This window comes from Lactuca serriola, chromosome 4 (assembly GCF_051521515.1).
Source record: "Lactuca serriola cultivar US96UC23 chromosome 4, Lser_US96UC23_V15, whole genome shotgun sequence".
In the NCBI taxonomy this organism is placed as follows: Eukaryota; Viridiplantae; Streptophyta; class Magnoliopsida; order Asterales; family Asteraceae; genus Lactuca; species Lactuca serriola.
Window position 1 is genome coordinate 320,974,377 of NC_136411.1, and position 72,089 is coordinate 321,046,465.

Below are 72,089 nucleotides of genomic sequence, written 5' to 3' on the forward strand. Positions count from 1 at the left end.
CTCGAGGCATAGGCGATGACCTTACCTCGCTGCATCAGAACACATCCGAGTCATTGATTCGATGCATCACAATAGACAACGAAGTCTTCTATCCCTTCGGGGAGGGATAGTATTGGTGCGATACACAAGGCTCATTTGAGCGTTTGGAACGCTCTTTCCTGCTTTTCTTCCCAGTCAAAGGATACGCCTTTCTGGGTAAGTGTTGTAAGAGGCTTCGCTATGCGGGAGAAGTTCTGAATGAACATGCGATAGTAGCCAGCGAAGCCTAGAAATTGACGAACTTCTGTCGGCGTCTTCGGCGCTGACCAGCTCTCAATGGCTTTAATTTTGGAAGGGTCCATGTGTATTCCCTCTTCGCTAACTACGTGCCCTAAGAATTCGACTCGACGGATTCAAAATTCACATTTCGAGAACTTCGCATAAAGCTTCTCCACGTGCAGGGTTTCTAAAACTAATTGTAGATGTTGGCTATGTTCCTCCTTACTTCGAGAGTAGATAAGTATGCCATCGATGAAGACGATGACGAACTGATCTAAGTAAGGACGACACACCCTATTCGTCAAATCCATGAATACTACGGGTGCGTTTGTTAATTCGAACGGCATTACTACGAATTCATAGTGCCCATAACGAGTTCGGAAGGCTGTCTTCGAAACATCCTCCCCTAGCACTCGTAGTTGGTGATATCCGGATCTTAAGTCGATTTTTGAAAAGAAGTTCGCCCCTTGAAGTTGATCGAATAAATCGTCTATCCTTGGCAAAGGATAATGATTCTTAACGGTTAGCTTGTTGAGCTCCCTGTAGTCGATGCGCATTTGAAACGATCCGTCTTTCTTCTTGACGAACAAGATTGGGGCTCCCAGGGTGAGAAGCTTGGTCTTATAAAGCCTTTGCTGAGCAATTCGTTAAGTTGACAGGATAGTTCTTGCATCTCTGCAGGTGCTAGATGATAAGGCGATTTGGCTACGGGGGTAGCCCCTGGAACTAAGTCGATTCTGAACTCGACTTGTCTTTGCGGAGGTAATCCTGGTAGTTCTTCTGGAAAAAGGTTGGGAAAGTTTCGTACTATTGGAATGTTCTGAATAGATTTTTTTTCTTGGCTCACATCGACCACATGAGCAAGGAATGCGCGACATTCCTTTCGCAAGAATTTTTGAGCTTGAATTCTCGAGATGATACAAAGGTTCGTGCCGGGTTTGTCGCCATAAACTATTAGGGTTTTGCCAGACGAAAGATTAAGGCGGACAGCCTTTTCGTAACACATGATGTCGGCACGCTGAAGACTCAACCAATCCATGCCAATGATGGCGTCGAAACTTTTAATTGAGACTGGCATCAGATCGATCGAGAATGAATGACTATCTAAAGTTAAAGTACACCCTATGTATATGCAGCTAGTACTCTCTGTCTTCCCATTAGTCATTTCTATTGTGAACAGTTCTTTGAGTGCTCGTGATTTTTGCTTAAGCAAAAGAGCAAATTTTTGATTCACGAAGCTTCTCTCCGCTCCACTATCAAATAGAATGCATGCATAAGAGTTATCGAGGAGGAACGTAGCAGTGACCACTGTGGGGTCGGCAATAGCCTCCTCATGGCCTATAGCCAGAACTCTTCCTACTCCACCGGCATTTCCTGCCTTAGGGCAGTTCCTTTTGTAGTGGCCCACATCGCCACAGTTGTAGCAAGCTTGACCCACTCCAGCGCCGGGGACTTGGGTGATTGGCCTCGCCGGAGCTTTGCAGAAACGGGCAATGTGCCCCTTCCTGTTGCAGTTTACACACTGCATTTCCCGACAGGCTCCTACATGGTGGTAGTTATATTTGTTGCAGAGCGGCAAGTTTCCAGAATACTGCTTTAATGGAGTAGCAGCAGTGGCATGTACTGTAGCAGCATGAACTACCACGATCTGTTGTTTCTTGGCAGCCTTATTCCTTTTCTTGTCATCCCAGAATTTCCGCTTAGACTCAGTGGTTCTGACAGGTTCTGAGATGGCCAGGGTGGTTGTTGTTGTTGCGGCCGGGGTACGAGCCCCATGGTCAATTAGTTGTTGTGCCAATCGCTTGGCATTGTCGAACGTAGTAGGGCGTGATGCCAAAACATTGCCCTGATATGGTGGCATTACTCCCCATATAAACCTTTCAATCTTCTTTCCCTCTGTATGAATCATATTGGGACAGGGGGTCACCAGTTCACAGAACCTGGCGGTATATGTGGCGATGTCGTAGCCCTTCACGGTTAGGCGCCAAAGTTCTTCCTCCAGCTTTTGAATCTCGCCGCTCGGGCAGTACTCCTCACTCATGAGGTCTTTCAAGGTATCCCAGCCCATATCATTTGCCACTGGAAGAGATAGTGACTTAACATGGCCATTCCACCACGTTAGGGATTTTGTTTCAAAGGTGCAAGTTGCGAACTTCACCTTTCTCCCTTCAGGACAGGAGCAGATAGCGAAAACCGATTCGGTTTTCTTGAACCATTGTGAGAGGGCAATGACTCCGCCAGTTCCTTTAAAGGACATTAGCTTGCAGTTCGTGAAATCTTTGTAGGAGCACTCTTTTGAGTGCACAGGGGTTTCAACCTGTATGGTTGGAATAGGAGTCCCTCCTCCAGTGGAACTTGAGGAATGATATTTAGCCATGGCCATTGCCACAGTTGCAGCTACAGCAGAATTGAGGGTTGCTGTATCAAATTGAGAAATAGGTGGTGGTGGAGGATTGTTTCTTGGTGACTTGCGTGGAGGCATCTTTTAACTGAAAGTTTAGAAAGGTATAAATATTGATAAGAATTTGATAGGAAAATTGATGAGAATGACACATGGACTAGCTCTCCATAGCCTAACAGTATAATTGAATGAATATGATTGAATGAAGACGAAAGCAGTTTGGATGATAATTTCCATTAGATGGAATTACAGATGTAATAAGTTTAGGAAAAAATGACCTAGGAGTAGGTCTTACATCAACCAAGATGGAAAATTTTGATAGAATTATTACCTAATCAAGACCTAACAGGTCTAAGATTTACAGGGATAGGAAAATTAGCCTATAGTTTTTACATAACTAGGTTATATCCAAAAGAAAAGTTAATAAGATTCTATCGGCGACGAGAACTGCTAGAGTGAGTCCTCGAATCCGACAGAAGGCGCTCGATGTCCCTTAAACGCCTATCCGATCTTGCTTGCTGAGCTCGAAGTTCCCTGACTTCAGCTCGGGTTTCAGCAAGCTCCTTCTGAAGCATTGCATTGCTAACCTGAGCCCTTTCCTGAGCAGACACTAGTTGGCGAATATGGATAGTGTTAACACCCGTGTTGGCATCAATCTCCAAGATTCGGTTGACAAATGATTGCCTCAATATCGTGTTCCGAGACATCCTACTAACCATAATGGATAGGACTCTGTCAGCAGAACCTCCATCAGTGAGGTTGTAGAAAAACTTCTGTCTCCATTGTAGGGAATGGGTTGACCTTGTTCATGGCTCCAGGTATTCAAGTTTGTTGCCCACAGAGGTGTGGGTCCTTGAAATGCGGGTCGGGGGTTGTTATTTAGAGCTTGACCTACTTGAGGTAGGTTGTTGACTTCAGGCTCTTAGTCAGAACCATCAGAAAAGCCTTCAGCTTCATGATCATCCATCCAAAGGAATTGGGTGATCAACTTCTGGTTCATCTTCTAGCCATCCTACATTGCCGTGGTTGGGGAAGTACGAATCTCCGGGGATATGGAATCCAACCATTTAATCTATGCGAGAATAGGGATAAGGAAATAAGTAATAAACAAACTAACTAGATAATTATTAGATGATCTTTATTAGTTACTCCAATACTTGTTTAGTGCATACCAGCTATATGTACTCATGACAAGATAGCCCTTCGAATAAGTGAATCCTAACTTTAAGCCCACAATCAAATAAGAACAGGAAGTAAAGCAAAGATTTACAGATTCTAAGGCTACGATATCCTAGGCAAATATACCCGTAATGTATCCACTAAGCAACTATTGACATACTAATAACGACCTTTAATTCTCAGATAAGTGATTATTGTAACACAAAATACTCCTATAGTATTTTAAGTTTAATGTTCTGTTCTATTGTTCTTGTTGTAGTAGTGTTGGTAAGTTTTTAGACTTGTTGCAACCTCACAACCACACTTAGGCACATGCTAGTCAACCCTCGGATAATATAGTTGATCAGGCTATATCTTCCCAGTTTTGACTATATGTCTCTAAGTCCACTTGTGCTGTCCAACAATCGTAATACTTTTGTTTTGTCCTAGTGACACTGATTTTAGTATGAATGCAGGTATGTATACTTGGTTAAATATTTTATTATTTAAAAGTATAAACTCTTTATCAGAGTAATTTAAATCCCGCTTGTGTTTATAGTTCATACATATTTTATGGGTTGATACACTCGATTCACTATAAACAATGCTTTGATACCAATCTGTCACACCCCCAAAACCGATGAACAGCGAAAACGTTCTGGGGTGGAGGACGTCATGTACAGTATCACAACAATGCAAAGTAGTAAATAAGCAACAACATCATCCATTGCATTAATAGTATAATATCATACAAGTGTGTTCTGTCCAGTTTTATAGACACCAAAAATTATATACATCAAAATAAAAGAGGAGTCTTAAACGAGCTCCTTCTTCTCCAAAACCTAGCACCTGTACCTGTCTACTGGTGACCTGAGAATACAAGTTATTTTGAAAGCGAGTATCAACTTTAAAGCTGGTGTGATCATAAGTATATTAGTTTCTGTGTTTGTATGAAAGCATTTGTAAGGTGTTTTGTAAGATGTACTGTGTATGTTTGTAAAAGTTTTGTATTTGATTGAACTCTCCTAGAAAACCCTATGTTTTCTACTAAAAGTAGCCTTCTACCAAGGCATCTAGTATTTGTGTGTGTGTGTCTCTTGTAAAAGTGTGTATCTTCCCAAATCCGACTATCATTAATCAAAATATGGTTTTTACATTATTGTTTATTGTGTGATTATCACAAAGTAAAAAGTAAAGGGAAAATGTTATAGTACTGTAATGTAGTAATTAGTAATTACTGTTGTACTACTACCTTAAGCCAAATGTAAATTTTAAGGTAACATGTGATCGGCCTGTATCTTGCTACCGACTTAGCTGAAAACGACAATGTAAGATGTCGTAAAAATGACGTTTGGCACCCGTAGACTTGCAAGTCCCACTATAGCGAGCAACAAGGTGTAGGATAGTCAATCCAGTATAGATCTATACGCAAACTCAATACGCTCCCCAATGAAGGAGATTCTGATACAAAAACAGTCATGGTAGGTAGTGCCATGCCCTGCTTAATGGCTCACATATATGTGGTTAATGCATATGCAATGTGATTTGTGTGCTAGCTGTATTGTGTGTTCTTTCTCTATCTAGCCTGTATGTTTGTTTCTCATCATAATGTTTATTGTTTGTTTCTCATCATTCTGTTTCATGTTTGATTCTTATCATAGTATGTATTGACTCACGTATGAACTGACTCATTGTATGTTTCATTGTTCTAGTAATAGTATCTTCCTAAACTACCCCTATGGTAGCTTACTAGAAAAGTATGAACATGTTTGTATACCCTTGCTACCCAAGGGCATGGAATTGAAAGAAATAACCTTTTATATCTATATACATATACATAATATATAACTGGGATTCAAACGACCTTCGGACAACTAACCTTGATACCCTAAGACCACATCAAACAAGAACAGGAAGCAGGGTAGACTAGCAGTCCTAAGTCCTTTCAATCCTACTTATATAACTATATTTATACAGATACACAGAATATAAGTTTAAAAGAGTTTAAGTAAAAGTATTTGACAATTAAAGGATTTTGTAAGACAGTTTGATAAATAGTTTGGAAAGTAAGAAAAACCATTTGCTGGGTAGTGATTAATCACATGTGATTGATAGAATAACTATAATTGTTCAACTTGTATTCCCCCCCCCCCCATAAAAGCATTTAAAAACATTTCAAAGGTAAATTAGGGGTATGAACTCACCTGTAGTGAGTGGTTCTGATGACAATGTTGGATCAGTTGCTAAGTACCAAGTGGTGACTTGAGTACACACGCGAATCCTATTTAGCATATATTGGCACATATATTAATATAATTAGTGTTATGAACAACGAATTAATGAATTAGGACCACCTTAGGGACTAGTAAACACTTATATTGAAGTGTTACAACAATATATGATTGTATGAAGGGTTATAAGGCTATACAAGAGAGTGTATGGCCAAAATACACACTATATGTGTGTGTGCGGCCAGGTGTGCTGCCAGCACGCCCTGTGTGCGGCCAGGTGTGCTGCCAGAAAACAAGGTGTTCTTGGTGTTCTTGGTGAAAGATGTTACCTTTCCGGATGATACTTGTGAGGATTTTCGGGTCCTTGCTTTGTAGAAGTGTAAGAAATGAATAAAATGACTAAGGATAGTATATATAGGGGAGTGAGTGCGGCTGGAGGTGTGTGTGGTTGGCCTGTGTGCGGCTGGCTGGCCGCACACTCTAGTGTGCGGCCGGACACACCTGATTTGGTGTGTTTGGCCCGTTTTTACAATGCTACACCCAATCTAACCCATCCTCCGACACGTACCTCACTTATACTAAGATTTAAGCACTCTTTTAGACCCAAAAGTTCATTATAAAATAGCAAATCGAAGCTAACTTTAATAACAATGAAGAATGAAAGCTAGAAATTTCGGGTTGTCACAGAATGGACAAATTTTTGGGAAGCCCATAGAGATTTCGTCCAAAGGTCTTTCTAGAAGGATTCCATGGATTGCTTAAGGCCTAAGCAAAGAATTAGGGTTTTCATCTAAAACCCTAACAACTCAACTATATAAAGAACCCCTAGGCTACCAGTTTTCGGCTCGATGTATTCATAGAGAACCGTAGCCGAAATCTAGTAGCCTCCATCACCTCTCACTTGTTCATCCTTTTCTAAGTGGTGTTTGTGACTCCATTAGAGGTGAAACATTTCTAAGCTCTTGAAGGTTAAGATCAAGCTACTAACAAGAATGCTATTCTTCTAAACCCTGATATGATTAGATTTCCATTTTCTTGTATGCTAGATTAGGGTTTTGATTTGGAAAATTAATTTGCATGTATAACCTGCGAAAAACCTAGTTCCAAAGCAATTAGAGTTGCATGTGTACATAGGAATGTTGTAATGCTCATAACCCATTAGTGGTATCAAATCTTAGAGTGTTTTTCTATTATATATGATGTAATTGTAATGTTTTCATAGCTAGATCAAATTCGTTTTTGGCCACTGACTGTTGAACTCAACGAGTTGGACCAACCTCGACGAGTCCATGCCCAGACTCGACGAGTTGGTTCGTCTGATTTTTCCGATTTTAGGCCTAAATTAGATAAGGATCATTACCTTAAATTCTTTTAACTGCTTAAAATCGAATTTTATGATATGGTAATGAATATCCTCATCTAATTAAAAGATAATGGTCAAATTTTAAGATAATGTTCAATATTATATGACTAGTTTAATTTTTTAAAATTTAATCTAGAAAGTTTTGATAGGACATTAATTCCTCATTAATAAGTATAATGAAACCAATAAAGTAACTAAATGTTTTTATAAATTCCCAATCTTAGTTACTTTAGAAAAATATGAAAATGATGTTATTCCATGAAATTGCACTTTACACATTGCCAAGTCGTTAGTGGAGTGTGTGTGATTAACTGACACACTACTTAGACTAACAAGTGTGCCAAAGGGTAGCTCGAGATTTATCATAGATCAATAGACTGTGTGTGGTTAATCGACACATTGATTAGGTGGTAAATGACATCGAGAGTGCCAAGCTAATTTGCATGGTTATTCACACCTTGTTTGTTATCCTCGATATCCCACTCACAAACTTGAAGGGCATAATCGAGATTAAACATGCCATTGAAAAGTTTAATGAATCTCAAAAGAATCTAGGAATTTCATTTCATTTAAAACCTAACTCTTCATTTTTTTATTGGTGGAATTGGTAAATCGTCATTTGCCTACCTTCAAATAATTTGCAATTGGATTACAGTATCCCTCTTCCGAATTGTCAATTATTGTGTTGAGTCATAGCCTTAATATTCATTTGGGTATTATATTAAGGATACTTTATCTAATCTAGACTTTGTTCTTTTTCTTTTTCAGATGCCTGGCTCAAACAACGCTTCTGGATCGAATTCCAACTCCTCAAGCTCCTTTTCTCGCATGAACATTTGTGCAATGATCACTTTCGATGGATCCAACTTCCATGATTGGATTCGAAACATTCGAATGGCCTTGCGATATGAAGAGAAGGAATACGTTCTCGACAAGCAACTCAATGAGATCGATGAAGCGAAATCTACTCCTGAATAGATAGCTGAGTGTAAGGCTCACAAAAAGGATGAGACAAAGATGTCGTGTATCATGGTAGCCACTATGACTCCTGAGCTACATCGGTTCTACGAGGACTACTAGCCTTACGATATGTGCCAAGATATGATGGAAAAGTACCATCAAATTGCGCATCAAGAAATGTACGAGATTTTTGCCTCGTTAATAACATCCAAGATGAAGGATGGAGAGTCCATCACGAGCCACTTGCAAAGAATGCAAAGATATGTGGTGAAGTTGAATGTCAACTTTGACAAAGAGTTGACGATTGATATAATCCTCCACTCTTTGTAGCCTTGTTATGATCATTTCAAGATGACTTATCATATGAAGAATGAGGAAGTCACTTTGAGCAAACTTCAAGGTTTGTTGAGAAGTGCTGAAAGTGGACTTAAAGGCAAAGCTGTTCAGTCTACGCCTGCAAGAACCACAAGGGAAGAAAAGGAAAGATCCCTCCAAGAACCACAAGGGAAAGTCCCATGATGGATCCTCTACAAATGGATCCTATGGTAAAGCCGGTTCGGCCACTCATCCGATCCTAAAGAAGCAACGTGCTTCTACTGTCACAACAAGGGGCATTGGAAACGAAGCTACCCTAAATACTTGCAGGACATCAAGGATGGGAAGATAAAGCCCACCTTTGCAGGTATTTATACTATTCAATCTAATTACTCATCACATGCTAGTTCTTGGGTCCTTGATATAGGATGTGGTCTTCACATTTGTTCTGATTTGCAGGGGCTAAGAAGAAGTAGGGATGTGGAGCATAGGAAGATGAAACTGATAATGGGGAATAGGAAATCGTCACCTGTCACCAAGATCGAGATTTACTCTTTAGTGCTTAGTAGTTGGTTAGGATTAGAGTTGAATGATTGTTGCTACTCGTCAGAGATGACGAGCAATATTATTTCTTTTCATGGTTTGTACAAACAAGGTTTTAGATTTTCATTTAACAATGAAGTTGGTTCTATTAATGCTTTCTATAATGATATTTTTTATTTTGAAGCATTGCCTTGTAATGGTGTATATGAAAATGTGATCGTTGTAGATAACTTAGGAAATAATGTGTTGCACATCGATTCGTCTACTGTGTTAGACAAGGAATGCTTGTGGCATTGTCGTCATGGACATGTCAACAAGATGCACATAGCCCAACTCCAAAAGGATGTAGTCTTGGAGTCATTTGACCTAAAGTCAGATGACACGTGTGAATCTTGTTTGCTTGGAAAGATGACTAAATAACCTTTCACTAGTACTTGTGAAAGAGGCAAGGGATCGTTGGATCTCATACACACAAATGTGTGTTGGGCCCTTTAGATCCATCACATGGGATGCTAATCGCTTCTATGTGACCTTTACCGACGATTATATCAGATAGGGATATATCTACTCAATCAAGCACAAGTCGAAAACCTTTGAAAAGTTCAAAGAATTTAAGCAAGAAGTGGTGAATCAATTAGGCAGGAAGATAAAGATGCTTAGATCCGATAGGGGTGTTGAGTATCTTAGTATCGAGTTCCACGACTATCTTAAGGAATGTGGAATTGTTTCAAAATTGACGCCGCCTAGAACACCACAGCTCAATGGTGCGGCTAAGAGGAACAATCAAACCTTGTTGGACATGGTTCGTTCCATGATGAGTCGATCTTCGTTACCTATCTCATTCTAGGGGTATTCCTTAGAGACTGTCGCCCATATCCTTAATCTAGTCCCAACTAAGAAGGTTGCCAAAACACCTCACGAGATGTGGATAGGGAAAGTTTCCTCGTTGGCACATATCAAGGCTTGGGGTTGTGAAGTTTTCATATGACGAGAGACTTACGACAAGCTTGAACCTCAAAGCGAGTGGTGTATTTTCATCGGCTACCCACAGAAATCCTTTGGATATCTTTTCTACAAACCTAATGACAACGTGGCCTTGGTAGCAAGGAGAGGGGTTTTCCATGAAAAAGAACTCATATTCCAAGAGGACAGTGGGAGGCAAATTGATCTTGAAGAGCTTCAAGAGTTAAACGATGAAGGAACCTCTAACACTAGTGCTCAACCTGAGGAAGAGATTCATGTTAAATCGATTGATGAGTCATTACCTGCAAGACATTCTTCTCGAGTTAGAATGACACAAGAGTTTTATGGTTTTGATACTACTACAGAAGGTGATACATTTATCAGTGATAGTACACTGGTAAATTTGGATGAGCCTGCTAACTACAAGGAAGCCATGGCGGGCCCCAAGTCTGCAAAATGGAAAGAGGCAATGGACAACAAGATCTAGTCCATGTATGGTAATCAAGTTTGGAACTTGGTTGAAAATGTACATGGTCGAAAGACAGTTGGGTGCAATGGATCTTCAAGAAGAAGACCGACATGGATGGTAAGGTGCATACATTCAAGGCACAGCTGGTTGCAAAGGACTTTACTTAAACCCCGGGGTTGACTATGATGTGACCTTCCCACCAGTGTACAAGATCAAGTCTATTAGGGTTATGTTGGAAATTGTTGCATTTCAAGATTATGAAATTTGGCAGATGGATGTCAAAACTATCTTCCTTAATGGGAAGCTGGCTGATGATGTTTACATGTGTCAACCAGAAGGTTTTGTGGCTGATTAATACCCCAATAGAGTATGCAAGCTTGAGAAATCCATTTATGGGTTAAAGCAAGCGTCTCACAGATGAAATCTTTGCTTCGACGAAAAAATGCCAAAGAGTATGGTTTCTCTAGAAGCGAGGATAAGTCCTATGTGTATGTCAAGGCTAGTGGGATGTGATAACTGGAAATTTTTTTGGGTCAAACCAAGTCCAAGGAGTCTTATGTATAAGTATATCCACAATATATATTTTTTTAACTTGATGCAATAATGTTATTTGAAAATTAAGAGGGCACCATGTAGCACCTAGTTCCTGGTATGTATTTTATTCTAGTATCTTGCATTTTGGCCTTGGACTTGGCGAGTTGAGGTCCAAATCGTCGAGTCGGAGCGTGTTGGACACAGAAGTTTAATGACCTACTCGACGAGTCCGTGATGTCCGGACAAAACCCTAGATGAGGGTTTGCACCCTATTTAAACCACTTGTTCAGCCTCCCTTTCGTCCCCAATGCTTCCAGAACTCCCCTCAAGCAAACCCTTGTCGTTTTTTAGAAGAGCTAAGGCATTTTTGGTGGATCTTGCTAGTTGTGACCATAAGGAGGAAGGGAAAAGCTTGAGGAAACAAATGAAGACCAAGGGTACCCGAGTTTGTGCATCATCCACATCTCATTGGAGGTATAAAGGTGTAACCTTGCTCTTTCATTTGTTAGATCCCTTTTTGGGGAGATTTAGGGCTTTTATAAGCCATTTTTGGTGACCAACCACGATTGCAAGCATGGGTTGAGACTCCAGAATCAAGCCATTAAGGGAGTCACAAGGTAGTTAGGGGTTGCTTTTTCACCCATCTAAGGCCCCATGCATCATAAGAGCTTATTTTATGACCATTTGAGCTCAAAGTCCCATGCATGCACGTAAAGTTTGAAACTTTACATGATAGATCGATTGAAGGAGTTTAGATCTACCTTTTGGTCAAGAGTTGTACGCTGGAAATCGAGAAATGAGACTTGGACATGCCTGACTCGATGAGTCGTTCTTGAGACTCGGCAAGTCCGAGGCAAAACTCCCCTTTTCTGTTAAGGTTTGAAGGAACACAGTCGAGCTCTAGAAGGGTTTTTAGAGGGTCTATGGGAGCGACCCAACGTATTGGACTTAGCCATAGATCTTGAGTTCATGTGACTCGACGAGTGCGAGAACGGACTCGGCGAGTCCAAGGCAATCTCCTTCAGTTGAAGATGAACTCGACGAGTTGTCCATACAACTCGGCGAGTCGAGGTCAGGAGTTGTTTATCAGATGAAGGTGAACTTGACGAGTTGTTCATCCGACTCAGCGAGTCAGATGAAGACTCATTCGACGTTCATAAAGAAGGGAGAACTCGTCGAGGCGTTGCCGAACTCGATGAGTAGAGTCGTGGATAAGGACGTGTAAAGAGTTAGGGACTCGACGAGTTGGCGGCCCAAATCGACGAGTCGGGTCAACTGGAAGTTGACTTTGACATGGAATTGGATAGGGGTAAAATAGTCATTTTACCCTAAGAGTAGATATCAGATTCTAACTAGGTGTTTTTTGGGATTATAGACGGAGGGTTACCGGAGCAGCAGTCAGTGAGTTGTCGAGCAGTTTTTCAGCAATCAACCTTACGAGGTGAGTTACCTTCCAGTAGCGGTGGGTCTACGACCATAATGTCGGCCCACTAGTAGGAGTTGTATGTTAGATGATTGTCTTTGTGATATTCATCTAGATTTGCTGCTACCTGTTATGTTTATGTGCTTTCATGATATGTGTTTATGTGGTAATAGTAGTAGGAGGTGAAATAGTCCCCGGTTGTCCGATGAAATAGACCAACGGGTACGTCAAGCACCCCATAATGGCTTGACCTAGGTACGTCAAACACCCCATAATGGTTTGACCTGGGTAAGTCAGACACCCCATAATTGTCTGACAGTACATTATGTTATGCTATGTGTTTATGTGGTAGCAGTAGGGGGTGAAATAGTCCCTAGTAGTCAGGTGAAATAGACCGACGGGTACGTCAAGCACCCTAGAATGGCTTGACCTGGGTACCTCAAACACCTCAGAATGGTTTGACCTGGGTAAGTCTGGCGCCCCAGAATTGCCTGACAGTATATTGTATTGTATGTGGTACTGTGTGGGAACTCACTAAGCTTCGTGCTTATAGTTTTCAGTTTTGTTTCAGGTACCTCTTCAGCGAAGGGGAAGGAGCCGGGGCGGTAGCTGCATATCATACACACACCTTAGATTCTGCTTTATGAGTTTTCCTTGGGATTGTACTCTGATATTATAACTATTTCATGATCTGGATTTTCAGACATTATACACAATTTTATGAAATGTTATGATTTGACAGTGTTTTCCTACGAACGTTTTAATTAAAATAATTTATAAAAATGAAATTTTTGGATGCGAAAAATGGGTTGTTACAAGTTGGTATCAGAGCCTTGGTTTGAGGGATTCGGACACACCCTTGGGGGTGTCTGGACTCAAATCGAGGGATTAAAAGATTTTACAAGAAAATGGTTTTCTAAAGAATAAGATAAAGAGTTTTGAGAAAGGACAGAGTGTGTGATGAGCGCAACCGGTTGAGCTCAAGTAAGCTTTCCCCAAAGTATCCATACAAGTTTATGTTATATTTATTAGCTTCAGTAGAACATCATGCTAGAATAGAATTAAGGATCTTAGGATGATGCCTTATGTGGCTGCTTTATGTGTTTCAGCTTATGTGAATTGCATGCTAGTATTGAGTAGACATCAGTAGGATGGCCTGTTAGGTTATGCCTGATAGTATGAACTTAGCATTGTATGCTAGTGCAATTTCCTGTTATGAGGATAGGGTTGCTTGAGATCGTTCCCTTTTTGTATGAATGCAGCTTGCTTTGTGCTTTGTGGGACTCTGAGTGATGGGAGTTAGCTATTAGGTGAATACGCTAAAGTCACATGTGATCAGGGTTGAATAATCCTAGAGAATTGCATTTGACCCTATTTCGCAGCTCTTGTTTGAGTCCTAACCGTTGAAGGGATGAGTCCCTTACTCGAAGGATTATCCGAGCCTCGTTGCATGTGATTGTATTCAAGTAATGGCTGTTTGGCATTACAAAGAGGCCTTTAGTAGCTGAGGACTGGTTTGGGTGAGGTTAGAGGTACCCTAGGGCGAGCCTAGGATGGGAATAGCTGAGATCAGTAGTAGTAGAAGGGACTTGGTGGAGTCAAGGCGGTTCTTGAGGAAAGTATGGATAGATGTGGAAGGTAGGGTGGGCCCATACTACTGAAAGCAGAGGATCCGTACTTGAATCAAGGAAGGCTGAGGCAAGACCAAGGAACTTGTGATAGATGTGATCCCTCTGGATGTATTAGCATCACTGATGGTTGTCATTATGTATTACAGAATGGTGGTGCTACGTCCGAGACCAGCAGTTGGCAGCTCGGGAGAGGGATCGGGTTCGGGTTCGGGCTCCGAACGAGTGGATGAGAGGCTATGCAAGTTCATCGCGTCTAAGATCACTAGAGGCATCCTTGATGCGACCGCGGTCATCTTTGGGTCGATCTAGGAAGGGATTGTCGAGCTGATGGAGGATCGCCTCCGGGCATTCAGGAGTGACAGGGCTACCACTCAGTCAGGATCACGCACACTATCCTTTAAGGACTTCATGGGTAGTGGTGCACCTGATTTCCATGGGGCGAAGGAACCCATTGCTGCCAGACGATGGATTGCAGACATTGAATCTACACAGTTGACCAGCTTTTGCCCCGAGGGGTCGAAGGTACGATTTGCAGCAGGGTGTTTGAGGGACCAGGCTACGGATTGGTGAGAGACGGTTGGTGAATCTTTGGGAGCCTCGGTTGTTGAGGCTATGAAATGGTCGGATTTTGTGACCCGGTTCAAAGCTGAGTTCGCGCCTGCGGTGGAACTTCAGCAGTTGGCCCATAAGTTCCTGGGTATGAGGCAGACGACTGAGTCAGTGGAGGAGATCACCGCCAAGTTTCGAGAGAGAGCCTTATTGGTGCCCAATATGTAGGAGACGAGGCTATGAGGAGGACCCGCTACCACGAAATGCTGCGAGCCGACATTCGGGAGCATGTTAACTTCTCAGCTTGTCCCACCCTGGATTCTACGATTGCCAGGGCAAAGGAGAGGGAGATTGATCTGGAGCACATCCGAAAGAGGAAGGTAGAGGAGGGGCAGGTGACTGGGCTTCGGGGAAGAAGCCCAAAGGATCATATGCAGGGCCGAAAGGCCAACAGAGCCGTAGCCGCTGTAGGAAATGCGGCAAGTTGCATGAGGAAGTTTGTAAGGTGGGAGCGTCTGGCTGCTACAAGTGCGGCAAGACGGGGCACTTCAGCAGGGATTATACCGCCCCTGCACCTATCTTTCAGACATCAGAGTAATTGTGTTTCCACTGCAACCAGAGCGGCCACAAGAAGGCCAATTGTCCCCAATTGACAACAGCAGCAGCCACGCCAGTGAAGGCGCCAACCCCAGTAACCCTGCGGATTACTAATGGCCTGCAGGGCAAGGCGGAGGCTCTAGTGGTGAGGAGTCGGGCCTTCCAGTTGACTACCAAGGAGGCATGCACCGCACCCGATGTAGTGATGGGTATGATTCTTCCCCAATGATCTATTTATATGAAGTTCATGATATTAATATATGCTCTGTATATGCATGTTTAGGGTCGTTCCATGTCAGCGGTATTCCTGTACACGTGTTGTTTGATTCAGGTGCCACTCGATCTTTTGTTTCTCTTGCACTTAACAAAGGGTTCCCGAGTCTTCGGGCATGTTGGATCGCCCTTTAGAGGTAGAGATTGTCGATGATCGATCGGTGCGAACATCAACTGTATTATGAGATTGTGTGCTGAGATTATTCGATGAGCACTACCTAGTAGACTTGGTTCCCATACCTTTGTGGGGGAACAAGGTTATTATTGGCATGGATTGGCTAAGCCCCAATGGGGCGGTGATTGACTGCGCGCAGCAGTTAGTGCGGATCAGGACACCAAGTGGAGGAGAGTTGGTGATTCGAGGCGAGAGGCAACAACGAGGACCAACCATATGTTCGGCAGCGAGGGCCAGGCGTTACTTTCAGCAGGGTTGCACAGGATATGTCGCCTATGTCATGGATACCCGGGAGGCGGGTGAGGCGACGGTGAGTGACGTTCCGGTGGTGTGAGACTATGCAGATGTGTTCCCAGAGGAGCTTCCTGAGATACCTCCAGAGCGAAAGGTGGGGTTCAGGATCGACCTAGTCCCTGGTGCGGCTCCGATAGCCAATGCACCATATCGATTGGCTCCTCCCGAGATGCAGTAGTTGTCTACACAGCTGTAAGAGCTGCTAGACAAAGGACTTATCAGGCCAAGTAGTTCGCCTTGGGGAGCCCCGATTCTGTTTGTCAAGAAGAAGGACGGGTCACATTGCATGTGCATAGACTACCGGGATCTGAACAAGGTAACGGTGAAGAACCGTTACCTACTCCCGAGGATTGACGACCTTTTTGACCAGCTTTAGGGAGCATCTAGGATTTCCAAGATTGATCTGCGCTCGGGATACCATCAGATGAGGGTCAGTGAGGAGGATGTGCAAAAGACTACGTTTCGGACTCGCTATGGCCATTATGAGTTCGTGGTGATGCCCTTCGGATTCACCAATGCTCCTGTCGCGTTCATGGATCTCATGAACCGCGTATGTAGGCCGATGTTGGATCAGTCTGTGATAGTATTTATTGATGATATTTTGGTTTACTCCAAGACGCAGGAGCAACATGCAAATCACCTGCGAGAGGTTTTGGATACTTTGAGGAGGGGGAGCTTGTACCCCAAGTTCTCCAAGTGTGAGTTCTGGTTGCGCGAGGTGTAGTTTCTTGGGCACCTTGTTAATCAGAACAGGATTCTGGCCGACCCGGCCAACGTGGAGGTCGTGATGAGATGGGAGATTCCGAAGTCTCCATTTGAGATTCGGAGTTTCCTGAGATTAGCCGGCTACTATCGGAGATTGATCCACGATTTCTCCAAGATAGTCGTGCCCTTGACTCGGCTTACGAAGAAGGACGTAGTTTTCCATTGGGGACCCGAGCAGCTGGCCGCATTCGAGTCTCTGAGGCAGAGATTGTGTGAGGTTTCGATCCTAGCCCTACCTAAGGGCGTAGAGGATTTTGTGGTATACTATGACGCGTCTATTGCGGGTTTCGGCGCGGTTTTGATGCAGAGAGGTCACGTTATTGCTTACGCTTCGAGGCAGCTGAAGCCTCACGACGCGAATTATCCGACGCATGATTTAGAATTGGGGTTGTTGTTTTTGCCCTCAAGATTTGGCATCATTACCTCTATGGGGTTCGTTGTACCATTTACACGGACCACAAGAGCCTGAAGTATCTCATGGATCAGCCAAATCTGAACATGAGGTAGCGTCGGTGGTTGGACGCGGTGAAGGATTATGATTGTGAGGTCCTTTACCACCTGGGGAAGGCCAACGTGGTGGCCTATGCACTTAGCCGCAAGGCAGCGCCGATCAGAGATATCTGCATGCGGATGACAGTAGTGACCCCATTGTTGGAGCAGATCCGAGAGGCTCAACAGGAGGCTATGAAGGAGGAACACCGGAAGAGTAAGCGTATAGTGGGTCAGGTTTCCTCCTTCGACTATGACAGCAGGGGATTATTGTCACTGCACCACAGGGTGTGGGTTACATTCTCCATTCATCCCGGGGTGACGAAGATGTATAGGGATCTTCGTCTTGATTATTGGTGGCCCTGCATGAAACGAGATGTAGCATGGTATGTGGAGCGGCGCTTGACCTGTACGAAGGTCAAGGCCGAGCACCAGAGGCCACACGACAAGATGCAGTTGTTGGATATTCCCCTATGGAAGTGGGAAGATATTACTATGGATTTCGTCACCAAGCTTCCTAGGACCGCGTGGGGAGTGGATTCCATATGGGTCATCGTGGATCGGTTGACCAAGAGTGCCCATTTTATACCGATCCAGGAGAGCATATCGGCCAAGAAGCTAGCCGATATTTATATTCGAGAGGTGGTGGCTCGACATGGGGTGCCGGTCTCCGCGATTTATGACAGGGATGTTCGGTTCACTTCCAGGTTTTGGAAGAAATTCCACGACGAATTGGGTACTCATCTGCATTTCAGAACCACCTTTCATCCGCAGACGGATGGTCAGAGCAAGCGGACCATCCAGACTCTGGAAGATATGCTGCGGGCATGTGTGTTAGATTTTGGAGGTAGCTGGGATACTTACCTTCTGTTGGCTGAGTTCTCTTACAACAACAACTACCATGCGAGTATCGATAGTCCTCCCTTTGAGGTGTTATACAGGAGGAAGTGCAGGACCCCGATATGTTGGGGCGAGGTTAGCCAGAGGGTCAGGGGGAGCACCGATGTAGTGCTCAAGACGACAGAAATGATTCAACATGTAACGACCCAAAAATCACAACTAAAAATTTCTTTTAAAACATTACTAAAATCATATTTATAAAAACTGTATCATAAGTCATAACATAATTTTTTGAGTATTAATTCAAAACATAATCTCATTATCAGAGTCAAACATTCCCAGGCTAACTGACTATGGTGTGTGCACTGCAACCTCTCCGAGCTCCTCTTTTGAAAACTGAGTACCTAAAACCAAAAACTGAAACCGTAAGCATGAAGCTTAGCGAGCTCCCCCAATCTACCACATACATACAATAACATATAAAGCACATACTGGGCTTTTCCCACTGCATCGGACCGAGGTCCGGGCTAACTAGGGCCTTGCCCCCTGCATCGTATCGATGTTCAGAAACTGACTGGGACCTTGTCCCCTGCATCGGACCAAAGTCCGGACTAACAGGGGCCTTGCCCCCTACATCGGACAGAAGTCCGGAAGTTGATTGGGACCCTGTCCCCTACATCGGACCAAAGTTCGGACTAACTGCATCAGACCGAAGTCCGGAACTAACTAAACAAAGCATAACATAACATATCAACTAGCGTAAACAAACATATACTACATACTGCATCGGGCCGTAGCCCGGGACACATAACACATAAGTCCTGTTTGAGCCACAAAGGCATCGAACATACTAACTACTGCATTGGACCGAAGTCCGGAAACTACTGCTAGCTAAATGGGCCGGCATTGTGGCCTTAGACCCGTTCTTACTGGAAGGAAACTCACCTGAACTGCTGAGCTCTGCCGATAACCCTCTATTCCGCTGCTCCTCTAGCTCTCCGAGCTACCAATATCAATATGACACTTAGTCAGACAGTCCTCCAAAAGTCAACTAATTCAACTCTGGTCAAAGTCAATGTCCTGGTCAACCCTACTCGTCGAGTCTGCCTACTGACTCGCCGAGTTCATACGCTTAGAATCCATTCATTCGCGACTCGACTCGCCGATTCAACCCTTGACTCACCAAGTCTACCGATTTCCGAGTCCTGACCTGACCAACTCACTGAGTCCCCACTGAACTCACTGATCCGAGTCTTAACTCAAAGGGTTTGGGGTTTCGCGACTTGACTTGCCGAGTCCAAGAACAAACTCGCCGAGTCCGAGGCAATCTTCAATAGACTCGCCAAGTTGTTCATCCAACTCGTCGATTTCGTCTCCATCTTCATACTACTCGCCGAGTCCACTCGAAGGACTCGCCGAGTCTATTCAGTCCTTCATATTTTCAGAGGCTTTTGAGTCATCCATGGACTCCAAACTGTAGATCCACTCTTCTAAAGCCTATTCCTTACATATAGTGGCAAACTTTACGTGTAGCTACGGAGATCTAGGCTCAAAACACTATACTAGAGTTTAAGACAAAGGGGCTTAACAAACAACCCATAGACTGATGCTTTATGATTCTCTAGGCCAAGATACACTTAGATCTGAAGTAACAACTTCAGATCTGGGCTTCTAACTCGAAATGGTTCATAAACATGCCCTAAAAGCCCCAAATCTCAAGATAAAGGTTGATCTATATGCAAAAGAGGGAAGGTAGCGACTAAATACCTTCAAATGTTCTGGAAAACCCCACAAACTCTGGATCTATTACCAATCCTTGAATCCCCAATGGGTGCCTTCTTCCTTCTTCCTTCAAATCACCCAAAATGGCAAGAAAGCTTGAATGAGCAACAATGGAGGCTTAGGGTTTCGGGTTCTGGACAATAGGGGCCACAAATGAGCCCTAGGGAAGAGAATAAGATGCTTAAATAGTGTACCAAGTGTCGAAATTAGGGTTTCCCAACCCAGACCAGACTCACCAAGTCCACTTGCCGACTCGCCGAGTCGGTCACTCACTTTACACCCGGATCCCGCTCCGACTCGCCGAGTTCCTCCCTAGACTCGCTGATTCAACCCTCTTTAACTTAGGGTTTTTTCTTTCCTTTCTTGACCTTTCTGATTTTGGGTGTTACAACTCTCTCCCACTTAAACTAAACTTCGTGCTTGAAGTTCTCTATGGTCAACTTACCTGCAATCCGCCTCAACACCCTTCCTGGTGACTTTAACCCTTTTGTCCATCACTCCAGCCACTCACAATGCTGGTCACTACTATTGGTACATCCTGAATTCTTCTATTTTCCATAATTTCCTTAACGTTACTTCCTCCGACTGAAAATTATGTTGCCCCTCATCCGCCTACCGGATGCACTGAGACTACCTTGGTCCAACTAATCAGCCGATATCTGGGTTACCAGACTCCCACCGGTCACTACACCCCATCGCAATCTCCTAGTCGCTTCCAGCAACTTCTGAAGATACTTCGACTATCTATAACTGTTCTATCCATTCTGCCACCCATACTGAATTGATGCTGCTGGAACCAGCCTGCTTATCTCTCATCTAACTACTCAACTTCCAAAAACTTGAGTCTCACTTCCTGAAAGAAAGGCTACCTGCCTAATTTCCCTTGCAGATCACTTATACTTGGCAGAAGACTCAACTGATCCTGCTGAGAGGGACTTGCCATTTCCAAATCAACCAACTATACCGTCAACACTTGAATTCCAACACAAATACTAATATTGTCCATAACTCTAAAACTATCCGAACACTGAACTGCCTGCAACACTGAACTGCCTGATACGCTGAACTGCATGAAACATTGAACTGCCTGAAACACTGAACTGCCTGAAATGCTGAACTGCCTGAAACACTGAACTGCCTGAAACACTGAACTGCATGAAACACTGAACTGACTGAAGCACCGAACTGCCTATATGGTTGCTTCCCAAAATATCTCAAGACCTTCCTGGTCTCCAATCATTCGTCGGTTATCTGCAACACCGAGTTCCAACTCAACTGTGGAGTCAAAGGACTCCGCACTTAGTCGCTCCCACGACTTTTGAACGAAATCTTTCTCTGGAACTAGTTTCCACTAGTTATCCTGTCACCGTGGCTCTAACAACCTCCCGATCCACCGATCAGGTCCAAACGTCACATCCTGACATCATCAATTCCACGACTAAAAACATGATGGCTCCCAGACTAATGGTAGCCCTTAACATACACAAACCCAAATGGTCCACTGCTACCCTGATCTCATAACTATGGTGACGATCCGACTGTCGAATCGCCGGCTTAACCATAACTGAATCATTTGGGAAATCCAAAATCTAACCCGTGGATTCCCATATCTTCACTGCTGCACCCGAACTGCTGGGTACTATTGTTTCCCCCGCATCCAAACAACGCGCTCATGCTATCTACTAACCTGACGAATGGTACGGCTACATCCGCAGACTTACAACACTATACTACTAGATGACTGCTAGTGAATGCTACGGCTACATCCGCAGACTTACAACACTATACTACTATTTGACTGCTAGTGAATGCTACGGCTACCCCCGCAGACTTACAACACTACTACTATCTGACTGCTAGTGAATGCTACGGATACACCCGCAGACTTACAACACTCTACTACTATCTGACTGCTTACTAACTACTATCCGAGGACATCCTGACTATTCCTAGTCCTGCTAGTGATTCCTCATCTTGATTTCTCAAAACCAGCCCTCAGCCATCGAATACTGCATCAACCTCGACGTCTTATATACTTGATATACTTAGCGTTTCGTCGAGGAATTCTTCAGCTTGGTTCCCAAACCAACCGTCTACTAATTCGGATACATGAAACTATTGTTGGGAAGTTTCCAAACTCCCAACTCTTGAATCTACACAACCCTGCATGCTGTCTCTGCCACGGGCTACTAACACAAAAGCATCTCTTGCTAACCGTTATCAGGATGCTCATTCCGACTCACTAAAGTCCTTCAGGCGGTCCTCCAATCCTGGATTCCCAACCAGCTACTAACCATCTCGATTACATGAACTAACTATTGGGAAGTTCCTCAAACTCCCAATCCTGAACTCCTCAATCCGCCAATCGTTGTGCTACTATCTTTTCTTCTCAGAGGCTGCGTACTCTTTCTGGGTCTACGTGTTCTTATCCTTGTATACTCGGAGGGTTCTCCCCCACTTAGATCCGGCAAACTCCTCACTGCTTACTGGTCGAAAGGATTCCCCAACCTTCCTCCCATTAAAGGGCAATCTACTTCCTGCCAACGTTTGTTGGAATAGTGTCTAAGGCTGCAACTATATTAGGCAAGTATTTGACCCGATTGTGCATGGTCCTTTTGGGTTGCCTTCACCATAGCAACTTGACAGGATGATTTATTATGAGAGAATAGATATTATTAATATATTATGAGAATAATCTAAGGAATAATAATATTGTTATTTGATTAATATAAGTCATAGATTAATTAGTATTAATTTGGCGACTTAAAGAGATTAATTAAATAAGAGGGTATAAACTGTCAAGTGTTTGATAGTTGCACTTTGGGCTGTAAATCCTTAGGGGATACAGGTTGGACGAATTCTAGGGCTTGGGATAGCCTCAAATTCGTCCAAGGCTTATCTTTGGTAAGGATTAGGATTACTTAGAGCTTAAGTTATCCAATTAGGGTTTAAGGGTGAAACCCTAGGAGCCTTACAAGTATAAATAGACCCCTAGGGCAAGGGAAATCGGCATCTCTTCAAAAGAAAAGAAACCCTGGCCGATTTCTTCCCTAACCTCTCTCTAAAATCATCCTCCTTGCTAGTTGGTGTTTGTAAGCCATTAGAGGAGTGACAATTGTGACTCTAGAGCTCCAAGACAACAAGATCAAACAAGAGATTTAAAGGTAAACTTCTACATCTAATTTTGTATTGTTCTTATACCTAATTAGTCATTAGAAGTCTTGGATTCAAAGCATGTTTAATTAGAGAAACTTAGATCCAAGCATCAAGGTTTGCATGTGCACATAGGAATGTTCATATGGCCTAAACCCATCAATGGTATCAGAGCCTAGATTGGTTACTATTAAATTGTTGCTTGTTTATTTGAATCTTACTTGCAAAATTCATAATTTGTGTTTCTGAGTCATGGACTCGGTGAGTCCCATAGTGGACTCGGCGAGTTGGCCTGACTCGGCGAGTCCAGTTGGGTACTCGGCGAGTCCGAGCGTCAGGAAGGGCCAAATTCGAGATTTTTTGATATTTATCTTATGGAAACTTGCCTTTATCATATTAGATCAACCCTAATCCGATTTTTTGATATATATGACTATAATCTTGATCTAATTAAAGATATTTATCAATTAATAAAATATTTAATTTCCTTATGTGATAATTAATTAATTATTTTGATTAAATTGGTAAATTATTATGCAAGAAATCTTAAATAAATCAAATATGGATAATTATGGAATTAATTGTTAATTAAGATTATTTGTTATTTGATCCTCCATGTTTTTAAATGTTTAAAACTTGCCCTCAAGTTTTGAAATTTATGTTTTGTGATTAAAAGTTTTAATTTAGACAATTTAAATTTCAAACCCTAGAATTTTACAAGTTTAAAATACGACCATATACTAATATAATATTACAAGATTAATATATATATATATATATATATATATATATATATATATATATATATATATATGTATAACTATAATGCTAGTCTTACCGTTAGTAGGCCTTATTCACGAAGCTGATCTATAAGGTGGGTATAAGGTTGCGGCCTATAAAATGGCGCTTAATGGGTGTACACTCACACCCACCGCTTGCTTGATCGGTGGAGGGTCGTTAGCCGAACGGGTAGGATAGGGCAACCTCATCCTCTCATTAAAAGTATAATATGAAATACAAAGTAACTACATGTTGTTCAAAAATTTCCCAATCTTAGTTACTTTAGGAAAAGTGAATTGATGCAATCCCATGAAATTACACTTTTCACCTTGCTAAGAAGTTAGTGGAGCGTGTGTGGTTTACCGGCACACTAATTGGTTCTAAGCGAAGGTGGCAAAGGGTGATTCATTGTTTATCATAGTTCGATGGAGCGTGTGTGGTTTACTGGCACATCGAATGGGTGATCGTTACAATGAAGGCGCCATGTGAATTTGCATGGTAATTCACACCCGCTTTGTGATCCTCGGTATCCCAGTCACAAACAAGAGGGGCATATCGAGATTTAAACATGCCATTGAAATGTTTCAATGAATCTCATCTAAACCTAGGAATTCTCAATACATTTAGAACTTAGAGTTATGTTTTTCATGATGGAGAATTAGTGAATCGTCATTCACTTACCTTCAAATTGTTTGCATGTTAGATTACAGCATCCCTTGTCTAATATGTAAATATTGTTGTTGGATCCTGTCACACCCCCAAACCTGAACGGCGGAAATGTTCGGGGGCGGATGACTTCATGTGGTAACGTAACAAATGAATACATAGTAAAGAAAGCAATACAACCATCATATATATAATTGAAAGTTTACATTTGTCAAAAGTTACATGTTCAAAACTCAATTACAATATGATGTCAAAATACGAGATTAAACTGGCGCCGCAGCATCCCTTCATCAAAAGCGAAATGAATACCTGAAATTTACTGATTTCCTGGGACATACAAGTAATTTTGAAAGAGTAGATCAGCATTTAAGCTGGTGAATTTCATAAGTATTTAAGTGACAATGTTTGAATGAAATGAAATGTTTTATCTTTGTTTGTTTGTGTTTAGAAAATCCTATATTTTCTACTAGTATAAAAGTAGCCTTCACTCAAGACCAATGTTTGTTTCCAAAATGTATGTATATGTAAAATAACCAATGAGTTTGAAAACCTTGTAAATCAATGCATTTTTAATACCCCTTGTGAGTTTTATAACCATACTATTGACTCTGAATGCCTATACACAACGTTCTTCAGGCGTTGGAATGTTATGACGTTTGTCACCCCAAACGGTGGACTGCAGCTAACAGTCAGGGCGCGGGTTGTCAAGCCCGTATAGATCTATACACAAACACCATGCTCCCCCTCCAAGGGATTCTGGTATATAATACAGGACTTGAAATGTGTACTCGAACGTACATGAAGTTAGTGTCTCACAAATCCGTGGTATAAAAGCAGATCTACTTGTTAAAATGTTACGTTTGTTCTTGTATACGAAAGTAAACTTCTTGAAATGTATGTTTCTAGTATATAAGAGTTAGAAATCTGTTCGTAAAACTATACCTATTATAGTTTTCAAAAAGTGTGTCTTGTTTGTTTAGAAATACCTAGAAAAAGAATCACTTGTTTATGAAAGCATAGATTTTTGGTGTAGAGTCTAAGATAGACAAGAATAATCTAAGAACAGTTTAGTTCATACATGCATTACAACAACTTTATATTTTAAAAGATAGAATGCTATTGTAACATATGTTTTGTATATATAAAATTTCCTTAAAGGTTTATAAATCGCATGTGATTCGAATATATAACAGCATATAAAAGAGTTTCTTTATGTAACACACGATAATACTCGTGTGTTTTACTTGTAATCCCCCCCTCCTTGAAAGCATATAAAAGCATTTAGAATATTTAAAAAGGTTGATTAAGGGGTATGAAACTCACTTGAAAGTTTTGGAGATAGCGAGATGGAAAACCGGGCAGAGTTTCGTCTCGGGAAACGGATTTTCCTCGGGATTCTCGGGAATCTCGGGAGTAAAATTGACCTTCGGGACTTGAGCCAAAAAGACCAGAGCTTCTGGTTTGAACGGACACGGAAAACGAGGCAAAGTTGAGAGAGAGAGGAGAGAAATGAGCCCTTTCTTTGGAAACCCTCGCATCCTATTTATAGTAAGGCTGGTCTGCCTCGGTACGCGGGGCGTACGCTCGTACGCAGCGCGTACGCGTACGTCATGCATGACCGAAGCCTCGACTGCCTCGGTTCGGATGGGACGGGTTGCTGGGTACGCGGGTCGGATGGGACGTCGGGTCGGACAGGTCGGGGCTTCGGACGGGTCGGACGGGTCGGTTTCTTCGGATAGCGCGACGTGGACGATCAGAGGCCAATCCTCTCGGTTATGCGGGGCGTACAGGAGTACGCAGCGTGTACCTCGGATGAGGACGCTGACTCCCCTTCGGATAATATCCGAATTTTGAATAAAATAAATAATTAATGTATTTAATAAACTTCAAAAATTCATATCTTCTTCATACGAACTCCATTTTCGATGGTCTTTATATCCTCGCGTAGGTGAGACTACGCTCTACAACTTTCGTTTAGACTCCGTCGGCAAATTCCAAAATTATTTTTTTATTATTTATTAAAAACCCATCGTGTTTAAGGAATTTCTTTGAAAATTCATAACTTCTTTATCTGATGTCGGTTTTTGCCAGACTTTTTACCGCTGGAATACCATTGTCGAGACCTTCGATTCTCGTTTAGGTCATTCCGGCCAAAAGTCGCTCGATTTCCGATTCGAGTTTTTAGCTGTCTGTTGCTAAGCCGAACTTGGAAAAATCATAACTTCGCTATATGAAGTCGGATTTGGGCGTTCTTTTCACGTACGATCATGGTTCAAAGACATTTAATCATAGAAGGAAATTAAATAGAACTTATTTGTACATTTTATTATGAAAGTAAATTTTATTACTCAGAAGTGGTTACAATACTTGACCCATTTTGGTCGTTACAAAGAGTTGAAATATCGGGTTGTCACAGATCCTAGCCCTAATTTTTCTTATTGGGTGATAATTAGGAATTCATATTCTAATCTATCTTTGTCCTTTCTATTTGTAGATGTCGAACGCAAACAACGTTGCTGCTAGTTCATTCACATTGATGAGCCTTTGTCAAAAGGTCACTTTCGATGGGACGAACTTTAGCGAATGGATATGATACATTCGCACTATTGCTCGCTACGAGGATAAAGAGTATGTCCTCGATGAGAAGCTCGAGAAAATCAATCCTGAAATCGCTACTCCGGCTTAAATGACCGCTTTTGAAACTCACGAGCGTGATGCAACGAAGGTACATTGCATCATGATAGCCACTATGAACTCCGAATTCCAAAAGTCCTATGAGGACATGTACCCGTACGAGATGCATCAAGACTTGTTGGAGAGATACCACCAAAACGTGAGACAAGAGCGTTATGAGATTTTCACTAACATGATTTCCGCTAAGATGGGTCATGGAGAGTCTCTTACCGTGCACCTGCAAAAGATGCAAAGGTATGTCGACCGTCTTCGCAAGTTGAATGTTGACTTTGGGGAAGACTTGGCGATCGACATGGTGCTTCACTCTTTGCCTCCAAGCTACAATCAATTTAGGATGACCTACCACATGAACAAAGAGGAGGTCACCCTAAGCAAACTCCAAGGTCTCTTGAGGGTCGCTGAGAGCAACTTCAAGGACAAGTCTGTTGCACCAACTCCTAATCCACCCGCTACTCCTGTTTTGGCTATTGGACAAGGAAAGGGAAAGAAGAGGAAGGCTTCGTCTAAGAACTATTGCAAGGTTAAAGCCTGAGATGGTACCTCTTCTAGTGGGACCAAAGTTGATCCTGCTAAGCCCTGCCCTAACCCAAAGGAGGCAGAGTGCCACCACTGTCACAAGATAGGACATTGGAAGAGAAGTTGCCCAAAGTACCTGCAAGCCATCAAGGAAGGAAAGATCAAGCCGTTTTTCGCAGGTATATACACAATTAAATCTAACGATTCATTTCATGCTATTTCTTGGGTTCTTGATACCGGTTGTGGTTACCCAATTTGTTCTAATGTGCAGGGACTAAGAAGAAATAGGGATGTGGAGCATGGAAGGATTAATCTAATCATGGGGAATAGAAGATCGTCGCCTATGACCAAGATTGGAGTGTATTCTTTAGTGCTTAGGAATGGTTTAAGTTTAGATTTGAACAATTGTTGCTATTCGCCAGAAATGGCTAGAAACATCATTTCATTTCATGGTTTGTTTAGACAAGGTTTTAGATTTTCTTTTAATAATGAGAATGGTTCTATTTTGGCTTATCTAAATGGTGTCTTTTATTTTGAAGCAATACCGTGTAATGGAATTTATGAAACCGTTATGATTGTAGATAACTTAGGTAATCATGTTTTATGCATGGATTCTTCCAATAGTATGGATAGAGCATCCTTGTGGCATTGTCGTCTTGGACATGTCAACAAGAAACGCATAGCCCAACTCCAAAAGGATGGAGTGTTGAAGTCATTCGACCTTAGAGAAGATGACACATGCGAGTCTTGTTTGCTTGGAAAGATGACTAAGTCACCCTTCACTGGTTCTTGCGAAAGGGGTGAGGGTCTATTGGACCTAATACATACCGATGTATGTGGACCGTTTAGATCAACCACGAAGGATGGGAACCGCTTCTATGTGACTTTTACCGATGACTATAGTAGATATGGGTATATCTACTTAATCAAGCAAAAGTCAGAAACTTTTGAAAAGTTCAAAGAGTTCAAGAATGAAGTGGAGAATTAATTGGGCAGGAAAATCAAGATGCTTCGATCCGAACAAGGAGGAGAGTACGTAAGTCTTGAATTCCACGATTATCTCAAGGAGTGTGGAATAGTTTCACAATTGACGCCTCCTAGGACATTGCAGTTGAATGGTGTGGCAGAAAGGCATAATCGAACCTTATTGGATATGGTTCGCTCTATGATGAGTCGTGCTTCACTATCAATCTCTTTTTGGGGGTATGCCTTAGAGACTGCTGCCCATATCCTTAACCGAGTCCCTCGTTAAGAAGGTGGCCAAAACATCTCACGAGATGTGGACAGGGAAAGCTCCCTCGTTAGCACATAATAAGGTTTGGGGTTGTGAGGATTTCGTAAGACGAGATACTCGCGACAAGCTCGAACCTCATAGTGAGCGATGTATTTTCATCGGTTACCCACAGAAATCCTTTGGATATCTCTTCTATAGACCGAAGGACAATGTTGTCTTTGTTGCGAGGAGAGGAGTTTTCCGAGAGCGAGAACTCATAGGCCAAGGAGACAATGGGAGGCAAATCGAGCTTGAAGAGATTCAAGAGTCAATAGATGAAGGAACCTCTACCGCTGGCACTCAACCCGAGGAGGAAACTCCGGTTGAACCGATTGACGAGTCCTTACCTCTTAGACATTCCGAAAGAGTTAGAGTTCAACCCCAGTTTTATGGTTTTCATATTACTACCGAAGGGGACATGTATATTAGTGATGGTACACTAATAAACCTTGATGAACCTAATAGCTGTAAGGAAGCCATGGCAGGCCCAGAGTCTGCAAAATGGAAAGAAGCAATGGATAGCGAGATCCAATCCATGTATGATAACCAAGTTTGGAATTTGGTTGATAATGTGCCCGGACGTAAGACCGTTGGGTGCAAATGGATCTTCAAGAAGAAGACCGATGTGGATGGAAAAGTACACACGTATAAGGCGCGATTGGTTGCGAAGGGCTTTACTCAAACTCCTGGAGTTGACTATGAAGAGACCTTCTCACCAGTTGCAAAGATAAAATATATTAGAGTGATGCTAGCTATTGCCGCATTTCATGATTATGAGATTTGGCAAATGGATGTCAAGACCGCTTTCCTTAACGGGAAGTTGGCTGAGGATGTTTACATGGCTCGGCCAGAGGGGTTTGTGGATCTGAAGCATCCGAATAGAGTGTGTAAGCTTGAGAAGTCCATTTATAGACTTAAGCAAGCGTCTCGCAGATGGAATCTTTGCTTCGATGACAAAGTCAAAGAGTTTGGATTCGTACGAAGCGAAGATGAATCATGTGTATTTGTCAAAGCCAGTGGGAGTATAGTAAGCTTCCTCGTTCTATATGTCGATGACATATTATTCATAGGAAATGACATCCCGACTCTGTAGGAGGTTAAGTCCTGGCTCGGGAAGTGCTTCGCTATGAAGGACCTCGGAGAGGCTTCCTATATTTTGGGAATAAGGATAGTAAGAGAGAGAAGTAATAGACTAATAGGACTTAGTCAGAAAACTTACTTAGAGAAAGTACCAAAACGTTTTAGTATGGAAAACTCAAAGAAGGGAGAATTACCAATACAAAGTAATGCCAAGTTGAGTAAGACTCAAAGCCTGAGTACCGAAGTTGACATAGCAGAAATGAGCTGAATACCATACGCTTCCGCAGTTGGCTCAATCATGTATGCTATGACTTGTACTCGCCCTGATGTAGCCTTTGCTTTGAGCATGGTTAGTAGATATCAAGGGAACCCTGGCAGAGCCCATTGGATTGCGATGAAGAATATCCTTAAGTACCTTCGGAGGACGAAGGAATGGTTTTTAGTCCTCGGAGGGAGTGATGACTTGAAGGTGCGAGGGTATGGTGATGCCAACTTTCAGACCGACAGGGACAACTATCATTCGCAGTCGGGCTGGGTCTTTACCCTGAATGGAGGAGTAGTGACGTGGAAAAGTTCCAAACAAGAAACTGTAGCTAATTCAACGTACGAATCAGAATACATTGCAGTGAGCGAAGCGTCGAAGGAGGCAATATGGTTGAAGAACTTCATTGGTGACCTTGGAGTTGTACCAGCCATAAAGGAGCCCATGGAGATTTTCTGTGATAATGAAGGAGCGGTTGCCTTGACCAAGGAACCAAGGGATCATGGTAGATCTCGACATATCAACAGAAAATATCACTTTATTAGACATCATGTAGAAGAAGGACAACTCATAGTGAAGAGGATATCATCAGAAGATAACCCAGCAGATCCGCTTACGAAGGGACTGAGTAGGGTTAAGCACTTGCAACATACTAGGAGTATTGGGCTGAAGGATGATATTAGCATAGATTAGATAGTATTAGAAAAGTGTAATAGATAAATGTAATTAACATTTGATGATTAAATAAAGGAGTTTTATTTATGAGTAATGTTACTGTCTTATGTTAATTATTTAACTATTGTTTCTCTTTGCATGTTTTGACTTCCAGAATAATTGAGTTTATTAAGAATAATCGAATTATTCAAATTGTCCACAATCGTTCATATGTTGGAAGTAGATATGAATGAAGATTGTCATGAATTGGTGTGTAGATTGTCTGAATGGTTTTAGACATAGCAAAGGGTTTCTGCAACATTCATGAGTGCTTATGAACTAGTTTTGAGCATTGGAACAAACCCGCGCTTGTTGGAATCACCTTATGGAATATGACAAAAAGGGTGATCGCAAGACGATAATATCATATAGTCTTAAAACCTAGATATATGGTTTGTTATTTGTTAATTGGTTGTACATTGATAATGCGAAAATGCATCAGTAACTCGATGTTATAAAACGCATTGTTGTGTATAGTTGATTAATGAATAAGTAAATGCATATAAGTCAAAGTTTATCTGTAACTTTTATCCTAAGAGGGTAAAAGCGATATCTCGGCCGCTCGATGATTTGATTTGACTTATGTGCCGGGCCCAGTCAGAACTGAATTGATGTGTTCGATTAAGTTCTATGTCAAATGAATCGTAGATCGAGAAACCAAAATGCTAGACTAATTATTCTATAGAATTGTCAGCATGATATCTAACAGAGGACTGTACGATCCCTTATCTAAAGGACAAGATTGATTAGATCAGAGTTTGACAGCGTCTTTGAGAGCTACGATTGCAAATCGAATTGTACTTGTGCATATAGTTACTAGACTTATCCAAGTGGGAGACTGTTGGAATAGTGTCTAAGGCTGCAACTATATTAGGCAAGTATTTGACCTGATTGTGCATGGTCCTTTTGGGTTGCCTTCACCATAGCAACTTGACAGGATGATTTATTATGAGAGAATAGATATTATTAATATATTATGAGAATAATATAAGGAATAATAATATTTTTATTTGATTAATATAAGTCATAGATTAATTAGTATTAATTTGGTGACTTAAAGAGATTAATTAAATAAGAGGGTATAAACTGTCAATTGTTTGATAGTTGCACTTTGGGCTGTAAATCCTTAAGGGATAGAGGTTGGACGAATTCTAGGGCTTGGGATAGCCTCAAATTCGTCCAAGGCTTATCTTTGGTAAGGATTAGGATTACTTAGAGCTTAAGTTATCCAATTAGGGTTTAAGGGTGAAACCCTAGGAGCCTTACAAGTATAAATAGACCCCTAGGGCAAGGGAAATCGGCATCTCTTCAAAAGAAAAGAAACCCTGGCCGATTTCTTCCCTAACCTCTCTCTCAAATCATCCTCCTTGCTAGTTGGTGTTTGTAAGCCATTAGAGGAGTGACAATTGTGACTCTAGAGCTCCAAGACAACAAGATCAAACAAGAGATTTAAAGGTAAACTTCTAAATCTGATTTTGTATTGTTCTTATACCTAATTAGTCATTAGAAGTCTTAGATTCAACGCATGTTTAATTAGAAAAACCTAGATCCAAGCACCAGGGTTTGCATGTGCACATAGGAATGTTCATATGGCCTAAACCCATCAACGTTTACCTCTGCTGGCACTCCAGCTAACTTTTACCAGATTCGAACCATTCTTGCTAACTAACCGAGCACCCTTCAATCCTTAACCGAACTTGTTTTAATGACTGCATCCTGAGAGCCTGCGTTTAGGGTTAACATCTCTAACCCACTTCCTTACCGACCGCTAGCTACTCCACTAGAAACTCTGGATTGCCACTACTGAGAATATGACTAATCATTACCTGACTAACACCTTCCGCAAGTAGTGAGGCACTACTAAATCTTACACATACATGCTACAGTTACTGTATCCGAAGTAACCTGCCCTAGAGGGGACGACCTCCAATTTACCATTCTAATTCCAAGGTATGCAAATGGCATATAACTTAACCATAGGCAGGTAATATAATACCCAAACACATATGCTTATTGATATCAATACAGCAACATAACAATACTATCATGAATAATAATTGACCAGAATGTAAAAGATATGTACCCCCATCGTTCAGTGCTGCTAGAAATCCTTGTTGAAATCAATTGGAATACTCGGCTCCGAGCCGTAGGCGCCCTTGCCCGACCCTGATGTCCGCTGGTGCCTCTCGAAATCCCAGGGGCAGGAGCTGGCACCTGCCCTGCTGTATACAAACTAGGACAGTGGGCCTTCTTGTGGCCCCTCTGACTGCAATGGAAACATATCAGATCAAGTCCCTGGGTGATTGTAATAGTACAATCTCTGCCAAAATGGCCAATCTGGCCACACTTGAAACATCCAGCATCGCCACCACTTCTACGCCTGCACGCACCCATGTGCGTCCTACGACACTTCCCGCATCGACTATGGCTCTGATAGTCCCTCATCCTCAAATCCGACCCCTTGGGCCTCTTGCCCGAACCTGTGGCTACCTGAGTCTCATCCGTTTTCCTCTTCCTTTCTGACTCCCTGCCCGCCTCTCGCTCCTGCGTTACTTCATCGACACCATCCATCGACTGAACAACAGCTGTCTGATCCTGGAGCTTCGCGATCAACCTATCAGTGATCCTCATGACCATGTCGGGCAGATCCTCGCGAATGGCTTGCGAAACCTCCTTAACTATCCAATCATGCAGAGGTCTCTCTTGGAGACAGGATGCCCCACTCACTTCTGTCCCCTGACGGCAAAAACTAGAAATGGGATCTCCCTCCCTGTGGATCCTTGAACTCCATAAGAATCAGGATCTAAATGAGCCTCAATCTGTCCTGAAACTATCTCGGCCTTAAAGGCCTCAAGATGATTCTCCATAAATTGAATTTTGGGTTAAAAGTGTCAAATTTTGAAAGTTGAAACCAAGAATAACGGGTTATGAATTAAATTTCGAAAGATTGTAACAAGGGATCAGGTAGCCGAGTTGGATAAGGCGCTGTGTTTATAACCCTGAGGTCCCAAGTTCGAACCTCGGCACCCCCAAATCCGCCTCCTATTTTTTAAATGCGAAGCGAGGCTGACCGAGGCTGCTGCTTGCGAGGCCGGAAACACTACTGGGCCCTAATCCTCGGACCGTAAACTCCGGAAACCCTAGCCTAAATGCCGCCGCCGCCGACTGTAAACTGTTTCCGGCTGTAAACCTTCAACAGATTCACGAAAAAACGACGTTTTTCACCCCTTTTTGCTCCAAACCTCGATCAAAAACTCGTTTTTATGAAAAATGCAAAGAAGAAACCCCCCTTAATTTTCAGAGATCTATCCAAAAACGCCAAAATATTTCGAAAATAAGATCAAATATGCTCCAAATTTGGCAAAATTGACTGATACAATCCTTGCTCTGATACCAATTGTAAGTCCCCAAAATGCTCGTGTATCAATCAGATTCGTTTGATGGTGCGGAATCCCAATCGAACGGATGATGTCATACCAAATAGAAGAGAAGGAGGAGACGAATACCTTGAATCTTGAATGTATTGATTAGAATTAAGTTCCTTACAATAGATTCACACACACAAAAATGCTCTCTTCTTCTCTCTAGTTTCTCTCTTCTCACGTTCATCAATCTCTACTCCTCACCCCTAACACCTATATATACATGGGGAACATGGGTCGGAGAACATGGGCTGTAAATGGGTTTACGGCCATAAACCTGTTTACGACCGTAAACACAACCGTAAACACGTATACTGCCGTAAACACCAAGTTGTTTACGGTCCAAGACACAAAAATACATTTTCCTAGAAAAGTAAAGTATAAACCATATTTTTGACCCCAAAAAAACTATTTGATTCTTGTTTGATTTGCATGAACTTTTAGAGGCTTAATTCAACATAAATTTCCAAGTGTATATTATCTTTAATCATACAAATGGTGTGTAATAACCCATTTTTCGCATCCAAAAATTTCATTTTTATAAATTATTTTAATTAAAACGTTCGAAGGAAAACACTGTCAAATCATAACATTTCATAAAACTATGTATAATGTCTGAAAATCCAGATCATGAAATAGTGATAATATCATAGTACAATCCCAAGGAAAACTCATAAAGCAGAATCTAAGGTGTGTGTATGATGTGCAGCTACCGCGCCAGCTCCTTCCCCTTCGCTGAAGAGGTACCTGAAACAAAACTGAAAACTGTAAGTATGAAGCTTAGTGAGTTCCCCCACAGTACCACATACCATACAATATATTGTCAGACAATTCTGAGGTGCCAGACTTACCTAGGTCAAACCATTCTGGGGTGTTTGGCGTACCCAGGTCAAGCCATTCTGGGGTGCTTGACGTACCCGTCGGTCTATTTCACCCGACTACCGGGGACTATTTCACCCCTACTGCTACCACATAAACACATAGCATAACATAATGTACTGTCAGAAAATTCTAGGGTGTCTGACTTACCCAGGTAAAACCATTTTGGGGTGTTTGACGTACCCAGGTCAAGCCATTCTGGGGTGCTTGACGTACCCGTCGGTCTATTTCATCCGACAACCGGGGACTATTTCACCCCTACTGCTACTACCACATAAACACATATCATGAAAGCACATAAACATAACAGGTAGCAGCAAATCTAGATGAATATCACAAAGACAATCATCTAACATACAACTCCTACTAGTGGGCCAACATTGTGGCCGTAGACCCACCGCTACTGGAAGGTAACTCAACTCGTAAGGCTGACTGCTGAAAAACTACTCGACAACTGACTGACTGCTGCTCTGGTAACCCTACGACTATAATCCCACAAAACACCCAGTTAGAATCGGATATCTACTCTTACGGTAAAATGATTATTTTACCCCTACCCAAGTCCAAGTCAAAGTCAACTTCAAGTTGACCCAACTCGTTGAGTTTGTCTGCCAACTCGTCGTGTCCCTAACTCTTTACCCGTCCTTATCCATGACTCTACTCGTCGAGTTCAGCAACGACTCGACGAGTTATCCCTTCTTTATGAACGTCGAATGAGTCTTCATCCGACTCGCCGATTTGGATGAACAACTCGTCGAGTTCACCTTCATTTGATAAACAAGTCCTGACCCGGACTCGCCGAGTTGTTTGAACAACTCGTCGAGTTAAACTTCAACGGAAGGAGATTGCCTTGGACTCGCCGAGTCCGTTCTTGCACTCGTCGAGTACCATGAACTCCAGATCTAAGGCTAAGTCCAATACGTTGGGTCACTCCCATGGACCCTCTAAAAACCCTTGTAGAGCTCGACTGTGTTCCTTCAAACCTTAACAGAAAAGGGGAGTTTTGCCTCGGACTCGTCGAGTCCCAAGAACGAATCATCGAGTCAGGCATGTCCAAGTCTCATTTCTCGGTTTCCAGCGTACAACTCTTGACCAAAAGGTAGATCTAAACTCCTTCAATCGATCTATCATGTAAAGTTACAAACTTTACGTGGATGCATGGGACTTTGAGCTCAAAAGGTCATAAAATAAGCTCTTAGGATGCATGGGGCCTTAGATGGGTGAAAAAGCAACCCCTAACTACCTTGTGCATCCTTTAATGGCTTGATTATGGAGTCTCAACCCTCAACCATGCTTGCATTCATGGTTGGTCACCAAAAATGGCTTATAAAAGCCCTAAATCTCCCCAAAAAGGGATCTAACAAATGAAATTGCAAGGTTACAGCTTTATACCTCCAATGAGTTGTGGATGATGCACAAACTCGGGTTCCCTTGGTGATCACTTGTTTCCTCAAGCCTTTCCCTTCCTCCTTATGGTCACAACTAGCAAGATCCACCAAAAATGCCTTAGAACTTCTCAAAAACGGCTAGGGTTTGCTTAAGGGGAGTTCTGGAAGCATTTGGGACGAAAGGGAGGTAGAACAAGTGGTTTAAATAGGGTGCAAACCCTTATCTAGGGTTTTGTCCGAACAGTGCCTACTCGCCGAGTCCGGGCGCGGACTCGTCGAGTAGGTCATTAAACTTCTGTGTCCAACACGCTCCGAATCGACGAGTTGGACCTCAACTTGCCGAGTCCATGGCCAAAAGGCAAGATACTAGAATAAAATACATACCAGGAACCAGGTGCTACAAATCCCCCACCCCCCCCCCCCCCCCCCGCGCTTATTTTAGACTTCATCCTCGAAGTCTGCTGTTAGATCCTGGAAGAGTTCTGGATAATGCTTCATCATCTCTTCCACCGGCTCCCATGTCCATGTCGAGCCCTTCCGATGCTGCCATTGCACCTTCACCAGCTCGACCTTCTTGTTCCTCAGATCGTTCGACTTCCGGTCGAGGATTGCCACAGGCCGCTCAATGTAGTTCTGGCTATCATCAACTTGAATATCCTTTAGGGGCACCACTGTCGAGTCGTCCACCAGGCATTTCTGTAGCTGGGAGACGTAATCTGACTGAGTTCGGCTGGCAGGTCCAGCCAATACGCCACCTTGCTCACCCAGGCTATGACCTTGAAAGGTCCAATATACCTGGGGCCCAACTTGCCCCGCTTCCTGAATCCGATGATGCCTTTCCAAGGAGACACCTTCATGAGAACCATATCCCCGACCTAGAACTCTAGGTCTGAACGACGCTTGTCGGCATAGCTTTTCTGCCGACTCTGTGCAGTCTGAAGTTTGCTCCTGACCTGTTGTGTAACACCCGAAATCAGAAAGGTCAAGAAAGGAAAGGAAAAACCATAAGTTAAAGAAGGTTGACTCAGTGAGTCTAGGAAGGAACTCGGCGAGTCGGAGCGGGATTCGGGTGTAAAGTGAGTGACCGACTCGGCGAGCCGGCAAGTGGACTCGGCGAGTCTGTTCTGGGTTGGGAAACCCTAATTTCGGCACTTGGTACCCTATTTAAGCATCTTATTCTCTTCCCTAGGGCTCATTTGCGGCCCCTATAGTCCAAAACCGGAAACCCTAAGCCTCCATTGTTTCTCATTCAAGCTTTCTTGCCATTTTGGATGATTTGAAGGAAGAAGGAAGAAGGCACCCATTGGGGATTCAAGGATTGGCACTAGATCCAGAGTTTGTGGGGTTTTCCAGAACATTTCAAGGTAATGAGTCGCTACCTTCCCTCTTTTGCATATAGATCAACCTTTATCTTGAGATTTGGGGCTTTTAGGGCAAGTTTATGAACCATTTCGAGTTAGAAGCCAAGATCTGAAGTTACTACTACAGATCTAAGTGTATCTTGGCCTAGAGAATCATAAAGCATCAGTCTATGGGTTGATTGTTAAGCCCCTTTGTCTTAAACTCTAGTTTATAGTGTTTTGAGCCTAGATCTCCGTAGCTACATGTAAAGTTTGCCACTCTACGTAAGGAATAGGCTTTAGAAGAGTGGATCTACAGTTTGGAGTCCATGCATGACTCAAAAGCCTCTGAATATATGAAGGACTGAATAGACTCGGCGAGTCCTTCGAGTGGACTCGGCGAGTAGTATGAAGATGGAGACGAAATCGATGAGTTGGATGAACAAATCGGCGAGTCTGTTGAAGATTGCCTCAAACTCGGCGAGTTTGTTCTTGGACTCGGCGAGTCAAGTCACGAAACCCCAAACCCTTCGATTTAAGACTCGGATCAGTGAGTTGAGTGGGGACTCAGTGAGTTGGTCAGGTCAGGACTCGGAAATCGGTAGACTCGGTGAGTCAAGGGTTGAATCGGCGAGTCGAGTCGCGAATGAATGGATTCTGAGCGTATGAACTCGGTGAGTCAGTAGGCAGACTCAACGAGTTGGGTTGACCAGGACATTGACTTTGACCAGAGTTGACTTAGTTGACTTTTGGAGGACTGTCAGACTAAGTGTCATATTGATATTGGTAGCTCGGAGAGCTAGAGGAGCAGCGGAATAGAGGGTTATCGGCAGAGCTCAGCAGTTCAGGTGAGTTTCCTTCCAGTAAGAACGGGTCTAAGGCCACAATGCCGGCCCATTTAGCTAGCAGTAGTTTCCGGACTTCGGTCCAATGCAGTAGTTAGTATGTTCGATGCCTTCATGGCTCAAACAAGACTTATGTGTTATGTGTCCCGGGCTACGGCCCGATGCAGTATGTAGTATATGTGTGTTTACGCTAGTTGATATGTTATGTTATGCTTCGTTTAGTTAGTTCCGGACTTCGGTCTGATGCAGTTAGTCCAGAATTTGGTCCGATGTAGGGGACAGGGTCCCAGTCAGCTTCCGGACTTCGGTCCGATGCAGGGGGCAAGGCCCCTGTTAGTCCGGACTTTGGTCCGATGCAGGGGACAAGGTCCCAGTCAGTTTCCGAACATCGGTCTGATGCAGGGGGCAAGGCCCTAGTTAGCCCGGACCTCGGTCCGATGCAATTTAAAAATAACCAGCTAAAAGGTCTAGGGTATGATTGTGTTCCTCTTCCTTTCAATCATAACTACACATCCATCCCTATGACACAGGAAGAAATTGACAAGGAGGCACATCTTCATTATGGCAAACCATCTGGATTTGTGTTAGGAGGTATTCAGGTTGAAGATTCTAATGTTTCTACTTTATGTGCAGGTAAAGTAGTAGAAGATGAGAACAAGTGGAAAACCATTGAACAAACCAATATCTCCTTGAGCTCTGAATCTGTTGCTTCGAACTCAATTGCTTCTGATCAACCTGCTGTTGAGAAATACAGGCCACCAATTCCAATGAAACAGAGTTCCTGTTGTAATTGTGCTTGTGAGAACAATAAGAGACAAGGAAAGGATATGCCACCAAGGGCAGGAAGAAATAAATTCACAGTGAAGAAAAAGACTTGTTTTCATTGTGGAACACCTGGACACATTGCCAGAAATTGTCCTAATCGTGCATACATTCCGTACTACGCACAAGGATGGCAAAACGCGCCAAGTGGGAGATACTTCAAAAGAAACCCTTCCAGGTCACGTTCAGACAATGGTGACTGGAACGTGCAGAAGGCCAAAAATCAAACCCACAAGGCCAAGAATCTGAATCCCAAAGGCAAGAAGGGAATGTCGGCTGAGAAGCCCAATCCAAGAGATGCTCCAGTAAAATAAATACCGGTTAGGTCATAGTCATCTCAACGGCCGACATCAAGATCAAAAGCAAGTACTAAGGCACCCATCCGATCCAACAAGAAATGGGTTAAACCCGACTATAGATGGGTACCAAAGGTAAAATCTCCCAAATCAATTAATGCTTCTAATATTTCTACATCTTTTGGTTGTGATAAGTAGGATATGTCATGGGAGAGAGTACCCTACACTGATGACAAAGGTCGACCCAGTTTCAAAATGGATTGGATTCCAAAGACCAGTTGATCCCGCTCTGTGTCGGAGCAGCTATGGAGGCATATCATCAGACTTTGGTTTGTTGGTAGTGGTTGTTCCAGGCACATGATAGGGGGCATCTCTTAATTGTACAACACTTGGAACATTATTTGAGAGTATGTGTCCGTTGCGGGAACGGAATAAAGGAAGGGATCACTCATGGGGTTAGTGCTTAACGATGTGAAGAATTTTTGGATCTGTTCTGAGATTACGCATGCTGTTCTCAAACCTTCTGGATGCAAATTCAATCGGTGACTTACGATTTGAATTTTCTTCTCTATATTCCTAAGTTTTTCTTAAGCTGATTTGCTTTAAAGACTAATTTTTGTTTTAGGATAGTTTAAATTTGCGCATTTACTTTCGTTTCTCTCCTATGCACAAATTTAGGGGGAGAAATAAAAACAAAACAAAAATTAGAAAATTTTTTAATTTAAAAAAAAAATCCAAAAACATTAGAAAATCAGAAAATAAAAAATATGGTGTTAATGGAATGTGCTTGCAGGAGATGTTTTGGGAAGTGATATAATCATGTGATAACAGGCAATCTGAATCTGTGTAAGGGACTGAATCTGAATTGTCTAGGCTCTGTGTTCGATGCGCTGGTAGGCACGAAAGATTTAAAATGGACTTGACTAGGCATAGATGAACTTAAGGAATCTAGAAACTTGAAAAATCTTGACCTAGATAGATCCATTTTTCCTGACAATACGACGCTCAGATAGGTTGAGCAGGGAGATCCACATGAAAAAATATCGGTCACATTAAAAGAACCCGTATTTAGAATTGTGGATTAACTTTTCCTTGATGTGCAGATTCTATCCTTAATTCTGGTTTTGATGGGGTGACTGGGGAATTCAGAACTAGGTCTGTAGAAGGTTATTTTCTTGCATTCTGACTGTTAGTCATATGTTGCCTCCTTTGCGTGATCGAGAGATCCGACCTAGACTGTAACATATGCAATTCTATCTCTCTGCATCTTCTATCTATGCAATTATTTTTATCTGTTAGCCATATACTGTCTCCTCTGTGTGACTCATAATCTGACCTAGTACACAGTAAATGCAAATTCTCTTCTCAATCCCTCTAAAACTTCATTTAGTCATATGTTTCATCCTCTGCATGATTGGAAGAGATCCGACCTGGATGTATGGCATATGCACTCTAAATCTATTTTCTCTCTTAATAATTGTCTGCTCACCAGGTGTAAGGAGTATTCTAGAAGTCCTTGATGGCTGGAGCATATCAGGAAGCGGGAAACACGTTCTAGTACAATTAAAATTTGAACACATACATATTGTCTGTAGATGTCGCTGCTCAATTTAGGTGGACAACAATATCTTTGGTCGTCGTCAGTTGAATGGTCCTTAAGGAATATTATCTAGGAACTTAGGATCACATTGTCTTGTCACTTATAGTATGTCCTAATTTTGTCACAATCTCTTGTGTTTAAGTGGACCACAATATCGGCGATTGACCAGATCTATTCATGAAGGGAGAGGTATTGATAAACGGATAAAGGCTGTCTAAAAACTTTGATCCCAAACCACTCTTAAAGTTAGCTATTATTTTTGTTTTTGTTAAGTTTGTTCATAGTGTTCTTCTAATTTAAATATTATGGGAGAATTAAATTTTAAAAAAAATCAGAAAATTTCAAAAATCAAACAAAAATTAGAAATTTAAAAATCCAAAAATAGTGTTATTTCTATTTTGTTTTTGTTTTAAGTTTTCTTTTAGTTTTGTTTTGTCTTGAAAAGTGATTTTAGGTGTAGATGAAACTCATGGAGTTTGTGTCGAAAATTTATGAGCCAAAGGTTCATCCGTGATCATCGAAGAATTCTCATTCGAAGGAGCAAGAAATGAAGATTATTCTTTCAACATTCAATCTTTCAACCCCGGAAGCAAGGTGAAGCTGGAATTGAAGATTATGTAACGGATTGCATTGAATCCTCCTCAATCAATCTGCTGCTATCGATGAACCTGCTGAAGTGATCGAGAAAATTATTTCTCTCTGAAGATTCTCAAGCTGAAAGCACCAATTTTCAAGAATCTCTACAAGAAGCCTCCTCACCCAATGTGCATTAAATGTCAAATACTGAAGAAATTCCCAACTGCTCAAGATGAAGTCATTTATTGAAGATTCATCAAGTTCATCTTGAAGTTATGAAGAATTTGAAGATAAATGTTGAAGCCAATCTCCCAATGAAGATGAACAAGAAAAGCCAGCTACTTTTTAGAGAGAGCTTGTTGGTCATTTAGAAAAGAAAGTTATAAACCAAGGGGGAGATTGTTGGGTCAAAAATATGCTTTATACTTTACGTTTCAAGGAAAATGTATTTTTGTGTCTTGGACCGTAAACATCTTTTGTCACACCCCCAAACCAGAACGGTGGAAACGTTCGGGGGCGGAGGACGTCATATTCAGTATCATAACATTTCATAGAAAGGAAAGTACACACCACCATATATAAATATATTTGAAAAGTTTACATAATTGTATGTGTTACATGTTTGCAAAAGACATCAAATACAATATGGTGATCGAAAATATGTTACTAACGCCAGCGCGTTAGTCTTCAAAAGTAGTTGCTACCTGGTCTAGCGGTTACCTGAGAATACAAGTTATTTCAAAGAAAAAGTGTCAACATTTAAGTTGGTGAGTTCATAAGTGGTGTTTTGAGAAAATGTATGCCATTCGAAAGTGCGTGTACGTTTTCCAGAAAATCCCTTATTTTCTATTAGATGTATGAAATGAGTTGGAAAGATTGTTGTATGTACTATATGTATTTGAACCAGGAAAATCCCTTATTTTCCTAAAAGTGAAATGCAGTCTCAAATGACGAAGACCGTAAGCTATAAGAAACTATGACATGCTCAAAAGAATGATGTTGTAAATCGTTATTGTACAAAATGAATGTATATGAACCAGGAAATCCCTTATTTTCCTAAAAGTGAAGTGCAGTCTTATTGTTAAGTAAAACTAGTTGTGGAAGTGTTTTAACCTGAGTTTTGATCATGCTGATAATACCCTAGAATATAGTTATTACCCCCCAAGCATGATTGAGTTATGTATTACTACGTGCATGAGTCATTGTTTCCGTGTGTTGTGAGTTCCTCATAACCATACTAGACGCAGTACCTAATGTTGACATTTGTCACCCCAATAACGGACTGTAGCTAACAGTCAGGGTGCGGAGTTGTCAGCCCCGTATAGATCTATACACACTTGTCACGCTCTCCCTCCAAGAGACTCTGGTTATAGGTGGGGACTTTCGTTTGGTACAAACAAAGCCATATGCCATCACATGATTGCTAACAACAAGTTCACGAGTAATATGATGAAAATCGTTCGTATGAAATGATTTAGTTTTCTACCGTGTTACAAAAACGTGATGATCAGTTGAGTTTTCTTGTAAAAGCATCATGTTATAGTTGAAATGGTTACTCTTGATATGATGTAGTATGCAAACGTATAAATAAAACCTATTTCTATTTATGAAACATATTGTACCCCAAGAGGGTAAAGTTGTGTTGTGAGGTGTTTTGCATGATAATAACTTCATAAGATAGTTAAAACAACAGTATGAAAAGTATATCAAAAGATCGATGTTTCACACGATTTTAGTCGTGTGTTTACTTGTATTCCCCCCTAAAAGAGTATAAAAAGAATTTAAAAACGTATTTAAAGTGTGTTTGCAGGGGTATGAACTCACCTGAAATTTTGAAGAAAGCGAGCAGAAAACCGGGCAGAGTTTCGTCTCTGGAAACAGATTTTTCTCAGGATTCTCGGGAATCTCGGGAGTAAAATCGACCTTCGGGACTTGAGCAAAATGACCAGGGCTTCAGGTTTGAACGGGCACGGAAAACGAGGCAAAATGCAAGAGAAAGGAGAAGAAATGAGCAAGTTTTTCAGAAACCTTCGCACCCGTTTTATAGGGTCTGGAAGCCTCGCGTACACGGGGCGTACGCTCGTACCAGGGCGTACGAGACGTCATGGCTTACCGCATCCTCGGAAGAAACATCGGAGCGACGTGGACAGTCCGGAGCCCTTGATTTGAGTACGCGGGGCGTACGAGGGTACGCAGGGCGTACGAAGGATCAGACCGCTGACTCGTTCTTCGGATAATACCGGGGGTTTATATTTAAATTTATATTTATTTTAAATAAACTTCTAAAATTCATATCTCCTTCATACGAACTCCGTTTTCGACGTTCTTTATATCCACGCGAAGGTGAGACTACGATCTACAACTTTCGTTTAGACTCCGTTGGCAAATTATGAAATTATTTTTATTATTTATTTATTAAAATGATGTGATTAAGGAATTTCTTTAAAAATTCATAACTTCGTTATCTGACGTTGGTTTTTGCCAGACTTTTTACCGCTGAAATACCATTGTCGAGACCTTCTATTCTCATTTAGGTCATTCCGGCCAAAAGTTGCTCGATCTCCGATTCGAGTTTTTACGTAACTTCGTATTGCCAGTTTTTGTCGGAAAACCTAGAATGGTCATAACTTCTTCGTTATAACTCGGATTTTAGCGTTCTTTATCTGTATGAAAACCTTGTTACAATATCTACCACTTAGTATACTTAATTACGGTTTTATAAAAGTTTAAATTTTGACCTGAATTTTTGTTGTTGTTACATCTTTGTGTTTACGGCAGTATACATGTTTATGGTTGTGTTTATGGCCGTAAATAGTTTTACGGCCGTAAACCCATTTACGGCCCATGTTCTCTGGCCCATGTTCCCCTTGTATATATATATATGTGTGTTAGGGGTGAAGAGTAGAGATTGATGAATGTGAGAAGAGAGAAACTAGAGAGAAGAAGAGAGCATTTTTTTGTGTGTGTGAATCTATTGTAAGGAACTTAATTCTAATCAATACATTCAAGATTCAAGTTATTCTTCTCCTCCTTCTCTTCTATTTGATCTGACATCATTCGTTTGATTGGGATTCCGCACCATCAAACGGATCTGATTGATACACGAGCATTTTGGGGACTTACAGTTTTAACAAAACAACATGTAGTTATACAAGGACCTTGAATTGTTGAGTTTTGAGGCTATCATATTCGTAAATTATATTGCCCCAAAACAAAAACACCTTGTCTACAAAGCACTAAGGCTGAAATCAACTGCATGCAACCCCACTAGGACCGAAAACACACCTTAAGGACCCACTTAGGCCGAAATCACCATGGGAAGAAACCTAGGACCGAAAACAAAAAGTAAAGTCAAGCCTAGGACCGAAATCACATGTGATTTCGGTCATACTAGGGTGAATTAAAGAGGTTTGCGGTCTAGGATGACGATAAGACAATAAAAGTTGACTTTATGATTTGATTTCTCACCCATTTCCAATACAATCACAGTATCCCACGTATTACCCACCAAACAGCCATACATTAACCTCCAGTTATCCAATTAAACTTCACGTCAATTCCTTTTATTTAAACAAGATTAACATCACAAAACCTCACCATTACTTCATTCTATTTCCTATTAAATTCCTCCCTCTCTCAAGAACCCATTTGCAAGTTTCAAAGGATTTAAGCCCCAAGTTCAATCCTTAGATTTCTTTGGTAAGTATTTTCATAATACCCTAGTGTATATACGATTTTATGTTAGTTTCACCATTTTACACACATTTTTTTGTGTTGACATTATTAGGATAATAACATTTCCTTGAAGTTCATCCACTCCCTTTCAAGTGCCAAGTTCGAAATCCTCATATCAATCCATTAATTCATCCACGAAAACCACTCAAGGTGAGTTCATACCCACCTTTTTCAAAAAATTTCAAGTTTTTATTTATTTTTTTTTTTTTTGGGGGGATTCAAGCAAAACTATATTATAACAAAATTTAGTTATATGTGTTCATCTATATGTTGTGTATAAGGGTTTATGAGCATGCTATGTGATGTTACTAGTTATTTTCAAGCCTTCATGCAATATTGTTAAGTTATAGTTGGAAACTATATAAAAACAAGTTTTAAATGTACTACATGAACCAAAAGGGAAAATTATGACTTTCATGATAAAAAGGAAATTTCCTATCAAGAATGAGTTTTCATAACTATTCTAAGACAAATTTTCCCTTGAGTTCAACCAAGTTATGAACTTTCTAAACCTATTATTTTATACAAAAAAATTATATAAATGGGTTTTACATTTCATTAACGCTACAACTTGTTCAGTAAAACTATAATGGGTATAGTTTAGGTTTAATTTAAACTAGCTCTCAATTTTCGGGCATCTTCACAGATAAATATTTCAAAACTATCACTATGTCACTCTATAAAACTACTATACAAAGGAAATGCTTTTACATACAAAAAGAATATACACTACATTACATGTAAACCGTTGGTACAGTTTGTGAGACACACTCTCTTCACGTACTTTACCTAAAGTACACCTCAAGTCCTACATTATAACGAGATTCTCCTGGAGGGAGAGTGAGACATTTCTGTATAAATCTATACGAGATTCACAGCCCCGCACCTAAGCTGTCTCCCTACAGTTAGACTGCAGGTCTAGGGTGACAAATGTCTACCAAATCTGACGCCTGAAGAACGTTGTATAGGCCGCTAGTCATATTAAGTATGGTAATAATAACTCACATAGGGTATTAACAATCATTTGGTTTACGGGGCTAATGCATCTTCATTTACTTTTATAAAATATATAAAGCTATATGATACTACTTTACATTACAATACTACTTACATTTTCAGTCTTAGGGTTTTAAGACTACATCTTACATTTAAGAAAATATTGGATTTTCTAGAAAGCTTTACGTTGTCATTTACAAGCAAACAATACATATTTTATTCATACAAAATGCTTATGAACTCACCAACTTCAATGTTGAAGCTTTTCAAAACTACTTGTATTCTCAAGAACCCAATGAGCAGGTATTACGAAAACCTTTTTGAGGACAGGCGTCACTACATCATGATTTTTACTTTTAAATTTCTTGTACTTAAATTTTGAGCAAACGAAGTCTATAAACAGTGTAAACTTGTATTCTCCATGTATGAATGTTTGTGATGCTATGATTCATCTATACTCAATTGTTATGATACTTTACAATGACGTCATCCGTCCCGAGACATTTCCGTCGTTCCGGTTCGGGGGTGTGACATGGGAGTATAGTTCGCTTTCTAGTTTTGTATGTTGATGACATACTGCTCATAGGAAACGACATCCCGACCTTGCAGGAGGTTAAGTCCTGGCTTGGGAAGTGTTTCGCTATGAAAGATCTAGGGGAAGCTGCTTATATTCTGGGGATAAGGATGTTGAGAAATAGGAATAGAAGACTAATAGGACTTAGTCAAAGTACTTACTTGGACAAGGTGCTGAAATGTTTTAGCATGGAGAATTCCATGAAAGGGGAACTACCAATACAGAGTTATCCCAAGCTGAGTAAGACTCAAAGTCCGAGTACCGATGCCGAGATAGCGGGAATGAATCGAGTGCCATATGGTTCCACCATTGGCTCGATCATGTACGCTATGACATGTACTAGCCTTGATGTAGCTTTTGCGTTGAGCATGGTTAGCCGATAACAAGGGAACCCGGGTAGAGCTCAGTGAACAGCAGTGAAGAACATTCTTAAGTACCTGTAAAGGACTAAGGACTGGGTCCTTATACTAGGTGGAAGTGATGACTTGAGAGTGACAGGGTATATTGACACCAATTTTCAGAACGATAGTGATAATTTATGTAACAACCCGATATTTCAAGTCAATGTAATGACTTAAAGTCAAATACTGTAACCTATTTTTGAGTTAATAAAATAGCGTAAAAAATGAGATGTTCAAAAATCTCAATTTGGATGTACCAAGTGGTAGATATCGTAACAAGGTTTTCAAAAATATAAAGAACACTAAAATCCGAGTTATAACGAAGAAGTTATGACCAATCGAAGATCCGCAACAAAACCTGTAAAACCCTGTTAAGCATAAAACAAAAAATTCCAATGAAATGCTTTTTTTAGCCTTAGGTATCTAAATGAAAGTCGTAGATATCATTAAACCGTAAAAATACATAAAAAGAATGTCCAAATCTGACTTTGTATGAGGAAGTTATGATTTTTCTAAGTTTCGGATACAACAGTAAACAACTAAAAACTCCAAATAGAGATCGAGCGACTTTTAGCCGACACAACCTAAACGAGAATCGAAGATCTCGACAATAGTAGTGCAATTGCAAAAAGACAGACGAAAACGGACGTCGGATGAAGAAGTTATGGATTTTTAACGTACTTTTCCAGTCCCGGCCTGTTAAAAATATAATATTAAAAATAAATTCAAAATTAGCCGATGGAGTTTAAACGAAAGTTGTAGAGCATAACCTCACATATGCGTGGATATAAAGAACGTCAAAATCGGAACTTGTATGCAAGAGATATGAATTTCTGAAGCTCAGGACACGAATTCCAACACTGTCAGGAAACTCACGACGTGAGCCAGAAGCCCACGACGTGAGCTTGTGATTGATGTGCGCCAGAGATGGGCTATCAGACGTCGCGTCTAAGGAATAGATAAGGACCAAACTCACGTCGTGAACAACTCCATGCTCACGACGTGAATCCCAAAAATGCACCTATAAATGGAAACCAAAGGTCTCGGGTTTAGGCTGCTAAATTCAACTCTCCTTTCTACTTTTACATTGTGTTAAGCATCCCGAGACTACCCCGATGCCCCGGTTACATCTCCAAGCCCTGACGGAAGCCTGAAGTCCTGATGTTCCCGAGAAACTTGCTTCTTTCTAGTCAAAGTGTTGTCCGAGTTAAACATCGTCTTCATCAAACCGTCACTCTTACCAAATGAGTTCATACCCCTATCACTACACTTTTAAATGATTCCTAAATGTTTTTTAAAAATGTTGGCATGCGAAACATCTTATGACACCACTTTACCCTCTCGGGATGAAATGTGTTTATAAATAATAACATGCTTTATTTATATGTTTGCATAACATATCATGACAAGGGTAACCATTTCCACTATAACATTACGTATAGATAAGAAAATACATATCATTATTATGCCTTTATCAACACTGTGAAAAGGGTAATCATTTCGGACATAAACATATACATTTCAAAAATACGTGACTTAATTAAGAATATGTGAGTCATTCGTCTTCATTGTACCTATCAATGTATACAAGAAAGCCCTGTTTTATAACCAGAGTCTCCATCCGGAGAACGTGATAAGTGTGCATAGATCTATATGGGACTAATGATCCCGCACCCTAGCTATTAGCTACAGCCGAACCGACAGGTTAAGGGTGACAAGTGTCATAACATTTTGATGCCTGAAGAACATCGTTGCAGGCAAATTCATCTTAGTACGGTTATGAAAACTCACAAGATAGACAATTATTATGGTATTATGTTTTACAGGAAAAGTAATATTACAGTTATTTTTACGTAAACATACAAGCTTCCTATAGTTTTGTTTACTAATAAAACCATACATTATCAGTTTAAGTATGACATATTTACTTACAAGTTACAGTCGAGGAACATTAAGACCGCTTTTCAACTTTGGGAAAATATAAGATTTTCCTGGTTCAATACATCCATCTTATACAGCTATAAATCATAACTCTTTTTATAGAAAATATCAGATTTTTTGGGAAACAAACGTGAACTTTCGAATGGATACATTTATTCAAATAACTACTTATGAACTCACCAACTTAATTGTTGAAGCTTTTTCTTTGAAATAACTTGTATTCTCAAGGAACCACTAAACCAGGTTAGCAACTACATATGGGGATTAACACTCTGGCGTTAGTAACATCTTTTGGAACATCATATTGTAATTAAGCAAGTCAAGTCTTTCAAAAGAGTGAGAGAAGAAGAGATATGTGTTACAATTAGCATGCTTGCAGAAAGGTGTGGTTCAACAGTTGATTTGGGTGGATTGATAGTTTCACTTGCAAATAAAATAAATTGTAGGGTGGCTTTTGGAAGAACATATGATCATCATGGGTCAAAGTTCACAAGTTTATTGATAAGGTTCATGAATATGCTAGGTGTTTTTTTTGTTGGGGATTATATTCCATGGTTGTCATGGGTGGATCAACTCAAAAATTTAGAGGGCAATGCAAAGAAATTGCTATAGAGTTTGATGATTTTCTTGACCGTGTTCTTAAAGAACATAGAAGTAAGAAAAAAGGGGAAGATGCTAAGAGCGACGATACTCTTAAAGGGGTCATATTGGTATGATAATTTCTCCCTCTATATCTCCAGATTAACGAGCTATGATTAAACTTGCTAATGATGAAATTACCAGTATACTTAATAAGGGCAATAATTAATACATTATTCATGCTTTCTATATATAAGGGTGTACGTAGTCAAGGATATAATAGAAATAATATGTTGCGATACAGTTGCTGTTGCATTTTCTACCATCTCTCTTGCATTAATTATTAAGTAATGCTTTTGTCATATACGTACACATATCTACCTTGAGTTCTAAATTTTTACTCGAAAAAATGATTTTATTAAGAAGCTACCCAGAAGCTAGAGAGGAAATTACATAAAAGAAAGCGGGTTATAACAACCAACTGATTTTTGATGAACTTTTAAACGATATGGCATGCACCTTTTCTTAATTAAGTTTTATATATCACTAATATTCTGTCTGGTTAGAGAAAACATGCAATTAAAACTTATTCTTTCATTTTGGAGTCTGCATATCCATATGATAATCTTGAAAATTTTAGCTGATTCTCATAACATGCTAAGTATAATCACATAAAACAACTAATGTTTAAGTGTCTTGTAGGACATGTTTTCTGCTGGAACGGATACGACTTTCACAAGTTTAGAGTGGGCAGTTAGTGAGCTTATAAAGCACCCATCAGTAATGAAAAAGTTACAGCAAGAAACAACAATAATTGCACAAGGCAGATCCACGATTCTGGAGGAGGATTTGGAAAAGATGCAATACCTAAAAGCTGTCATAAAAGAGTCCTTGCGATTGCATGCTACAGTCCCATTTCTTCCTCGAGAAACAACTGAAGACGTGAAACTAATGGGGTACGATATTCCAGTAGGCACACAGGTGCTAGTCAATGCTTGGGCCATAGGAAGAGATCCTGCCGTGTGGAAAGACTCAAAAAAATTTATGCCAGAGAGGTTCTTGCAGGACAATTCAACTGACTATAAAAGCCTTCATTATGATTGGCTTCCATTTGGTGCTGGTCGAAGAGGGTGCCCAGGTATTCAATTTGGTACAACTATCATGGAGCTTGCTTTAGCAAATATGGTTCATAAGTTCGATTTTGCATTGCCAAATGGAGTAAAAAACGACGATATTGACATGAGTGAGACATATGGCATTACACTCCACAAGAAGTCCTCTTTACTGGTGGTTGCGAGTCAGCGATTCTAGTTGTTGCTCATAAACCGTATTAACTTAATAAGTTATCCAACTTCAACTCGGTTCATTTAGCTACAATAATAAATCAACTAGTTTGAATTGTTTTTGTTATTTGGGAATATTGTTGTTGTGCGGAAGCATAAATAAAACGTGTTTGTGGTAATACCATATATATATTTTCGGGGTTCAGGCCTTTATAGAACACAACTAGAAAATTGGATGGTTATGTACAAGCAATTTTGTTGGAATCTAGTAGGAAACAACATTATGAACAAAGTTCCGACGCAACCATGTTTGTTGGAAAAAGGGTACCAACATGCAAAAATAGTAAACACATAAAAACAATTTAATACAAATCAAAAATAATAGTAAACACATAAAAACAATTTAATACAAATCCAAAATGGTAACAACATTTCAACAAAATGATAGGTACTATCTAAATATCCACAAAATGATAGCTATTATCTAAATATTCAATACTTCGTCCAAACGATAGTTACCATCTAATACTTCACCAAAATAATTAGGTTTTTGTACTTCTCTTACATGCTTAATAAAAAGTTTCTAACAACAAAACTAACAAACATCTTTTGGAGGATTAGTAAGTTGTCTCATCAATTGAGTCAATTGTTGTTCAATTATTTATTGTTTTTGTTGTATCAAAATTCTTTCCCTCTCCACATTTTCAAGTTGGGTTCATAACTCCTTATCCTAAAAACAAAGGTATAATTAGCAAACAAAAAAAAACAAAAAACATGTATCAACATTCTTTATCCATTATAGAAACATAAAAAAAAAAAAAAAAAAACATATTCCATAATAGCAACGTACTTTACGTCGACCATGGCTTCGGAGAATGGCCGTTTTTTTTTTCTTCATCTAAGTGTAAAAACAGCTTGGTTAAAATGAGAAGAGATTAAGTATCCTGGATTTTGTGGGAATTGCAAAGAAAATTTCGGCAAACAACCAATGAAAGCCAAAACACGTAATTAACATTGTGGAATACCCGTTTTACTACATATTTGATTTGATTTCTTAATTTCTTAACATTTATTCTTTTCATTTGTTTTGTAGATTTAATGATGTATTTTTATTTTCTTATTATTTCTAATGTAAATAACTTCATAATTTCCGTTTTATTTTGTTGTTTAAACCAAAATCTATTTTTTTAGTTTTTGGTATTAATTGTTTATCAATTGTTTTATATAATATATATCAAAATGTAAAAAACAATCAACTTAATATTTTGGAGGGAATGAAATGTAAGAAGGGAAAAGGTAAAACAAAAATTGTCAAAGGTTTTCAATTCCCGTTATAATGTTTCCTAGGAAATTACAACGGTATTATAATTTTAAATATTAATTAAAGTTTTGGCGGTGTTTCGTAGGAAATACCAACATTTTTCCGACGGAATTGCTAGGGTATACACTTCCGTAGATAAATTGTTGGAACACCTTTTTGTTGCAAGTTTGTAGGAATTTAGATAAATATTTCCAACAGAATTTGTTTGTAGGAAATATTTGGTATATATTTTCTAACAGTGGAAATGACGACTTTGTTGCAATCTAACCTAATAAATGAAAATTTATAAGGTATTTAATTATATTAAACTCTTAGAATAATTGTTATACAAACATTAATTTCCTTTCTTTTTTAATTCCCTGATAATATGCATATGTTAACAAATCCAAAATTATATAATATCGAAGAAAAAGATTTCACAAGATCATGATACAAATTTCAATATTTCTGGTATTGTAAAAAATATGCATGCTTACAATTTTTTATATTAAATCTTTTTTTAACCCGTGTAATACACGGGTCTCACACCTAGTCTATCTTAATAAATGAAGATCATTTTGCCAAATGTCATCTTCTCATTAAATTTGCCACATGTAATTTTGTAAAATTTTTTATTAAATTTAAATCCACATGTCATTTTGTAGTTTTTTTGAATTAAATCCATTAATATGCCACATAATACTAAATTTATATATGTAAAGTATTAAATATATTTAATGTCATAATAAATGCAAAGAATCTTAAAAAATATATAAGATATATTAAAATTCATTGAATATGATAATAAATTTAATGAATATTACAAAACAATCATTGATATTATGGATGATCTTCTGAATAGTGATTCTATTTATTCATTAATTGAATATGTCTATTTATTTTAAACTTTGGTATATAATTTTTAATCAACCCATGTAATACACGAGTTTCACACCTAGTACCGTATATATTTTCTTCTTTAATGTTTTGTTCTAACGTTAAGAAATTGTTCTCCCATGTAATGCACACCAAGAGTTCTTCACCATTAATAATCTTTTCCATTGCGAGTTCCATACCCAACTGCGAATACGCCACATCTATAACAAATTATGAAAGTGTAGAGTTGAATGGTAACGAAGATAGTTTGGTTTGTGACAACCTTTTTCTGGATCGATTCTTCCTTGACTAGAATGTGTTCATAACAATAGATGTAAGAAAATTTTGCATTCTATAAATTTAAATCAAGCAAGATGAATTAAGAGTTGTTTAGTAGCCTCTTAATTAAAAATTAAGAAGGAGGCTCTTAATTTTTCAAATATAAGGCGTTGATAGCATATGAAAAAAGGCTCTTAATATTTTAGAAGATTATAAATATTTAGATGCGGAGGTATATCATAATTAAAGCAAAAGACATTGGTGCCCTACATGCCCAAACATTTGTGCCCTACATGCCCAAACATTTGTGCCCTACATGCCCACATTCTTGTCCCTCTCATACCTTCTCTTGTAACATCCATAAAATTCATGCCAATTTAAAACTTTTTAAATCTTTCAAAAACCAATAATTATTACAAATTTCTTTTCAAAATGGTTTCATATCAAAGTATCTCATAATCAAATCATAAAAATATAAGGAGGTGCACAATCACACCTTCACCTTCCCGTGATCATCAGAAGTACCTGAAACATAATTAACAACTATAATCCCGAAGCTTAGTGGGTTCCCTCAAAATACCAACGCCATAAAAACATAGCTATATCATAGCAAACAAATAAACAGTATGCATAATGAGTTATCAGCCTGACTGGACCGCCTCACTGGGCCATCAGTCTAGCTGGACTGCTCTCCGAGCCATCGGCACGTCTGGACCGCCTCTCAGGTCCTTCAGCCTATACGGACCGCTCGTCGGGCCTTCGGCCTGACTAGTTCGCCCTAACTGGTTAGACATATAAAACTCAGGCTAAACAATACTACCGCTCAAGTAAGTATAGTGAGAAGACTCCCCTCGTAAGTAAGCAAGTAGATCTAGTACCCCATGAATAATTTAGACTCCACCTACATAATATAATTATCTCTAATAAGCAATTTGTGATAAACACTCCGAGATGTTAAGCTAACTCCTCCACTAAATCCCAAAGGGTTGAAAATACCATTTTACCCTTCCAAGGTCTCCAAGACCCACAGTTGACCAAACCCTAAATGTCAACGCTCAAGTCAACAGTCCATGTTGACTAAACTCGTCGTGTGCAACTATGCGGCTCCTCGAGTTCCTTCGTGTTCTCTGAAGTATCGGGAAAATCCAACTCAACTTGTCTAGTTGTCTCATCAACCCATTGACTTGTAGCGCTTCCATTCTATCGGGGAAAACCCTAGCTGACTCGTCGAGTTGGCTCATGCACTCGTCGATTGCCTCTAGACCAATTCCCATTCAGACGATTCTAAGTAGAAATAATGTCCCAAACTCTAGATCTATCTTCCCAAGGCTGAAATACCACGTAAAGCTACAAACTTTACATCCATGCATGGCATCTAGGGCTCGAAATGCCAAAATAAGCTCTATATGGGGTTTAATGCATAAAAGCTTGTCACTAGCTTGATAAAGCGTGGATCTTTGGGGTCAAAGGACCTCATATTTGTCTAGATCTGAAGTCTTTACTCCATGGCAAGCTCAAACGACTCTAAAACTCAAAGAAGGATGGAAAAAGTCCCTAAACACCCTAGAAAATAGATCTATCCAAATAATGAGCGAGGTGGTAGCTTTTTACCTTCAAACAGAAGCTAGGAATGCATGAACACCGGATCCAGGAGCCCCCTCTCGTCCCAAGCCTTTTGCTCATCAATCTTCCTCCAAATATGCACTAAAATATGTAATATTAGCCTCTATTTCTGTCACACAACTGTATAGCTCGATTAGGGTTTCTCTCAGAGTGTTAAGATGATAAGGGAGGCGGAAATGAAGGCTTAAGGTCCTTTAAATATGACACAAACCCTGAAAATTAGGGTTTTCTCACTCAGCACCTACCCGTCGAGTTGGGGTCCTCCAACTCGTCGAGTAGACTCTAAAATCATGCGGCCATTAACTCCTCTACTCGGCGAGTTGGTCGAGTTGATCTAACATTATCAATATAAATTAATTAAATATTATACCTGGGAGTCGGGCATAGGCGGATCCAATTAAGGACTGTGGGTATCACAGGAGGCCCCAAAAAAAATTTAATAGTACAAATTTTTTCTAGAAATTTTTATTTATACTGTAGGAAAAAGTTAAAATATTTTTGAGCTACCCTAATTTTTTTTATGCTTTTGTCAATGTTTAATTCAATTTAATAAGCAACCCAATTGCTCAAACATAAAGCCCAAGTGTGTAATACCAAAAAACTAATGAACGATCAATCCCCATATCGTGATTTTAGAATTTGTTTCCCAATTCCCTCCTTGTCCCTGCCCGTCTGCGACACATGTTGCTGCCCTCTTTCTTCTGCCGCTAATGGGTGGCGGTGGTGGGTGTTTTCCGACAAAATCCTCCGGTGGCCGGTGGTGGGTGATTATTGATCAAAGTGGTGCACAATGAAGCAAGTAAGTAGAAATTTTCTGATTATTTTTTGGTTAATTGAAATTCAATTTTTTGGCATTGTGTTGAAAAAATAGAAATTACCAATTAGGATTGTTAAATTAGAGACATAAGGTCACTAATTAGTGATTATTTGTTGTTGAAACTTGAAATCAAGTTATAGAATTAGAGTTGATTGTTGATATATTTTCATTGTAGGTTGCTATTAACAAGTTTTTCAAAAGACAATTAGATGTTGGAGACAATAATGGTGAAGGAACTTCAACAAACAAATAGGGTTAATGAAAATACACAAGTTCCACAGCCTAATCAACATAGGCCAAAACCAAAAGAACCACAATCTAATGAACCTATTCCAAAACCACAAGAACCACAATCTAATGAGCATACTCAAAAACCAAAAGTGCCACAATCTTTTGATTTGAATGATCTTCCTTCGGACCCAGGGGGAGAGACCAAAGATTACATATTATAATCCTAATCAAAGGGATGAAATAAGTAAGCAAGTAGATCTAGTACCCCACGAATAATTTAGACTCCACCTACATAATATAATTATCTCTAATAAGCAATTTGTGATAAACACTCCGAGATGTTAAGCTAACTCCGACACTAAATCCCAAAGGGTTGAAAAATACCATTTTACCCTTCCAAGGTCTCCAAGACCCACAGTTGACCAAACCCTAAATGTCAACGCTCAAGTCAACGGTCCATGTTGACTAAACTCGTCGTGTGCAACTATGCGGCTCCTTGAGTTCCTTCGTGTTCTCTGAAGTATCGGGAAAATCCAACTCAACTTGTCTAGTTGTCTCATCAACCCATCGACTTGTAGCGCTTCCATTCTATCGGGGAAAACCCTAGCTGACTCGTCGAGTTGGCTCATGCACTCGTCGATTGCCTCTAGACCAATTCCCATTCAGACGATTCTAAGTAGAAATAATGTCCCAAACTCTAGATCTATCTTCCCAAGGCTGAAATACCACGTAAAGCTACAAACTTTACATCCATGCATGGCATCTAGGGCTCAAAATGCCAAAATAAGCTCTATATGGGGTTTAATGCATAAAAGCTTGTCACTAGCTTGATAAAGCGTGGATCTTTGGGGTCAAAGGACCTCATATTTGTCTAGATCTGAAGTCTCTACTCCATGGCAAGCTCAAACGACTCTAAAACTCAAAGAAGGATGGACAAAGTCCCTAAACACCCTAGAAAATAGATCTATCCAAATAATGAGCGAGGTGGTAGCTTTTTACCTTCAAACAGAAGCTAGGAATGCATGAACACCGGATCCAGGAGCCCCCTCTCGTCCCAAGCCTTTTGCTCATCAATCTTCCTCCAAATATGCACTAAAATATGTAATATTAGCCTCTATTTCTGTCACACAACTGTATAGCTCGATTAGGGTTTCTCTCAGAGTGTTAAGATGATAAGGGAGGCGGAAATGAAGGCTTAAGGTCCTTTAAATATGACACAAACCCTGAAAATTAGGGTTTTCTCACTCAGCACCTACCCGTCGAGTTGGGGTCCTCCAACTCGTCGAGTAGACTCTAAAATCATGCGGCCATTAACTCCTCTACTCGGCGAGTTGGTCGAGTTGATCTAACATTATCAATATAAATTAATTAAATATTATACCTGGGAGTCGGGCATAGGCGGATCCAATTAAGGACCGTGGGTATCACAGGAGGCCCCAAAAAAAATTTAATAGTACAAATTTTTTCTAGAAATTTTTATTTATACTGTAGGAAAAAGTTAAAATATTTTTGAGCTACCCTAATTTTTTTTATGCTTTTGTCAATGTTTAATTCAATTTAATAAGCAACCCAATTGCTCAAACATAAAGCCCAAGTGTGTAATACCAAAAAACTAATGAATGATCAATCCCCATATCGTGATTTTAGAATTTGTTTCCCAATTCCCTCCTTGTCCCTGCCCGTCTGCGACACATGTTGCTGCCCTCTTTCTTCTGCCGCTAATGGGTGGCCGGTGGTGGGTGTTTTCCGACAAAATCCTCCGGTGGCCGGTGGTGGGTGATTATTGATCAAAGTGGTGCACAATGAAGCAAGTAAGTAGAAATTTTCTGATTATTTTTTGGTTAATTGAAATTCAATTTTTTGGCATTGTGTTGAAAAAATAGAAATTACCAATTAGGATTGTTAAATTAGAGACATAAGGTCACTAATTAGTGATTATTTGTTGTTGAAACTTGAAATCAAGTTATAGAATTAGAGTTGATTGTTGATATATTTTCATCGTAGGTTGCTATTAACAAGTTTTTCAAAAGACAATTAGATGTTGGAGACAATAATGGTGAAGGAACTTCAACAAAAAAATAGGGTTAATGAAAATACACAAGTTCCACAGCCTAATCAACATAGGCCAAAACCAAAAGAACCACAATCTAATGAACCTATTCCAAAACCACAAGAACCACAATCTAATGAGCATACTCAAAAACCAAAAGTGCCACAATCTTTTGATTTGAATGATCTTCCTTCGGACCCAGGGGGAGAGACCAAAGATTACATATTATAATCCTAATCAAAGGGATGAAATAAGTAAGCAAGTAGATCTAGTACCCCACGAATAATTTAGACTCCACCTACATAATATAATTATCTCTAATAAGCAATTTGTGATAAACACTCCGAGATGTTAAGCTAACTCCGACACTAAATCCCAAAGGGTTGAAAATACCATTTTACCCTTCCAAGGTCTCCAAGACCCACAGTTGACCAAACCCTAAATGTCAACGCTCAAGTCAACAGTCCATGTTGACTAAACTCGTCGTGTGCAACTATGCGGCTCCTCGAGTTCCTTCGTGTTCTCTGAAGTATCGGGAAAATCCAACTCAACTTGTCTAGTTGTCTCATCAACCCATCGACTTGTAGCGCTTCCATTCTATCGGGGAAAACCCTAGCTGACTCGTCGAGTTGGCTCATGCACTCGTCGATTGCCTCTAGACCAATTCCCATTCAGACGATTCTAAGTAGAAATAATGTCCCAAACTCTAGATCTATCTTCCCAAGGCTGAAATACCACGTAAAGCTACAAACTTTACATCCATGCATGGCATCTAGGGCTCGAAATGCCAAAATAAGCTCTATATGGGGTTTAATGCATAAAAGCTTGTCACTAGCTTGATAAAGCTTGGATCTTTGGGGTCAAAGGACCTCATATTTGTCTAGATCTGAAGTCTCTACTCCATGGCAAGCTCAAACGACTCTAAAACTCAAAGAAGGATGGAAAAAGTCCCTAAACACCCTAGAAAATAGATCTATCCAAATAATGAGCGAGGTGGTAGCTTTTTACCTTCAAACAGAAGCTAGGAATGCATGAACACCGGATCCAGGAGCCCCCTCTCGTCCCAAGCCTTTTGCTCATCAATCTTCCTCCAAATATGCACTAAAATATGTAATATTAGCCTCTATTTCTGTCACACAACTGTATAGCTCGATTAGGGTTTCTCTCAGAGTGTTAAGATGATAAGGGAGGCGGAAATGAAGGCTTAAGGTCCTTTAAATATGACACAAACCCTGAAAATTAGGGTTTTCTCACTCAGCACCTACCCGTCGAGTTGGGGTCCTCCAACTCGTCGAGTAGACTCTAAAATCATGCGGCCATTAACTCCTCTACTCGGCGAGTTGGTCGAGTTGATCTAACATTATCAATATAAATTAATTAAATATTATACCTGGGAGTCGGGCATAGGCGGATCCAATTAAGGACCGTGGGTATCACAGGAGGCCCCAAAAAAAATTTAATAGTACAAATTTTTTCTAGAAATTTTTATTTATACTGTAGGAAAAAGTTAAAATATTTTTGAGCTACCCTAATTTTTTTTATGCTTTTGTCAATGTTTAATTCAATTTAATAAGCAACCCAATTGCTCAAACATAAAGCCCAAGTGTGTAATACCAAAAAACTAATGAATGATCAATCCCCATATCGTGATTTTAGAATTTGTTTCCCAATTCCCTCCTTGTCCCTGCCCGTCTGCGACACATGTTGCTGCCCTCTTTTTTCTGCCGCTAATGGGTGGCCGGTGGTGGGTGTTTTCCGACAAAATCCTCCGGTGGCCGGTGGTGGGTGATTATTGATCAAAGTGGTGCACAATGAAGCAAGTAAGTAGAAATTTTCTGATTATTTTTTGGTTAATTGAAATTCAATTTTTTGGCATTGTGTTGAAAAAATAGAAATTACCAATTAGGATTGTTAAATTAGAGACATAAGGTCACTAATTAGTGATTATTTGTTGTTGAAACTTGAAATCAAGTTATAGAATTAGAGTTGATTGTTGATATATTTTCATTGTAGGTTGCTATTAACAAGTTTTTCAAAAGACAATTAGATGTTGGAGACAATAATGGTGAAGGAACTTCAACAAAAAAATAGGGTTAATGAAAATACACAAGTTCCACAGCCTAATCAACATAGGCCAAAACCAAAAGAACCACAATCTAATGAACCTATTCCAAAACCACAAGAACCACAATCTAATGAGCATACTCAAAAACCAAAAGTGCCACAATCTTTTGATTTGAATGATCTTCCTTCGGACCCAGGGGGAGAGACCAAAGATTACATATTATAATCCTAATCAAAGGGATGAAATAAGTAAGCAAGTAGATCTAGTACCCCACGAATAATTTAGACTCCACCTACATAATATAATTATCTCTAATAAGCAATTTGTGATAAACACTCCGAGATGTTAAGCTAACTCCTCCACTAAATCCCAAAGGGTTGAAAATACCATTTTACCCTTCCAAGGTCTCCAAGACCCACAGTTGACCAAACCCTAAATGTCAACGCTCAAGTCAACAGTCCATGTTGACTAAACTCGTCGTGTGCAACTATGCGGCTCCTCGAGTTCCTTCGTGTTCTCTGAAGTATCGGGAAAATCCAACTCAACTTGTCTAGTTGTCTCATCAACCCATCGACTTGTAGCGCTTCCATTCTATCGGGGAAAACCCTAGCTGACTCGTCGAGTTGGCTCATGCACTCGTCGATTGCCTCTAGACCAATTCCCATTCAGACGATTCTAAGTAGAAATAATGTCCCAAACTCTAGATCTATCTTCCCAAGGCTGAAATACCACGTAAAGCTACAAACTTTACATCCATGCATGGCATCTAGGGCTCGAAATGCCAAAATAAGCTCTATATGGGGTTTAATGCATAAAAGCTTGTCACTAGCTTGATAAAGCTTGGATCTTTGGGGTCAAAGGACCTCATATTTGTCTAGATCTGAAGTCTCTACTCCATGGCAAGCTCAAACGACTCTAAAACTCAAAGAAGGATGGAAAAAGTCCCTAAACACCCTAGAAAATAGATCTATCCAAATAATGAGCGAGGTGGTAGCTTTTTACCTTCAAACAGAAGCTAGGAATGCATGAACACCGGATCCAGGAGCCCCCTCTCGTCCCAAGCCTTTTGCTCATCAATCTTCCTCCAAATATGCACTAAAATATGTAATATTAGCCTCTATTTCTGTCACACAACTGTATAGCTCGATTAGGGTTTCTCTCAGAGTGTTAAGATGATAAGGGAGGCGGAAATGAAGGCTTAAGGTCCTTTAAATATGACACAAACCCTGAAAATTAAGGTTTTCTCACTCAGCACCTACCCGTCGAGTTGGGGTCCTCCAACTCGTCGAGTAGACTCTAAAATCATGCGGCCATTAACTCCTCTACTCGGCGAGTTGGTCGAGTTGATCTAACATTATCAATATAAATTAATTAAATATTATACCTGGGAGTCGGGCATAGGCGGATCCAATTAAGGACCGTGGGTATCACAGGAGGCCCCAAAAAAAATTTAATAGTACAAATTTTTTCTAGAAATTTTTATTTATACTGTAGGAAAAAGTTAAAATATTTTTGAGCTACCCTAATTTTTTTTATGCTTTTGTCAATGTTTAATTCAATTTAATAAGCAACCCAATTGCTCAAACATAAAGCCCAAGTGTGTAATACCAAAAAACTAATGAACGATCAATCCCCATATCGTGATTTTAGAATTTGTTTCCCAATTCCCTCCTTGTCCCTGCCCGTCTGCGACACATGTTGCTGCCCTCTTTCTTCTGCCACTAATGGGTGGCCGGTGGTGGGTGTTTTCCGACAAAATCCTCCGGTGGCCGGTGGTGGGTGATTATTGATCAAAGTGGTGCACAATGAAGCAAGTAAGTAGAAATTTTCTGATTATTTTTTGGTTAATTGAAATTCAATTTTTTGGCATTGTGTTGAAAAAATAGAAATTACCAATTAGGATTGTTAAATTAGAGACATAAGGTCACTAATTAGTGATTATTTGTTGTTGAAACTTGAAATCAAGTTATAGAATTAGAGTTGATTGTTGATATATTTTCATTGTAGGTTGCTATTAACAAGTTTTTCAAAAGACAATTAGATGTTGGAGACAATAATGGTGAAGGAACTTCAACAAAAAAATAGGGTTAATGAAAATACACAAGTTCCACAGCCTAATCAACATAGGCCAAAACCAAAAGAACCACAATCTAATGAACCTATTCCAAAACCACAAGAACCACAATCTAATGAGCATACTCAAAAACCAAAAGTGCCACAATCTTTTGATTTGAATGATCTTCCTTCGGACCCAGGGGGAGAGACCAAAGATTACATCTTATAATCCTAATCAAAGGGATGAAATAAGTAAGCAAGTAGATCTAGTACCCCACGAATAATTTAGACTCCACCTACATAATATAATTATCTCTAATAAGCAATTTGTGATAAACACTCCGAGATGTTAAGCTAACTCCTCCACTAAATCCCAAAGGGTTGAAAATACCATTTTACCCTTCCAAGGTCTCCAAGACCCACAGTTGACCAAACCCTAAATGTCAACGCTCAAGTCAACAGTCCATGTTGACTAAACTCGTCGTGTGCAACTATGCGGCTCCTCGAGTTCCTTCGTGTTCTCTGAAGTATCGGGAAAATCCAACTCAACTTGTCTAGTTGTCTCATCAACCCATCGACTTGTAGCGCTTCCATTCTATCGAGGAAAACCCTAGCTGACTCGTCGAGTTGGCTCATGCACTCGTCGATTGCCTCTAGACCAATTCCCATTCAGACGATTCTAAGTAGAAATAATGTCCCAAACTCTAGATCTATCTTCCCAAGGCTGAAATACCACGTAAAGCTACAAACTTTACATCCATGCATGGCATCTAGGGCTCGAAATGCCAAAATAAGCTCTATATGGGGTTTAATGCATAAAAGCTTGTCACTAGCTTGATAAAGCGTGGATCTTTGGGGTCAAAGGACCTCATATTTGTCTAGATCTGAAGTCTCTACTCCATGGCAAGCTCAAACGACTCTAAAACTCAAAGAAGGATGGAAAAAGTCCCTAAACACTCTAGAAAATAGATCTATCCAAATAATGAGCGAGGTGGTAGCTTTTTACCTTCAAACAGAAGCTAGGAATGCATGAACACCGGATCCAGGAGCCCCCTCTCGTCCCAAGCCTTTTGCTCATCAATCTTCCTCCAAATATGCACTAAAATATGTAATATTAGCCTCTATTTCTGTCACACAACTGTATAGCTCGATTAGGGTTTCTCTCAGAGTGTTAAGATGATAAGGGAGGCGGAAATGAAGGCTTAAGGTCCTTTAAATATGACACAAACCCTGAAAATTAGGGTTTTCTCACTCAGCACCTACCCGTCGAGTTGGGGTCCTCCAACTCGTCGAGTAGACTCTAAAATCATGCGGCCATTAACTCCTCTACTCGGCGAGTTGGTCGAGTTGATCTAACATTATCAATATAAATTAATTAAATATTATACCTGGGAGTCGGGCATAGGCGGATCCAATTAAGGACCGTGGGTATCACAGGAGGCCCCAAAAAAAATTTAATAGTACAAATTTTTTCTAGAAATTTTTATTTATACTGTAGGAAAAAGTTAAAATATTTTTGAGCTACCCTAATTTTTTTTATGCTTTTCTCAATGTTTAATTCAATTTAATAAGCAACCCAATTGCTCAAACATAAAGCTCAAGTGTGTAATACCAAAAAACTAATGAACGATCAATCCCCATATCGTGATTTTAGAATTTGTTTCCCAATTCCCTCCTTGTCCCTGCCCGTCTGCGACACATGTTGCTGCCCTCTTTCTTCTGCCGCTAATGGGTGGCCGGTGGTGGGTGTTTTCCGACAAAATCCTCCGGTGGCCGGTGGTGGGTGATTATTGATCAAAGTGGTGCACAATGAAGCAAGTAAGTAGAAATTTTCTGATTATTTTTTGGTTAATTGAAATTCAATTTTTTGGCATTGTGTTGAAAAAATAGAAATTACCAATTAGGATTGTTAAATTAGAGACATAAGGTCACTAATTAGTGATTATTTGTTGTTGAAACTTGAAATCAAGTTATAGAATTAGAGTTGATTGTTGATATATTTTCATTGTAGGTTGCTATTAACAAGTTTTTCAAAAGACAATTAGATGTTGGAGACAATAATGGTGAAGGAACTTCAACAAAAAAATAGGGTTAATGAAAATACACAAGTTCCACAGCCTAATCAACATAGGCCAAAACCAAAAGAACCACAATCTAATGAACCTATTCCAAAACCACAAGAACCACAATCTAATGAGCATACTCAAAAACCAAAAGTGCCACAATCTTTTGATTTGAATGATCTTCCTTCGGACCCAGGGGGAGAGACCAAAGATTACATCTTATAATCCTAATCAAAGGGATGAAATAAGTAAGCAAGTAGATCTAGTACCCCACGAATAATTTAGACTCCACCTACATAATATAATTATCTCTAATAAGCAATTTGTGATAAACACTCCGAGATGTTAAGCTAACTCCTCCACTAAATCCCAAAGGGTTGAAAATACCATTTTACCCTTCCAAGGTCTCCAAGACCCACAGTTGACCAAACCCTAAATGTCAACGCTCAAGTCAACAGTCCATGTTGACTAAACTCGTCGTGTGCAACTATGCGGCTCCTCGAGTTCCTTCGTGTTCTCTGAAGTATCGGGAAAATCCAACTCAACTTGTCTAGTTGTCTCATCAACCCATCGACTTGTAGCGCTTCCATTCTATCGGGGAAAACCCTAGCTGACTCGTCGAGTTGGCTCATGCACTCGTCGATTGCCTCTAGACCAATTCCCATTCAGACGATTCTAAGTAGAAATAATGTCCCAAACTCTAGATCTATCTTCCCAAGGCTGAAATACCACGTAAAGCTACAAACTTTACATCCATGCATGGCATCTAGGGCTCGAAATGCCAAAATAAGCTCTATATGGGGTTTAATGCATAAAAGCTTGTCACTAGCTTGATAAAGCGTGGATCTTTGGGGTCAAAGGACCTCATATTTGTCTAGATCTGAAGTCTCTACTCCAAGGCAAGCTCAAACGACTCTAAAACTCAAAGAAGGATGGAAAAAGTCCCTAAACACCCTAGAAAATAGATCTATCCAAATAATGAGCGAGGTGGTAGCTTTTTACCTTCAAACAGAAGCTAGGAATGCATGAACACCGGATCCAGGAGCCCCCTCTCGTCCCAAGCCTTTTGCTCATCAATCTTCCTCCAAATATGCACTAAAATATGTAATATTAGCCTCTATTTCTGTCACACAACTGTATAGCTCGATTAGGGTTTCTCTCAGAGTGTTAAGATGATAAGGGAGGCGGAAATGAAGGCTTAAGGTCCTTTAAATATGACACAAACCCTGAAAATTAGGGTTTTCTCACTCAGCACCTACCCGTCGAGTTGGGGTCCTCCAACTCGTCGAGTAGACTCTAAAATCATGCGGCCATTAACTCCTCTACTCGGCGAGTTGGTCGAGTTGATCTAACATTATCAATATAAATTAATTAAATATTATACCTGGGAGTCGGGCATAGGCGGATCCAATTAAGGACCGTGGGTATCACAGGAGGCCCCAAAAAAATTTAATAGTACAAATTTTTTCTAGAAATTTTTATTTATACTGTAGGAAAAAGTTAAAATATTTTTGAGCTACCCTAATTTTTTTTATGCTTTTGTCAATGTTTAATTCAATTTAATAAGCAACCCAATTGCTCAAACATAAAGCCCAAGTGTGTAATACCAAAAAACTAATGAATGATCAATCCCCATATCGTGATTTTAGAATTTGTTTCCCAATTCCCTCCTTGTCCCTGCCCGTCTGCGACACATGTTGCTGCCCTCTTTTTTCTGCCGCTAATGGGTGGCCGGTGGTGGGTGTTTTCCGACAAAATCCTCCGGTGGCCGGTGGTGGGTGATTATTGATCAAAGTGGTGCACAATGAAGCAAGTAAGTAGAAATTTTCTGATTATTTTTTGGTTAATTGAAATTCAATTTTTTGGCATTGTGTTGAAAAAATAGAAATTACCAATTAGGATTGTTAAATTAGAGACATAAGGTCACTAATTAGTGATTATTTGTTGTTGAAACTTGAAATCAAGTTATAGAATTAGAGTTGATTGTTGATATATTTTCATTGTAGGTTGCTATTAACAAGTTTTTCAAAAGACAATTAGATGTTGGAGACAATAATGGTGAAGGAACTTCAACAAAAAAATAGGGTTAATGAAAATACACAAGTTCCACAGCCTAATCAACATAGGCCAAAACCAAAAGAACCACAATCTAATGAACCTATTCCAAAACCACAAGAACCACAATCTAATGAGCATACTCAAAAACCAAAAGTGCCACAATCTTTTGATTTGAATGATCTTCCTTCGGACCCAGGGGGAGAGACCAAAGATTACATATTATAATCCTAATCAAAGGGATGAAATAAGTAAGCAAGTAGATCTAGTACCCCACGAATAATTTAGACTCCACCTACATAATATAATTATCTCTAATAAGCAATTTGTGATAAACACTCCGAGATGTTAAGCTAACTGCGACACTAAATCCCAAAGGGTTGAAAATACCATTTTACCCTTCCAAGGTCTCCAAGACCCACAGTTGACCAAACCCTAAATGTCAACGCTCAAGTCAACAGTCCATGTTGACTAAACTCGTCGTGTGCAACTATGCGGCTCCTCGAGTTCCTTCGTGTTCTCTGAAGTATCGGGAAAATCCAACTCAACTTGTCTAGTTGTCTCATCAACCCATCGACTTGTAGCGCTTCCATTCTATCGGGGAAAACCCTAGCTGACTCGTCGAGTTGGCTCATGCACTCGTCGATTGCCTCTAGACCAATTCCCATTCAGACGATTCTAAGTAGAAATAATGTCCCAAACTCTAGATCTATCTTCCCAAGGCTGAAATACCACGTAAAGCTACAAACTTTACATCCATGCATGGCATCTAGGGCTCGAAATGCCAAAATAAGCTCTATATGGGGTTTAATGCATAAAAGCTTGTCACTAGCTTGATAAAGCGTGGATCTTTGGGGTCAAAGGACCTCATATTTGTCTAGATCTGAAGTCTCTACTCCATGGCAAGCTCAAACGACTCTAAAACTCAAAGAAGGATGGAAAAAGTCCCTAAACACTCTAGAAAATAGATCTATCCAAATAATGAGCGAGGTGGTAGCTTTTTACCTTCAAACAGAAGCTAGGAATGCATGAACACCGGATCCAGGAGCCCCCTCTCGTCCCAAGCCTTTTGCTCATCAATCTTCCTCCAAATATGCACTAAAATATGTAATATTAGCCTCTATTTCTGTCACACAACTGTATAGCTCGATTAGGGTTTCTCTCAGAGTGTTAAGATGATAAGGGAGGCGGAAATGAAGGCTTAAGGTCCTTTAAATATGAAACAAACCCTGAAAATTAGGGTTTTCTCACTCAGCACCTACCCGTCGAGTTGGGGTCCTCCAACTCGTCGAGTAGACTCTAAAATCATGCGGCCATTAACTCCTCTACTCGGCGAGTTGGTCGAGTTGATCTAACATTATCAATATAAATTAATTAAATATTATACCTGGGAGTCGGGCATAGGCGGATCCAATTAAGGACCGTGGGTATCACAGGAGGCCCCAAAAAAAATTTAATAGTACAAATTTTTTCTAGAAATTTTTATTTATACTGTAGGAAAAAGTTAAAATATTTTTGAGATACCCTAATTTTTTTTATGCTTTTGTCAATGTTTAATTCAATTTAATAAGCAACCCAATTGCTCAAACATAAAGCCCAAGTGTGTAATACCAAAAAACTAATGAACGATCAATCCCCATATCGTGATTTTAGAATTTGTTTCCCAATTCCCTCCTTGTCCCTGCCCGTCTGCGACACATGTTGCTGCCCTCTTTCTTCTGCCGCTAATGGGTGGCCGGTGGTGGGTGTTTTCCGACAAAATCCTCCGGTGGCCGGTGGTGGGTGATTATTGATCAAAGTGGTGCACAATGAAGCAAGTAAGTAGAAATTTTCTGATTATTTTTTGGTTAATTGAAATTCAATTTTTTGGCATTGTGTTGAAAAAATAGAAATTACCAATTAGGATTGTTAAATTAGAGACATAAGGTCACTAATTAGTGATTATTTGTTGTTGAAACTTGAAATCAAGTTATAGAATTAGAGTTGATTGTTGATATATTTTCATTGTAGGTTGCTATTAACAAGTTTTTCAAAAGACAATTAGATGTTGGAGACAATAATGGTGAAGGAACTTCAACAAAAAAATAGGGTTAATGAAAATACACAAGTTCCACAGCCTAATCAACATAGGCCAAAACCAAAAGAACCACAATCTAATGAACCTATTCCAAAACCACAAGAACCACAATCTAATGAGCATACTCAAAAACCAAAAGTGCCACAATCTTTTGATTTGAATGATCTTCCTTCGGACCCAGGGGGAGAGACCAAAGATTACATCTTATAATCCTAATCAAAGGGATGAAATAAGTAAGCAAGTAGATCTAGTACCCCACGAATAATTTAGACTCCACCTACATAATATAATTATCTCTAATAAGCAATTTGTGATAAACACTCCGAGATGTTAAGCTAACTCCTCCACTAAATCCCAAAGGGTTGAAAATACCATTTTACCCTTCCAAGGTCTCCAAGACCCACAGTTGACCAAACCCTAAATGTCAACGCTCAAGTCAACAGTCCATGTTGACTAAACTCGTCGTGTGCAACTATGCGGCTCCTCGAGTTCCTTCGTGTTCTCTGAAGTATCGGGAAAATCCAACTCAACTTGTCTAGTTGTCTCATCAACCCATCGACTTGTAGCGCTTCCATTCTATCGGGGAAAACCCTAGCTGACTCGTCGAGTTGGCTCATGCACTCGTCGATTGCCTCTAGACCAATTCCCATTCAGACGATTCTAAGTAGAAATAATGTCCCAAACTCTAGATCTATCTTCCCAAGGCTGAAATACCACGTAAAGCTACAAACTTTACATCCATGCATGGCATCTAGGGCTCGAAATGCCAAAATAAGCTCTATATGGGGTTTAATGCATAAAAGCTTGTCACTAGCTTGATAAAGCGTGGATCTTTGGGGTCAAAGGACCTCATATTTGTCTAGATCTGAAGTCTCTACTCCAAGGCAAGCTCAAACGACTCTAAAACTCAAAGAAGGATGGAAAAAGTCCCTAAACACCCTAGAAAATAGATCTATCCAAATAATGAGCGAGGTGGTAGCTTTTTACCTTCAAACAGAAGCTAGGAATGCATGAACACCGGATCCAGGAGCCCCCTCTCGTCCCAAGCCTTTTGCTCATCAATCTTCCTCCAAATATGCACTAAAATATGTAATATTAGCCTCTATTTCTGTCACACAACTGTATAGCTCGATTAGGGTTTCTCTCAGAGTGTTAAGATGATAAGGGAGGCGGAAATGAAGGCTTAAGGTCCTTTAAATATGACACAAACCCTGAAAATTAGGGTTTTCTCACTCAGCACCTACCCGTCGAGTTGGGGTCCTCCAACTCGTCGAGTAGACTCTAAAATCATGCGGCCATTAACTCCTCTACTCGGCGAGTTGGTCGAGTTGATCTAACATTATCAATATAAATTAATTAAATATTATACCTGGGAGTCGGGCATAGGCGGATCCAATTAAGGACCGTGGGTATCACAGGAGGCCCCAAAAAAAAATTAATAGTACAAATTTTTTCTAGAAATTTTTATTTATACTGTAGGAAAAAGTTAAAATATTTTTGAGCTACCCTAATTTTTTTTATGCTTTTGTCAATGTTTAATTCAATTTAATAAGCAACCCAATTGCTCAAACATAAAGCCCAAGTGTGTAATACCAAAAAACTAATGAACGATCAATCCCCATATCGTGATTTTAGAATTTGTTTCCCAATTCCCTCCTTGTCCCTGCCCGTCTGCGACACATGTTGCTGCCCTCTTTCTTCTGCCGCTAATGGGTGGCCGGTGGTGGGTGTTTTCCGACAAAATCCTCCGGTGGCCGGTGGTGGGTGATTATTGATCAAAGTGGTGCACAATGAAGCAAGTAAGTAGAAATTTTCTGATTATTTTTTGGTTAATTGAAATTCAATTTTTTGGCATTGTGTTGAAAAAATAGAAATTACCAATTAGGATTGTTAAATTAGAGACATAAGGTCACTAATTAGTGATTATTTGTTGTTGAAACTTGAAATCAAGTTATAGAATTAGAGTTGATTGTTGATATATTTTCATTGTAGGTTGCTATTAACAAGTTTTTCAAAAGACTATTAGATGTTGGAGACAATAATGGTGAAGGAACTTCAACAAAAAAATAGGGTTAATGAAAATACACAAGTTCCACAGCCTAATCAACATAGGCCAAAACCAAAAGAACCACAATCTAATGAACCTATTCCAAAACCACAAGAACCACAATCTAATGAGCATACTCAAAAACCAAAAGTGCCACAATCTTTTGATTTGAATGATCTTCCTTCGGACCCAGGGGGAGAGACCAAAGATTACATCTTATAATCCTAATCAAAGGGATGAAATAAGGATGGCATATTTGATTATAGGACCTTGACAACGAAAGGGGCATAATTTTGAATTTACCTTTTTTGGTGAGAAGCAAAGACATTTTGTTGTGGAATGGTTTAGGGAATTTCCATGGTTAGAGTATAACATTAAAAAAAAGAAGGCATATTGTTTTTGTTGCTATTTGTTTAAAGACATGGTAGGGGGTCAAGGTGGAAAAGATGCTTTTATAACTGAAGGCTTTGATAATTGGACTAAAAAAAATCATTCCAGAAACATATGGGTGAGATTCATAGTTCTCACCATAAGGCTGAAGAAAAGTTGCATTTGTTATTGAGAAAAAATCAATCTATTAGTGAAGTTTTGCATAAACAAATGGAACTTGAGCAAAGTAATTATGAAATTCGGTTACGTGCTACAATCCGTAGTTGTAGATTTTTATTGAAAAATGCATTACCATTTCGTGGACATGATGAGATGGAAAAGTCTAATAATAAA

The 72,089-nt window shown here is 40.1% G+C and overlaps 1 protein-coding gene and 1 pseudogene across 1 annotated transcript in view; both read left to right on the top strand.

Moving 5' to 3' along the window:
- The first annotated feature begins 8,722 nt into the window (after positions 1-8,722).
- On the top strand, positions 8,723-51,901 carry LOC145099554 (cytochrome P450 Tp4149 pseudogene; annotated as a pseudogene).
- Positions 51,902-71,870: 19,969 nt separating this feature from the next.
- The window catches only part of LOC145099555 (uncharacterized), a 1,772-nt gene continuing 1,553 nt past the window's right edge, over positions 71,871-72,089 (top strand). Inside the window, exon 1 of the mRNA XM_079037113.1 lies at positions 71,871-72,089. This exon is cut by the window's right edge and continues 57 nt beyond it. Within this exon, the coding sequence (XP_078893239.1) occupies positions 71,871-72,089 (219 nt within the window).